Source organism: Ruditapes philippinarum, unplaced genomic scaffold (assembly GCF_026571515.1).
Source record: "Ruditapes philippinarum isolate M1 unplaced genomic scaffold, ASM2657151v2 ctg5452_1_1_1_1, whole genome shotgun sequence".
Classification (NCBI taxonomy): Eukaryota; Metazoa; Mollusca; class Bivalvia; order Venerida; family Veneridae; genus Ruditapes; species Ruditapes philippinarum.
This window is the reverse complement of record NW_026858915.1, coordinates 1-58481: the sequence shown is the minus strand read 5'-3', so window position 1 is coordinate 58481 and position 58481 is coordinate 1. Positions and strand designations below refer to the sequence as shown.

The following is a 58481-nucleotide window of genomic DNA, read 5'->3' as shown; positions in this document are numbered from 1 at the left end:
TAGGCAGATCATTCTGCGGTGAGTGACAAGTGGTTTGAAGTGAACGACCTTAAATATTCCTTCATGTCATTGGTTTGAGTTATGTGTTCCAATCAGTCTAATTTGTGTTAGCAAAAATATCAATATTTACATTAAACCTAAAACAGTGTCTTCATCCTGATTCCTTTCTTGTAAATGTAGACTAGAATTTATTTTAGCAAATTTCTACATTTATATTGATTGAGGCAAGGAATAAACCAATATTTTACTGTTAAGGAACTGAAGAATTGTCTTTGACAAGCTCTCTTTTATTGAGAAATTTCAATACCTAGAAATTTATGTTATAGCAAATCTTTTTGTATTTGAATAGTTCTCTCATTCTATACATAATTGGTTGTGTAGACATTCTTAAACATGCTACTTTTTGCAATATTTCCCAAAGCGCAAAGAAATGTTACCTTTTTTAAATGTTTAATATATGCACTTTCTATAAAGAAAATATTTTTGGCTTGTGCATTTACACATTTGTCGCAAGTACCTAACCAAAATCTAGAATAATTGAGTCATTGAGCAAATCAATTAATAAATCTACTATAAACAAATTTTGCCATAAAGGAATGTATGTTATATATTGATAAGTATGCTTATAGCATTTAGTATCAATAATGACTAATTGTGTTATGGATATTGTTAGTATTCGTGGGATACAGCATCCGATATTACATATCTATACAAAACAGATAATGATCGCAATTTTTGTCACAGATATGTTCATGCTTTACAAAAATGATTTTAAGAACATTCAAATTATATCTGCTTTTGTTATCAATATTTGTAAAAAATTCTATGTAAAATATATTATTAATGTACCCGCTGCAGACCAGTCCACTTTAAGCATTTGATTCTAAATATATATTGTTTAATATTCTTTTTAAACTGTTTCTGGGGTATAAAATAACTATTTTTAAACATTTATTTTATTGAAAAAAAAATGACATGTATCAGGGAATTTTTATCGAGCACTTGCTTAAGCATCTGTTATTTTAAGATTTATATTTCAATTTTGTTAATGACTTTTCCTTTCGATACGAAAGAAGAATCTGTAGTAAAATACATTGTCTCGGTGATTCAATCAACTGCAATTATGTCATACATCAAATTTAGAATATGCACACTATTCAACACATCTTATTATATTTTCCCATGAAGAAATTGGACTCTGTTTTAAAAAAAAAAACGAAATGGCCGACACTTATAAAATATATCATCATTTGCACGTATGATTCATGCAAAACGTTACACTACTTGTATTGTTTTGAGACAGATTAGGATCTATAACACATAGAGCTCTATGTGAGATATCTAAAAAAATCCCAAGCCAGAGTATTTAATACGTTATATAGACCACTTTTAAGGGTCCTCACACTGAATTGAAAATCACTGACATCCTAGCAATTAAGTACTTAGCAGAATTTTCGATTGATGCAAATGATGAGGTCAGGTGGTGCATCAGGATACTCTGGATGAATTGTGGCTCAGTAACCCGATTGTCTAAGACAAATCATATGAACATTGCATAAACAAAGACATGACAACACGACTGTTCGATATGTTAATCGAAGATTTGGAGAAGATTCAAAGTCCGTAGCTCTTTAAACCGCAACGCCAAGGGAACTTATCAGCTGATCAATCCCAAATGATGCTCTGACTGCTGAATTTCGAGTATGTTGTCTTTATTTTTATCTGACTGTTTTCGTTTCTTAACTATCGTGCGATGTTCGAATGAATTTCATGTGAAATAAAATTTGCAGAAATTGTGTCTAAAACACATTTCCATGTGTCGCAGTGAGACAACTACTTTTAGGTGTGAGAACCCTTAAGTGCTGGGAGGAATATATTAGTAAAATACACACGCATGTGTTCACGTTAATGCACAAAACATTGACTTTTAAAAATACTAAGACTAAGCAAATCGTAAATTGAAACTTATATACATGCTAACTTTGAGTGCAACTCTAAGTTATAGGTGTAATATGTCTGTAACTGTTGTAATGAATACCAAGTGCGCATTTCAATAATTTTGTATTTTAAGATTAAATAAGGTTATAGGATTATCTTGATCATACACTTGTTTTTACCTAGAGTTGCCTTCACATGTAAAGGATCCGACGATGCGTGGAAGCGCCGAGTATTATCATATGTAATGAAACCCATGAAAAAAAAAATCAAGTAATCGGTTTGCTTGATTTGAAGTTATTTGCTCCTGGAAGTAACCGTAATATAATTAATAAATTAATATTCACTTTGTTGGAAAGAAAACCCAAGGAGAAAGCCTAAGACCCCCTTCACCGCCCATATATTTCTCATAAATTTGTTAAAATCATGATTAACTAATGCAAAATTATCACCGCTTATTTAAATTTATAAATGTTAAATAAAGGGCTTAATAATTTAATACATTATTAGATATCATTAGAACATTATGAACTGTTAAAACAAAAGCCATCAGAGATTGTATATTTATCTTGCAGGTTACAATTGCCTTCTTGAATAACCACGTTTGTGGTGTGTGTTTTTTTTTTTTTGTTCTTTTTTGTTTTGTTGTTGTTTTTTTAGATATTTAATATGAAAAACGTCTTTATTTGTAATAAAATTGTAGTATTAAGAAAGCTTGAATAAGTATTACTGTTATATATAAATGTAAAGAAGCCGTTTTAATGCCATTCAAGTTTTTCCAGACTATTACAATATATATGTTGACACAATTTTCTTATACATTTCAGTGAATAAACCGAGTGAAAGTGATGGGCCATCCTGCGATACATTGTGTATTATTTTACTCAGTAGTATTATTGGAGGTTTAAGTTTTCTTTTCGCCCTTTTCCTTTTGGTCATAATCATTTTACACTGCTCCGGTAAGTTTTCATCATTTCATATATTTTAGCTATTAACCTTTTTAGATACAATATAAAGTTAATGGATAAAGCGTTGTCTCTTTAACCAATAATGAGGGTATATTGCAAATGTCGGCAGATTTCGGTCGGTATGTTCGGGCGACCAGTTCGTCTCTACTCAGTAGATAGAGAACCAGATTACCCCCATTCGATGATCACCCTATTAACTAAAAGTGTAACTTTTTTATTTTTGTATAAGCTTTGTATAATAATAATTGCAAAAAAAGATCATCTTTTTACGTTTATTATTCTATTGCTTCCTAACTGATGTATTATTTGTTTATATTGCGAATTAGTTAAAGATTTGGTAGAATATACGGGTTGAATCAGACGCTTGGTTTCCTAATCAACGCTATATCGGTACAAAGAGCATGGAATATTTTTATCAGCCAATGAAAATTGAGTCTTTTTTGAGTGATAATCTCAGCAAATACATCAGAGCAAAAATTACTCATATTTCAACTACCAGGTTAATTATGTAATTGAAAAAAATGCTTCATACGTATGTGTGGAGGTTGCAGAAAGATTCGTATTAAAGAAAAGGTTATATAAATGAAACAAATGTTCCTTCTATTAAAAGTTAAAAAATATAAGCAAGTTCAGTGCATTTGATTATATTTTTATCCGTCATGTTAATAACTTATTTGCTAAGAGAAAAATTATTTGAAAAAAAAAAAAAAAACAACGTCAATTGCACTTTTTATTTGAAAAAGTACAGTTGTAAGAGTGGGATGCACTTGCAAGAATTAAGAACTTGTCTTGGATACTGGTAAATTATTCATATTGTTTTTTTGTCACAAAATATGTAATAGCACTCAGCTTAGATTTATCGCGGTTTTGTAAATTTACCTTCGCGGTTACACGCCGCTAAAGTTAAGCTGTCCGACAAAAACAAAATAGTGCTAACTATACATTTTATGTCGGACCGCTGACGTCATCGTGGATGTAGCACTATTTAAAGGCCCACTGACAATTTTCAAGTAAAGAAGAAACATATTATTGTCATGTGTAATTGTATCAGTATGTGTAAATGTTTGGCTTGACATTCGATTTATCTAGTCCGAACTAGTCCAATATTGAACAAGAACATTTGGTTGTTTGTTAGCCCAAACGAAGTTGTGCTAAATAATGACGTGTAACGCCTTTTCATTTCAATACGGGATATGTTTTATACGGTGGCACAAAGGTGACATGTGTGTGAGATACTATGTCGTGGCCACGAGATAAATAAAAACACACAAACATGTCACCTTTGTGCCACCGTGGTTTTAAGAATCGCTTGTGAAATAACATGCAAGTATTGATGTAGGAAAAATAGCATATTTTAAAGATTTCTTCAAAATCGCCAGCCAATAAAATATAACGTTATATTTTGACGTCATCGTTTTATAAAACTTATATTTATTTATCGAAAAAGGGAATAATGGAAATGGTTTGCCTTTTATATTAGACGGGTTTGATTTTCAGAAAAGAGCCTCCGTTAAGAGTCTAACGGCATTTTTTAGTACAAGCAGGTAGTCAATCGTTCTTACATAATTCGGGTACGATGAATCCATTTTTTGCTCTACCACGGCTGTACTTGAAGTCCTTGACCTTCTAAAGGTCAAATCAAAATGGCCGCCATTGTCCTTCACCATCTACTTAAAAAATTGTCATTCTGGTACATATCGTATCGTATGTCCGTTAATCTGCATGAAATAAAGTTTCAATTACTTTTAAGAATAATTGGCTGATAATTATACATGCTTTACACATTGACTGCAATGCCGGCAATCTTTGATTTCAAAATGGAGACCCTTTTTAACAAATAAAAGTAAAGTGCTTTTAAACAAATGGATCCTTCTGTAGGAATGTGTATCAATAATTGTATAATGATATGAGCAACATTTCATGTCGAATTGTACACACTGTGTAGGTATACTGCACACTTTAATTTATATCATTATTTCAAACTATCACAGGTCATTCGTTTTGGACAATTAATCTTTATCAGGTATCTGAGATCCCAAATGTCTTACATAAAACCTGAACATTTTAATTTACCATTAGATGTTTAAGTTTTCTTTAGTTTAATAGAATAGCATTTGTGTATACCTTTATGGACACTGGATTATTTATAATTTGAATGCCAAGAGTCAATGTCAGTATGTAAATATTTTAAAAATTGTCTGTCATCTTCATAGGTCAGCGACTATGTCTTTGAGCCCGCATGTCTTTGCAACAATATCTATTGTACGACCCGATTTAGAATAGAAAAAAACAACAACAACAGAATCCCTAAATAACGATCAAAACGGAAATTTTGAAAACGTTGTAGGCTCGATTTGATTGAGCCTGTACGTTACTGGAAATTGCAAGGTACCGTCCAAGCACCCTAGCACCGGCCTAAACAAAATTCATATATCAAAGGGGGAAATTGTGAAATTTGGAATTTAGAAACATGCGCAGATGTGTTTATACGATATGTTTTATTGTTGTATTGATATAGCTACTTTATAAAGGTTCGTATTTATCAATCAAACTTTAAACATGCCTAGACATGGTTAAAAACAGATAATCTATTTATTAATTGAAATAAACTCAAATAAATGGTAAAGTCATTTTAATCTTTATTATCTTTCACTTTGAAAAAAAGTCTCGCAAACATGAACCATAATATAAACAGTCTACGAGCTTGCACTGTCTTATGGTTAATGAATAATAATTATAGAGTAAAACATCATAGGTCTACCGCGGGTATTTGATGATGGTACATACATAGAAGATTCGACAGTTAATTGATACCAATTCTGCAATTAATATATCGACGATTTACTGCTGTTTACCCCTTATTATTAACACAGAATGATTTTATACAGCATTTTGGTTTTTTGATAGTTAATCATGTTAAATATATGCTGTCGAAGCCTATGTCTTCAAATCTTATTAAATTAACTGAAAATACGATTTTGTTTGCGTTTTGTCATTATTCATTGGTATGTATTCATTGTCTTAGTTAATATCAACGTCTACATTATAATTATGTCACTTTGTCAAGGACGCTGCGCCTTATTCTATCTCATGTTTTAATATCATTCAAGTGACTAAGATATATTCAAATCTTCATACCTATTTTGTTCTTGGATATCTTTCAAGGAATTGATGAGTATCTTATTCCATTATGATATAACATATTATTGATGTCATTTGCCACACTATAATTATTTTATCTCATATTTCTTCAGCTATCACTCCATAAAATTACTTTGGTTTTTCTTAGTGTAATTTTAGTCACTAAAATGTATACCAACTATTTTTGCACTATCCTGACAATAATGTAAAACAAAGATAAACAAGGGCGTGTCACTTGAAATGTCTCCGAAGCTCGGCTCAGTTAAGGATCCATTACCTTTGTTGCTGGGTCATGTTGGGGTGGCGTTCATCACTTTTCCTTGTTAATCTTGTTTTCCATTTTTTACATTGAAGGCATGGCTACTGTAGTCTTACAAGTTTTACAAAAAAAGAAACATTAAGAAGCATTTATTTATATCTTCAGTATTTCTTATTATTTTAAAAAGCATCCATGAATAAATGACAAAGATATAGACACAACCATCAATGTTCTAAATTGACTTATCTAGCTATCAACCTAGCTAGTGTTTAAACGTTACAAGTAGTCCTAATGTGCCACAAATGTATGCCTAGTTAAGCTTATAGCCATCCATAATGACAGAATTCATGACCGGACATGACCTTCAAAATATTTATATGAAATGAAATATTACCTTTTATGTCTGAAATCTTACTTTATGCGATATTTCTTTTCTCACTCCAGACAAATTGTTTCAAAGTACCACGCATTTATCATTAACTCTCGATGAATAACACATATATGGACTGGACATGACCACAAATGCACTCTCATATCATGACTTTTGAAATACAAGTGTGACCTGTGAACATTTGTCCGCTACATGTCGTCTTACAAAGAAGAGCCATATTTATCACAAATGATTTTTAATTCATCCATTAATGACAAAATCCTTAACCAGACTTTTTAGACACTTTAAGGAAATATTTTGTTTGAAGTCAAGGTATGATTTTGGTCTTTGATTTACATCATCAGCTGGGTTTTTTACATGTGACCCATTGTCCATATGTGCCATATATTTATGCAGAATTATTTCAAAAGGCATCAATTAATGAGAAAGTTATAGATCGGACACAACCATCTTGTTATGTTTATATCATGATTTATTATATAGAAGTTTAACTGTAGACATAACATTGCTTTTGCATTACACGACCGTTTCAAATTACACATTTACGCAAAGTTATTGTCGTTCCAGGACGGCGGCATATACAATAAACAAGATTTAAATATTTTTACCCGTACACCACCTGCTCTAGGTCAATCAAAACAGATAATTTAATACCACATGATAACAAAATAGACGACAAAAGTCCTTACACAGGGGCCTCAACCACCATGTTCTTGTCGGGTTACCTATATAAGCAAATGAAATACCATCCTCATGCACGAAGCTCGGCACTAGTATGTAGGGGCTTCTATGGGATAAACACAATATGGAATATTTCTCTTACAAGAAGAAACATTAACTCTATTCTTCAGGAAAGTAGTCTATTTCATGAAAAAAAGAAGTTTTCGAATGCCAGCCTGGATGGCGATTCCTATATTACTTTTGGAAATACTAAGACTTTTTTTTAATATCAGGTCGTGCATGAAAAATTGTTGACCGGGTTCCCCACTAATGAACTTTTACAAAATTGTCTTTCTTGATAGACATTACCCTGATCTTTGGACTGTTGAATTGGCTCTCAAGCACGACAAGTCCCAGTACATGTTTTTGCGCAATTGACATTGACATAAGAAATAACCAAACAATTTTCATGGTATCCCTGTTTGAAGAATAAGTAATACTATAAGGGACATCATTCCTAATCCTATATAGGCCGTATATTTATGCTTAACTATTTCAAAATCCATCTCTTAATGACAGAATACTAAAATGCACATCTTTTTTTAAGCACTTTCAAGTCTAACTTTAGGAGTTGAGCTTCAAACCTGGGTCTTTCTAATGACATTGTATCAATGTGACACACATTATTGCAATTTATTTCAAAATCTATCCAAAAATGACAGATATGGACGGGATTAAAAACGGGCAGACAGGGACAAGCTCTTACTGAGAGATTTGTAAAGATGTCTGTTATCTTCATGTTTGTTTCTTAGTCAAAAAGCAGCCTTTTGCCTCCCATAACCAATGATTCATCCTATAGGTCGAGGTTATACGGAATTAATCTTAACGCCAAATTGTGATCGCAAATACCCCTAACTGACACAAGAGGACGCTCGGACAGATAGAAAGACGGACAGACATTTGAGCAGGTCCCCCTCAGGGCGATACAAATCGAATTTAAAAAACATTGCAATTATTTTTAAAGAACATGCATTGTATTCTTAGAAGTATATAAATTACATCTAAATGACAAGGTGAACGCAATTATGACTCTCATTTACGTTGTATTAGGGTATAAATTGTGACCTTTTTGCACCATAAAGTTTGTAATTTTAATGGATGTTTTCAAAGTCTGCGCTTGGAAGTCTTACTTAGTACCACTGCACATCTAATAAAAGAAAACATGCCTGGTAATATGCCTTCTTGTGCTTCTTTACTTTTATTATAATACAATGTATAAAACTTAGGAAATTGTCAGCCATTTTGAAATCCAAGATGGCTGCCGCAATATTTTTTTGTTTGTTTTTGCATCTATTCTTCTCGTTAACACTTTAGCAGACTAAAATTAACAAAGCCTTAAATTAAAATGCCAAAAAATGTGTATATATCTCGCCCATGAGAGAATTAAAGTTAAATTAAAAAATTCAATGGCGGCCATTTTGAAATTGATGTTTAAAGGTCAAGGACTAAAAATACAGCCGTGGTAGAGCAAAAAATGAATTCAGCGTACTCGAAATAGGTAAGTAAGCCCAACTACCTGCTTGTACTAAAAAATGCCGTTAGGATGAACATTTTCCCAAAATCAAACCAGTCTATATTGCTAGATTTATAAAACATTACATGATATGCCCAAATGACTATGTGATTACAATTCATATCAGTGTAAATCAAACAAAACAGTAGCACGCCTTCAGATTCATGTTAATTTTCATATTTTGGAAATGTATTAGGAAGTAAAATATTGTGAGGTGAACAAATAAAGTAATTAACATATTGCAATAGGCACTTACAATCCACGTAAATTACCCAAAAGTGGTCAACATATGCAAATGAGCCCTTACTACGTTAGTAACGCAGTAGAAATATGGTGATAAAATACTGCCAAATCAGTCTTAAACCGCACATAATATGTAAGATATAACTTGGATCTTGAATGCTTTTAGAGGTTTAATGCATTTTTCTCAATATTGATTTTCTTGAAATGTTTTGGCTAATCTGGAGACTTGCAGCTTTAATATATATTACATCAATTGATGAATGGTTAAAATTCATTTAATATTATTACACAGTGTCAAGCATGAAAACATTTCTAAGTCAGAATAAAGCACAGAATGACACGAAGTGCAAGGAGAAGGAACTCCAGACTAAATTGAGAAATCAAATGTTGATAAAATGCAAATTTTATCAATATTTGATTTTTTGAGAAATAATTTTTATATGTCATTATTTTTGGTTATTGTTCAGAATAAAAGGGTTTTTGGTGAAACAGCATATTTATTTGATAATAAATAAATAAACTCGTAAATAACAACTAGCCCGTATTTTTGTTGCACCTATGACAATATCAAAAGCAGTATTTTATTCAATATTTCAGTAAAACCAAAATTAACAAAGATTAGACTAAGGGACACAAAAATATATTTAGAATGGACTGACAGCCTAAATTGTTGTTGTCAAAGGATTTTTGGATATAACATCGTTCGTAACCCGGTAAGTTTATTCTGTTCCGCCAAAATTGTGGGTACGTACGGATATGACAAAAGTCTCATTCTGTCTGTGTCCTTCTTTCCGTCTGTACGTCCTGTAACTCTAATTTGAACCATTCTTGAATTCTTCACTTTTCTCCCCGTTTGTTTGTTGTTTTTTTTGGGGGTTGGGTGTTTTTTTTTTTCTTGTTTATTTTTTGTTCAGAGAATCAATCCAAATATGATTGACTTGAAGCTAATAAAATGTTTATAGATGACAAAAAGGACTTATGCAATAACGTCAATTCTATTTACTAGTCTGTGTAATGTGTATCATTTACCTTTGCTCAATCTGATCATGTAGATGTACATTATTTTCTGTCTACCTTAAAAGCTTAAGATTAGACAAGATATTTTCTCTTATTTTTGAACAAAATAAACAGGAACAAGGAGATATGCAAAGCCATTAAATCATCGTTTTTTGTATATATTAAACGAAAGCATTTCTTCGAAAACACCTTAAAGATAGACTTGAAAATGTAAATTTGAAAAGAAGAAGTGCTAAGAATCGTAACTGAAGAGCAATTTAAAGCAAGAATTTCGCTTTCGCTACAATTATGTTGTTTTTGACAATGCTATTCCTATTGCCGTCCTAGTCATGTTCATATTTATTAAATTGATTGTCTTCAAAATAGATACAACAACCCTTTGGATTATTTTAAAATGTGTTTAACTTGCTCGTTATTTGTTATTTAAGGGTGGATATACTTCATATTGAGACACAGCTATATTTAAGACATTGAATACCTTGTAGATGAATAAAATGGCATAATGACTATCAATGTGTAAATGGTCGGTGAACAGATGATGTTAAAAATAACATTACATTTTGTCAAATTTATTTTTACTATGTAATGAATTTTCAATAATCCATGTGACCAACGGAAATTTTAATAAATACCGTTCAAAATGTCACGGTTAAGCTAAGAATGGGACAGTCAATCTTTTTTATAAATGGAGGTATATTTTTATATTGTATTTCAAACATTTTTATTATCAAATTATGGTCAATCACCATTAAAACTAAAAATCTTTTGAAGAATCTACTAATTCTAGTCATCTTGACAGCTAAACAATGAGCATAATGTCATACTGACCTTGACTCATAAATGACACTGACCTTAAATGCCAAATAATTAAATTCAGCTAGAGTTTTGATTATTGTGGCTATAACATTGTTAGCTCTGTTTTCAAGGTTTTTGTTGTTGTCGGGGTTGTTTTGTTGTCATTTTTTTTTTTTGCTATTAATGGCTGTTCTTTTGTCATTTATGAATATATTGTCTTCTGTCCTCATGCTTTGACACCGCAAAGGTATAAAGGTATATCTTGGCGTTGATCTTTATTTGAAAACTCTTCGCTACAATTTTCTTCTTAAATATTAGAAAAGTGGCTTTTGTTGATATTTTTTTTATTTTTCATATGCATTTCAATTTCAATCAGCATGTCCAACAAGTAAACACATTCTGCGGGGTATGGTCATACAAACATGACCTTGATATACTTCAATACGATAGCGATCCTTATGAATAATGTATGATTGGTGTGTATATTTTAATTAAAAAAACTTTTATTGAAACAATCAAGAAAAGTCCATGTATTTTATAAAACAAATAAATAGAGGATATGAATGAGTATAGGTTTAATACTAAACGAGTTGAATGAAATCATTCAATTGTTTTATTCAACAATTCAATAAATTCAGTATTGAATCTACACAAATATAATACTTCTATTTATCGCATGATATAAATATGAACGGTAAACTGTTAAAAAGAGCCAATTGTTTTGACGCACCTATAGTGTAACGCTATCATTAGCGGGCATTTAACATTATGTGTTAATATATAGCGCAAATGACGTCACGTCAAAGTGTTATTACACTATAGTGTGTAATGTCGTCTAGTGTAATATCGTTTTTATTTTAATGACTTTATTACACTCCTGTGCCGCGCTTTATGTGATAAGAATAATTATTTTTTTATCCGATTTCTTTTTCAAGTGTTACCGTAACTTTTTTCAATTATGTTTTAAATTGTTTCTGTTTAAAATCTTGCAGATAAAAGGGCAAGTGAAGGATAAAACTTGTCAAAAATCCACAAAAGAAAACCATTGCACACTGAAAAATCTCGATCCAATGACCATTTATAAGATAAGCTTATCCAGGACATTTTGCTGTTTTAAGAGTTCAGCACCAGAAAGATATGTAATTACACGAAAAAAAGGTACGCAATGATAGTAAGCGTAGCATATTTAAGATATTTATTTCATATTTTATCTCTAATACGAATAATTACAAACATGGAGACAGTTTATTACGCGTTTCTGAAGAATAATAAGTAATCAATAAAACAAAGATATTTATTTATACGTTACCTGTGTCTATAATTTTTTTTGAAAATATCAATTCGAATAGGGTATGACGTCCATCTTTCGTTTTTGGAAAATTGTACATTGAGTTGTTTGCCTGTGATTTTCCAAAAACAAAATATTGATACTTTAATTATCATTTATTAATTTATTATTTAATTATCTATAATCATTAACAATAACTGTTTATATTAACTTATATTGCCTAAATGATAGTAAAACATTATATAAATCTTGCATTATTATTTCATTCCGACTAGGTATGCTGAATGATCAAGAATATAATGCAAATGCAACAAGTATTTTTGTACGATGGACTAAACCTGATTGTATTTCGAACCTGCCATTGAAGTACCAAGTAACAAGCAATAAGGTAAATCTTTAGTTGTACATGTAGCAGCTCACTATTTCATGTCAATTTTATTTCGACGAAATGGGTACAATGTGTGTACAAAGCATACTATGATTGATGTTTTAGTCCCCCTTACAATTTACATCAAATGAAAGAAAATTACTATATCCATAGACAGACAGTAATTGAACTGTCCGTTGAGTTGTAGGTATAACATTAATTTATTCTGGCAAGTCGGGTATATCTCTGTAATTCAATCGCATACAAAGTCCAAACTTTGATATCCCTTTTTTACAGTAAGTTTCTCTTTTATCGCTCTGAAATTAAGTATAGTTCAACTAATATTTTATGTATTATTATTAATTTAACCATTAAATTTCAAATCGTCTTAAAAATTAATGTAACATCAGTATCAATTTTACCCTATATTAAACCCTTTTTAAACGTCAAATATAATCTTGTTTACTTTTACCTCCAAAGATCGTCTAAAATCAGTTTGACTTCGCGTTAATTTAACAGGAAAGAACTGAATAAAATCGGAAATTTTCATTGGTCATTTAAAAACATTAAAGCTGAAATCTCGGAATCTCATTGGCCATTCTAAAAAAAAATGTAGAATTGTTCTAGCCATTCCAAAACAAAATTTTAAGGATAGTTTTAAAATTAAATGTAAAGGATAGTTATTTCCATAATAAAATTAAATGTTAAGGATAGTTCTAAACAAAACTATACAATTTATTTTACGTAAGTACTTTCTGAGTTTATTTTACACAAAAACTAAAAAAAGTTATAACATTTTGTCCAGAATAATGAAACCATCAATAACGTTCACGATCCTGCATTTTTATTAATGCTCATGAAAGTATCAAATAACCCTCCAAAAGTTCAGAACTTATCAGGCTCCCTCAGTTTATGATGTCCAATAAGTAAATGATAAACGGATAAATTTCAACTATTTTACACAAAATTTAGGAAAATATCTTATCCAAAACACATAGTTTTCACAATGATCATAATATATAATTGTATGATACAAAAGATTCAATTTTCTTAATTTATGGAGACTTGCATGTGTTATTCTCGACCGATGAACAGAAATAGTAAACAAGACTTGTTTTTAAATTATTTTATGGAAAGGTCATATACCTTTTACCAATTGGGAAGAAAATGAACTATAACTTTGTTAAACGGTAAATAAAGCACAATGATGGGTCAATATGAAATGCAATATTATCATATTTAACTTGTGATTAAACTATGCAATGCTTCAAAACATCTGTTTTCAAATGATACACAATGCACCGATTAATTGACCTCGTGAAAAATGACAAATACATGACTTATACGATATTATTTTTTAGATAATCTACTGCGTTACAAAACGATATAAATAGAAAAGGCAATTTCGTTGGCCAGGTATCATGTCATTACAGAGTTCAGGGGAAATTCTGGATTTCGGTGCACACGTAATACGAGATCGTATTATGTTAGTTATTGTGTAGCCTGGTATCACTGCGGTATACCGTACCCCGGATATTGCTCGATATTATGAGGACTTTCATCCCATTTCGCGACTTTGAACGAGGAAAGAAGGTTTGTTTCGTGACGATATTTAGTCATTTTGAATTGGTTAGATATAAATTTTGTAGAATTACAAATACTTCGATAATTTCTCTAGTTAATGAAACCCCAAAAATGTTGAGAAATAGCTTTGAAATGTAATTAGGAGGTTAAATTCGTCTCTTTGCTCACGTGATAAATGAGCTCGGATCAGTCAAATTTGATGTTTTTGTGCATATACATCCTTAAAAGAAAAACTTGAATCGAGTGAAATGTGATAATGATGATAATGTTTATGTTGTAAATGTTCAATCAACAATAGAACCTCAGATGACAGTGCATTTTGAGAATAAATACACATGTCAGTGTACCGAGTATTGCTTTGGAGTTGCCCGCCGGTGTCACGAGTATTGCTTTTTAGTGTAACGAGTATTGGTTATCAATAAAGAGTAGATGCAAGTAGTTAACACAAAGTATTTACCACATTTAATTTTAAATATTTCTTACTGTGTATACTTAATTACACTATATGTGCAGAATATGCAGAATTCGGAGGTACTTTACTGGAAACATCTGGGAATAGTCCAGATTTTCATTCCTGCTCGTGAAAAATCTCAGTTTTCTGTGTTTAAAATGTTCTCGTTGCTATCGAAGGATCAACCTTTCCAGAATTTGTTAATAATTATTGCATAGTAAAAAAATGCATACAAAGTGCATTAATACTGCCTCAAGATTGTTAATATTAGACGGTATTGAGCAAGTGTGCCAATATCTAATATCAACCGACTTCCTACTATGCCAAAAATCCATATAAAGGTAACTTTCGGGCATTTTGCACCTGCACTCTAGCAACGACAGACCGTCTGCACGTGAAATTTTGTTACGCCTTAGCAATGAGTTACCGTATGACTGCCGAGCGGGTACAGCTAAAAAAAAACCGAATAATGGATTTTAATAAGATTAAGATAAAGGGCAGCAGATGCAATAAAAAGATTTTGTTCCTAATAACCTTTCACCTCATAAAGGCGTGTTTTGAAGGCTTTACACCCCACCCCTTTTGAGTCCTCAAAAACTGTAAAACATGCGCTATTTAGGCCCCAAACACTGTTTTTTTCGTTTGAAAAATGTTGTTCAAAAGAGTGATTACTTTTTCGGCGCCACCCCCATTAAAGAGGTACATCAAGGGGGTTACACAGGGGGGATGTGCCCCCTTCTGTTTGGGGGTTTGAAGTGGGACAGCAGCCCTCTAATCGTCGAGAAGACTTGGGACTTGTGGGGGGCTAAATGGCCTCAGGTCGATTTAAAGGTACCGTGTAATCAACGCCGAAAACCTTAGACTTTATCTCAATCAATTGTGAAGTTGGTGCAACTTGAAATCAGTTTTGATGGGAAAAAACAAAGCAAAATAGGATTTCTGGCAATTTTGAGACGCCCCCCCCCCCGGTTGCCATGGTAACTGAAAATTTAAAATTGAGCATGCTATTCCACAGGCTATGGTCTAGCTAACATTTGTGCCCAGTTTGATCAGTATTGAAGCATTTTTTATAGTTTCATAGCAGTTTGAACAAGAGGCTTAATTATAATTCAATGAAAACAGCCATTTTTTGCATTATGCTCATGCAGTACAAGGTTAAGACGATACCGGCATGCTTGGACGGCATAAGCCCTAGGGCCAATATTTTATTAAGTGCGTCGATATGTTTCTTGAGGCCAACAGTTACTTGCCCTGTAAAATCCTATTATTAATGTCATATAAATATGTTTTTTTATTCTTGTCCTTTTCAGAGATGGGTCTTCTTGATCAAAGTTTCTTGGGACATGAATTTAAAGTTTTTTTATCGTCAATTTTGATGGTTCTACCCTGCTGCCGACCCTGCACACACTTTATTTCATCCATAGTGTGATTTTCAATCAAATGGGAAATTAAATCTCTGTATTTGCCAGTAGGAAAAGAACAGTAATAACACCGAAAATGCATTGTTGAATCTGAAATATTTGAATAAATATCATATAAACAGTACAATATCAGAAAAATGAAATTAAATCGATAATTAGACGTGAAAATTAGACAAAAATATCGATTTTCCATACTAATGTGCTCATATTGTTTTGCAATACTCTGTACACTAAAGTTGAGCTATTTTGCAATACTCTGTACACTTAAAATCAATACTCAGTACACTTTCTTGTATCTTTTTTGGCCTGAATCTTTTTGTACTTTCACACTTTTTGCCTGAAATTTGGACAAGGCATACTTGGATTGAGAATAAAAAAATTGCTCGATTCAATTTTTTTTTATATTGGTAATATAATAATTTCTAACGATTCTACAGTATCGCGGTCAGTATTTTCTAGTGAGCAGCGGATCGTTTAGGGGTAGTTTAATCAATTTTACAAATACCTGTAATACTTTTGCGTCTTTTAGAGCTACAGAAATACCTCTAGATATATAAAACCCGTTGAGATAAATGAAATAGCCATTAGTTTGGAAAATATCGTCGCTGAACTTACCTTCGTTCCCCGTTCAAAGTCGCGAATGGGATGAAAGTCCTCATAATATCGAGCAATATCCGGGGTACGGTATACCGCAGTGGGTATAGCTCTAATCGTATTTCAAGAGAATGTTTTGTTGTAACATTTTGTTTCCACGCATCACAACAAATACCCACCCCAAAAATTTTATTTGTCATGGCTCGTGGAACCCAATAATGTCATTGCATCGTACTAGAAACACTCGTTATGCAAAAAAAATCGGTAGAATTCATGAGAAGATATGAGCTTATATTATTCGGAAGACATCTTGCCAATTGGCAGAATAGTTCCTTTAGTTCTTTACATTATCGGTCAAGGTCCCACTGGCTGTTAATAAAATTATTTTTCGATGAAAAGCTTGAGAAGCATGAAGCATATAGTTTTTAAGTCCGATCATTAAAGAAAAGTAAAAAGGGAATAAGGCAAACAGTGTACAGTGTAAACAATGTGTAAAGTGTAGTACGGACACATGCCGTGGCCAGTATCTGACCCTTATTGATTAAAGGCAATTAGGTCATAGCGCAATGTCACAATTTAAAGTAGGGAGAAATCCTTTTTCGAATCTGTTATGTTTAAAGAAATAAATCAAGTAGAAAAATGCTTACTAAAAGAGCATTTATGTCCTTTTGACACATTTTTTGATATTATCTACTCATTGAAATATAAAACAATCTAATCAAGGATAACGCTAAAATATGAAAACATTGAGCTTCATAACGTTGGTTTTCAGATTCAGCAAAAGGAAACCGACGAAATCAAACATACGTTAGTGAATCTTATTCCAACTGAAACGTATGAAATTGAAGTATTTACCATATACAATGGAAAAAGCTGCCTTCTATTAGCAGAGGAAATTACAGCAGCGCCAAGTAAGAAATCATTTCGTTTTAGTATGTGCATGATTATATTAAAATTAAAAGGAACAACCTTTAGGAGATATTTTAACTCTAAAGTATTATATAAATTACTTACTAATTTCACAAAAAAAAGAACTATGTTAAAATATTAATTTTCGTTGATTATTGAAACTTATGACGATAGACTGGCCGAGCTTTCAAAAGCAAATTGAGACTCCAGTTGATAAATAGTTTAAATGTTTTCGTTTTCACCGAATATTATGTACATTGAACTTTATTTTATATAACTGTAAAAATTAAGAAAGTTAATCGATTTACAGATTCATTTCAAATATAAAAAAAAAATGTTTATACATTTTATGTATTTTAAAAGTAAAACTGTGCCTAAAAGATGTTTGTTATGTGCCGGATAATGCTACAATTAACAGCAAAATTACATGGACAGTTAAATACCATGATTCACCCGACTTTATCAGCGGATCAGACAAAGTCGGTGTAATTTGTCGCTGGGTGGGTATCTTTTGTAAAACAAACTTATCATAAGTACAAATGTTCATGCATGGCCTCTATCTTTAAATGTTTGATTTTCTGAGGATTTATATGATAGCACTTGCATATTAAACAAAAACATAAAAAAGAAATGTAATTTGTCAATGTCAGAAATACAGATTTTATTGTTTAAATGGCTAACTGAATTGCTGTATCACCGCTCGTTCTCTTTCCTTTATCCTTTTATAAAAATTGATATTGCAAATGTAAAAACAAAGAAGACAAATATTGACGTCTATTTGATATAATATTCCAGAAGGAAACACAGGTTCATAGAGGAAAGGTGGCGATCACAGATTCAAGATATACTATACCGGGCCTATATCTCGATCGTACATATACTGTTTATGTATACGTTATTTACATGTCGGTTAATGTTGAACCACCTGTCAAAATTAAACTGAAGCCATGTACGTCATCTTAGTTTATAATTTACTTGTATATTGTCAACCCTTTCTTTACGCTAACACAGTGTTTCTCCTTTACATTTGTTTTGTACTTACATGATTTATATTAATTTATTAATCTATGGCTTACATATTCAATGGATAAATATTAAAGATACGTATAACATAAAAGTAGCATGACGTGCTTAAGAAAAGATGGAAAACAAATATTTATGTGTTCTTGTTAATATGGTATTTTTTTAATTCAATATTCTTTATTTTCTTTAAAAAGATAGCTTAACAGTTAATGAACATCAGAAAGTTCAGAAGTCATACTTTTATCGTGCTTAAACTTGCTTTTTGTAATGTCACTGATCAATCTTGATTCACCAACAGATAAACCGACTAATTTGAAATATACTGAAAAGTCAACAGAGATTGATGTTGAATGGACGAGACCGGATTATACCGGCAGCCAACAATTGCAATACCTAGTCACTTGCGATGGGGTAAATCATCGAATTGATCTTCACATTAATGTCTTTTCTTTGTTTTGATAAGCGACTTAGAAATTTATTGGAAATGCTTTTAATACAAAACGTAACTATCTTAATCATGAAAGCATGTTCTGTAAATTAATATTTTTCGAAAAAATTAGTTCTGATCTCTTACATTGAATACCCTTGTAAATGCTCAGAAAAAAAGGATTTAGTTTATTTTGTTGATCCTGATTTTATAATTCTGCTAAAAGAATGGAAGTTACTACGGATTCTTTTCTTTTTCCCCCCTTTTTAAGTAAACTCAGATAAAAATGTGTTTTGATGTACATTGAATGGACTTTACCATGCTTTTATTGTAACTAATAAGGATTTGATGTGCAAATAGTTGTTTATTTGTTGAAAGTTTGAAGTAAGACACATTTGTAGCACACTTTAGGGTCAAATAAGTAATTTTATAAAACAAACGTCTGTGGTTCTACTTCGGTAACCGCTCGTACCTGAAATGATGTATATTGGGGCACCTGATGTCTTCCACCACCGGCAAAGCTAGAAAGTGACATATGATTTCTAATTTTTTGATGCGATGACAATCCCGATCCAGAAAATATTATACATTAGGAAGTCAATTGTATTAGTTACCTTAATAAGTGTTAAGGGCATTGTCGCAACAATATGGTTACACTTATCTCTGCTTGGCAAGATCATTCATCTATTTGTTGATTTCCTTTTAAAATACAATAAAAACTCACTAAACCGGATATGGCAGGGACCGAACAAAATTTCCGGTTCTGTGAGGATTCCGGTTTACTTGAGGCATGGACGTACTTGATTGACTTACTTGTAGTGGCTGACGAAGGAGGGGGTAACTTACTTGTATATATTTCATTTGAATCCTACTTTTGGTTAAAACAAATGTTTTATTCATGGCGAGTGTTAGCCTGGAATTCAGGCGTTGATATTTCTTTACATATGCTGTCCTAACATACGCGTTATTTCATACTCGATTGTATTTTGATAATATCATGTCGATTTGCCGAACATAAGCACATGAAAAAATCGACAGACTGGAACCCAGGCTAAGCGAGTGTAAACAAACATTAAAACTACAATTGTAACATTTATTTAAGAACTCAAGAATGACAGAAATTTTCAATACCTACGACGGTATTAAGATTTCTCTATATCCTACTTAATTATTGTCGCCTTGAATAAGAAAATGGTCAAAATCAAAATATTATCAAGTGCCTTATTTTTTGCAATAAAAACGAAATCAATCCTCCTTTTAAAATTGTCTCTACTTGAATAAAATAATTAGTGTAGATTTCGCCGCCATTAATCAAACATACACGTTCTTTTCCATGCACATAGATGGATCGTTTACCAGGTCTCGTGATACGATAGTGCAGACATTATTATAACATTACTCATGTCCAACTTTGAGTAAAAGGGAAACAATTGGTCGAAAGACTAGTAAGAAATAACTGATGCAATTATTGATATAAAAAATTATATAATATACATTATCTGTTGTAATCATTTAAATGGAATGTATCTTAAGAGAAACCTGGAAGCTTTTTGAACATAACTAAAAAAAATAGGCAAAAATTATAAAATAGACTAGAGCATCACTGTTAACGTTCGTCTTTTACGCGACACAACTATCAATTAAAAATTTTAATACATCTTTATTGAACGATGAATACACAGATGATTTTATACCGACGATAGTATAAAAATAACACTGTAAACAATATGTTTTACCGATTTAAATTATCATAATTGTTATAAACACCATTTTACATGATGTTAAACCTTTAGAAAACTTGTTTATACTGGTTTATACTGTTGATTATCGTTCACTTAAAAATAACGATGGTAGAGCACATTCCTCTCTTTTTCATTATTATTTGACGCATTCATGCTAGGGAATTGTTTTTTTTAATATGAGCAAGATATGCAGCTAACTTACGGAACATCGAGGATTTCTACTTAGGTGCCCGTTCGCGAGGTCTTCCTCCACAAGTAATGCTGTAAAGTCGCCGTATGACTTTAAAAGTGTTGTATCGCGACATTAAGCCCAACCAAAAATCATAATAAGTGTCATTAATTTATCTTAATCATGATCGTCTACAATGATTTTTAGAATAAAAACAATATTTAACGTTTAGAATATAACATATTTTTGTGCATTCAGGATGACGTTGGGGAACCCTCCTCTACGACAGCATGCATGAAAACCGGTCTCGTTCCCGGTAAAACATATGAAATAAAAATTTATACCTTAATCAATCTGATGAAGAGTCAACCGTTGGTAGAGAAAATTACTACATCGCCTCGTAAGCATTCTTAATTGATAAGTGAGAATTATTATAATGCCTATTTATTCTATGGATTTAACAGTAACAGTGAGCCTAAAAGATATTGTAATGAGCCGGGAAAGTCCTATTTTAAATGCAACATAAAATGGACAGTTAAAGTCTTTGATACACCCTAAGACTTCAGCGAATCAGAAGAATTCCTTTACAGGACAAATGATTAATTTTACGGCTCACATATTTTAGTGGGCATCTTAGTTGATTCATTCCGCCATCTTGTTTTACGTAACTGAATGTGTTAACAATAACATCCATTTAAGAGAATAATATTCATTTTCTTATTCTCAAATGTTTTTTCTTACATTGTAACAATTTCTTTTCCCTTGTCACTTATTTTGTCTACCGTAACAAATTTTGATAAAATGGTGATGCACATATCGCTAAATTGGAACTTGCGGGATAATCAATCACTGATACAGATTTTATATGAATATAGACATCCAGTCCACCTACTTCGCTTTCCTTGATAACTTAACAGTAATTATCAATATCTGTCGGAATTCTAATCCCACATTTTTTTCTAAATCAGAGGAGAGACAAGTGGCCATTGAGTCTCAGTGTTCAAGATCAAAAATCACAGTAAAATTTCGCCTCGGCGGTGGATCGAACCATCAACCCCTTTATAACTGGTCCATTTAGTCTTACAGACGATATCATTTTCCTACACAGATGATAACAAAAACATTTTAATGAAAGATAGTAAAACAGTGTTTATTATCAAGTATTATTATTATTATTTCGTTTAAACCAGATAAACCAACTAACTTGACATTTACTGCAACGTCAACACAAATTGAGTTAAAATGGGAGAAACCTGAGGATGCCAGCAACCAAAAATTAGAATACGAAGTCACTTGCAATCAGGTAAATTTTCAAACTTATGATCAAAATTCGTGTACCGTAATCAATAGATAATGATCATTTCGCATTTTTAGGAAGATGATGCGTATAATTTGTAAATATCGTACTTATATAATTAGGAATGTGCACTATGTAAATTAGGCGTGATTTACATTAACATTAATTATATTAGTTTAACATTTTAATGATTCAACACTGTAGAATTAAAACTGATATTGAGTTATCGGTTTAAGTGATAACATCAAGAGAATTTTTTCGTGATAATATTCAAACCAAGAAAAGTATAAAAATCTGTTTCATTAATATATATATATAAACACATGATAATTATGTTTTATTAAATTTACGAATTACCGGTTCAAGAAAAAAAAATAGAACTTTTGCCAAGCACCGTATGTTTAAGTGTGAATTTTTTGGGATAATTTTATTTACGCCGTGCGAAAGGTATTAAATGCCGATTTACTGTTTTATCAATTCAGCTGAAGGGCTAATGTAACCATCTAAATGAGTTTTACACTGATTGTGTACTAAAAAAGAGGATGACCCCTCTTCGAAGATTTAAAAACAAGCAGCGCGTCTTTTAAGTTTGTTAAATTGGATTTTATGTTTAGAGTTTTAGACTTAATACCGTGTGCGTAACCGTGATTATCAATGACAGTTAGGCAGCACCTTCTGATACTCCCTATAAGGTTTCTGATCGTTCTAACGGGTATTGCTGCCCATTCTTGGAACAACATGGCTTCAAGATCCTGGATGGTTCTTGGTTGCAGCTGACGAGCAGAAATTCTAGCCTGCAGCTTATTCCACAAGTGTTCTCTTGAGTTTACATCATATGAACGAGCTGGCCAGTCCATAGACTCCCTCTCTAGGTAGTCCTGGACCACCTAGCCTTATGTGGGCGAGCGTTATCGTCCATTAGAATGAACTGATCGCTGACTGCTCTAGCATACAACCTAATCTGGTTGTCTGTCTAAGATGTCTTCTATGTATCGCTGGCCTATCAATGTGCATCTATTAAGCACAACCAGGTCGGTTGTTCATCCAAGCTGATGCATACCCACACTATGAATGACCCACCTCCGTAGCGGCCATGCTTCGCAAAATTTGCAGCCTGAAACCGTTCACCTTGTCTTCTCCAGACTCTAGTACGCTTACCAGGAAGTCTAGGCAGAACCTGGACTGATCAGTGTACAGAACGTGTCTGCAGTGTTGCAAGGTCCACCGTGTATGCTCCATGGTCCATTCCTAATGTGCCTGGCGATGTCGACGCGTTCTTGGGGATACGTATGCAAGGTGTTCTTGACCGCACATTACCTTCATGCAGCCTTCCACGTGCCGCTTGCGTGGAAACACGGATCCCTGCAGAATAACCAATGTCATTTCGGAGAGAAGTTGCTGTCGAAAACCTTGCACGGCGTGCCTTAACGACCAAAAATCGATCCTAGTAATTTGACATTTTGCCGCCCTTCAGAATGCCTCCTGGCGGGTGTAATATGTTATCTCCCTCAGGCTCTGGTGATGATGACGGTGTGGTGTACAGCAAGCGCCGAAACAACCTGGCGGAAGGTGGCCCCATGCTGCGCGATCCCTACAGCCCTCCATAAATATGCTTCTCTCAAATGCCGCCTTATGTCAGCATTCGCCATATCGAAGTGACAGATGTAAGAAATGTAAGCCACTGAATGACAATCAGCCGGTAATGTCGCCGTATAACAAAAACATGTGATTGTACACCCCGTCAAAAATATAAGGGCGCATACTGTTCATGCTTCCTTAACGAGTTGTAATGGCTAAGTCAACACGGTCTTATGTCAGGGGACTATCTCAAAACATTGCTGAATCAGAATTTTGAAAAATTCGAAAAAAATCTGTTTTATACTTGTGATAATTCAAAAAATACTTATGGTGCTTAGCAAAGGTTGAGTGGTATATTTAAGTAATTTAAAAGTTCAATTCTTATTAGATTTATCCAGTCTACAGAGAAATATGTAACGCTTTAATAGTAATAATAAAATATCATCTTATTACCTACACATGACCTCATGTTTTATAACAAGTGGCATCATTAATGGACGATTATTTCATTACAAGTTAGAAAAAAATATTTTTTTCATTCATTTTCCCGGACACAATCACTGACTGTGGTATTCTGAAAAAGAAAAGATTTTTTTCATTTTATAGAGTCGTGTAACAATGACATATCCACACCCTGCACAATGCAAACAACATAAGTATTGAGAATAAAATATATTGATTTTTAGGTACAAGTTAAAACAACCTCCAATACATCATGCAAGGTAGAAAACCTCAATTCTCGTCAACAATATGACATAGAGATATTTACAGTCATAAATGGGAAAAAGAGTCTTCCATTAAAACAGAATATTAGAACACAGCCTTGTAAGTCATCTTGCTATATACTTGTGATAATTGATAGTTATAGTGACATTGTGCGGATCGAAGTTATATGGTTAATGTACAGGTAAAAGTCATGGTAACATTAAATTTTGCCCTTATTGTTTAAAGTTGATATAATTTTTGTATGAATTATCAATGATCATATTTACTAATTTTATTTTTGAAATACCCTTTGAAACGACTGGTAACTTTTAATTGGTAAAGAGAGTGGGGCAGATTTTAGTGTTTTAGATAGATTCGATGTCTTTTCTCAGACAATTGTCCTCAGTCACAATTATAACCTTTTGAAATACATAACCACACCTTCTTTAAAAAAACTTTCGGATTTTCTGCAGTTTTTTTTTTGTAGGGGATCGGGTTGCTGGTTAAGGAATTTTGTACAGTTTTTTTTCTAATACCGCAGTTTTATGGACTAACAACAAAAGCGATCAATTGTATTCATCTTTTGAATTTCAATTGAACAGTATTTTGCATTCAACATCAAATTGAATGGATGAATACTGTTTTAAGCATTTTTAAACGTTCTTATGTTTTGTTTTATTTTATTTCACAAATTCATTTTATTAAAGTAAATATATTTATTCCAGCGCCACCGATAGCTTCACATTCAAACATAACCGGTAAGTAATATCAGTTTCATTTTAATAACTAGTTTTTTTTTATTATTTGGCTGGAAAGTACAATAGCCTCAAACGTATTATTTTGAATAAGACATATGCTTAATTGCTGATTTATTTTGCGATTACATTTTTATTTACCTTTATAACAAAACAATGTTTTCTCAATACAAACATAATTGGTGTACACATGTCAAAATTCATGTAGTGAGAGCAGTGATACCTATTTGAAAATCAAATCTGTACGACAGAAATACATCTTGATGAAGAACTTATTGGCGTCCGCGCCGAAGCGCGGCGCCCTAATGGAATGAAATCAGATTTTATGAAAGGGCGACAGCAACTTCTCGAGCCTTATAGTCAGTCATGATCGTTCATTCTGGTAAAAACCAATTAACCATTGAAAAGTTTATAAGAATATCTTGTCATCATATGTCTACTAGTTCATCTTCACTTTCTGCATTTCTTGCTTGGACGCCCTTTGATGCTTTGCATCAATGCTTTTCTTGTTAGTCTTATTACGTACATTATAATCACATACATGCATGTATTAAAATGATTTTACAAAAATGCAATGACTATAGTATAATTTATAGGTATAATTATGTAGATACCGATATTTAAATTATTGCATGTTTCGGACTTTGTCAAACTGAATGTTTTCTCTGATAATGGATGGTTGTTACATGTACGTTAACTTTAATTATCATTGTCTTCAATTCAAGTTTTTAATGCTTCCGAGGGATCACTTTGTTTCCAGAATTTTTTTCTTTATATGTTATAATCAATCAAGTTCATGAAAACATCGTATTGAACTGAAATGCTTTAATTAATTAATTGAATACGCCTCGACATTAATTAACATTTGCCCGATGATCAAGCTTGCTGATGATCCCTGACCATATGATTTAAGCAATGACTGCTTAATTTTCAAAGATAAACCATTTAATTCATTAGATTTATTAAAGACAAGATTCTTTCTTTTGTTCTTCTTCGAATTCTTTGTTTCCTTCTGTATTTCATTTTCTCAAAATCTATTTGCATTCTGTTTGTTTCTGTTATATTTGGCAAAAGTACATGTTTTCTAAGTAATTGTTACGTAAATTATATAAAAATCAGTTAACAACGTTAAATACTATTCACGCTTGAGAACATGTACACCCAATCATTTTTATTGTTCTTTCTTACCCAAAATCATCTCTTAAAGCCAAGTACTATATTTGTGTGAGTTTTGTTACTTCTATCTAACTGATAGTCATTCTTGTAAATTTGCTATTGTAATTTATTGCATCAGGGAAGCCCCTTTGCTAATGTTGAGCTTTGTATGTGTGAATCGGGTACATCGCCGGTCATGTATCATTTTCCACTAAATCACATAATATATATCTTATGCAGAGATCTGCCGAGGACGTGATTTTGCGCCATCGGCGCTTGCGCAGGAAAACCGGGAGCCAGACTAATATCGTATGAAAACAAAACTGTCCGTTGGGTTATTTAGTTATCCAGTCAAAACTGGTACCAACAGCAACAGGTTATCAATTTCCCTGTAATAACGCATATTTTCGAGTTTATCCGTTTCCCTAAAGCTTTTACCACGTTATCTACTTACATGTACCTAATCCCTTTCCAACACAGATACGCATTTTCTTGATCCAATAACACAAAAAACATGAATCTACTTAATATTGGTAACTGAAAGAAAATGTGTTGCTATTTTAAGAAATGCTGTAATTTACAGTATAATTTGACAGGTGTGCAACTTGATTTCCCCTAAGGTCACTCAAGTTCACTGGTGAAGTGTAAAAGAAGATGTCTATTTCGTCATCAGAGTATTTGACAGGGTGTTTAACCAATCAGGGAAACATTTTGCATGGCTTTATTTCATGATATGTATGCTTTCTACACAGAGGCAATAAAAATCGTCAGTATACAGTGTGACAGGGACATTTGATAATGCACATTATAAGACAAAAGTAGTAAGAACGAGCAATTGTGTGAATAAATTATGCAAATTAGATTTTTAAGCAGCCAATTAATTTTAAGCTAGCCATTATTTTTTAATTATTTGTCATCTTCTTTGTTAAGAACTGTATCATAAAATAACCACTTGTTAAAAATTTGATTTAAGTTACATTATACTTTTGTCATGCTGTGTCATCAACTACAATGAACTAAACAATATGAAACAGTTTTAAGAAACACTATTATAAAGTCCATCGATTACGATGTAAATAAATACCACGCAACAACATACTTTTACCTCTGATCGACAGACAATTTACTTTTCAAAAGAGTTGCTTATATTTTTGAAATGTGAACATCAATTATTATCTATATTCACACCTTTAATTTGAAAGTCAGAATCAAAATGCAAAAAAAATCATTACAGTTATAAAGAACACGTTTAAGAAGGATTTTTATAATAATGATAATTATCGTCGTTCAATAATTAACAGCCAATTATTCGTTGGTGCGTTTGTTTATTGCATAATTTGATGTGAAACTTTGTTTAATATTAATAATTTTATTTATTATATCTGTGAAATATTGTTTAATTACATTAAGATGAGACTTTAATGAAGTAGCATTGTTTGGAGTAATAGGCATCACTGATCTGAAGTGGTGCGACCGGTAGACCGTTGATTTATTGATTTTTTTATTGATTTTTTTATTTATTTATTTATTTATTTGTTTGTTTATTTATTTATTTATTTATTTATTTATTTATTTATTTATTTATTTATTTTTTGATATTGTTACGCATTTTGAACCAAAAGTGTTCTTCCCTACACATCCTGTTAAAATCAATTTGTCTGGTCAATAGTTTATAATGTATTTATATTTCGCTACGATTTTACTAGATTTGTCATAAATCTAAAGATGTGGGGTAATGACACCACGCGCACCTTTTTTATAGGGTCAATACACAATAATGGCCGCGCCTACTGATTTGTATAAATCGGTGATTCAGCGATTCAAATTTTGTTATCATTCGTTTAATATTATTATTTGAAGGCAGAAAATGTGCAGATTTATTATTTATAGTATTTATAGTATTCTATTTCAAATATTTATTTCCATACCACTCGAAGGAAATAAAACCTGTATCTATAGAAAAAATATTATGCCCTCTATATCATCTATTTATCTTGAATCAATTCTATTCATAAAAGGCTTAATATATGAACATTTTTATTCCAGGTCAACAGACGGTCTTACCCGAGATCCCATTACATGTTAGTAAATTTATTCTATGCTCGAAGGGAAAATTTCACATCGGTTTTATAAGAAAGAAAAAAATCTCTTTATTTAAATGTTCCACAATCATACCCTCAAAGTGTTATTTAAGGGTACAAACCTAAATACTATTAACCTGTAATACATGTAGCATAAGAATATGATGACATTTCGTATTAAATGAATATTAGCATTTTTTATATAAATATCGATGAATGTAAAATCGAGTGTCATTTGATAATTGTTTTCTCCATTTTTCGGTTTTTCGTTCAAGGTTTGATAGGAACCACCGTGATGTTAAGGTTGAAATTATTTTCCAACACTTTTATTCATGTGACCTAATACAATTAAATGTCAAAGAAATAGTTATTTAGTAAATGTCAAATGTTCCTTTTTAGTACTATCATTGAAGTTTCAGGTTTGATATTCAATTTGACTATTTCATTTCTTTTCTGTTAACTGTCAAAAACACATCATGTTTTATAAGACATGACATAAAGTTTGAAAGTACTTTTAATCATAATTGACAGTCATTCTGCATAAGAAGAATTCATCTGCAAAGGTGTGTGTCATCTTAATAATTTAACTTATTCTCATAAAACGGGTATTTATACACAATTTATGCTTTAAATTGCACTTGAATAGTTTATATGTTACAATAATATCTATTTCAGAATGTAAACCTCGTTTCTCAGAAAAGAGTTTGGTATGTACAGTTCTTTAGACTTTGTAATTTCAATAAACGTTATATTTTAGTTTTCCTTCTTCCCATAAATATCTTAATAAATATAAGATAAAAAGACTTTCTGTAGAAACATAAAGGTTTTCATTTAAAACAAGGTGGCAAACGTTTCCTTTGATATTTAGCTCATTTTATCATGTGAACGTTTGGTATCGCCTGTCCATCGTCTCTTATTCGAACGTTTAAGAAAATTAAATTTTACTTTAAGATTTTCATTTGACGTGTATTTTATAAATGCATCATCCTGTCTTTTTCTTCTAGACCAAAACCATTTAGGTAAACACAATCGCAAAAATTTCGTCGAGGCGGTTTAAGCAAGCAAAACCTTGGAAAACGAATCGACCAGTGTTTTTAACAAAACTTTGTGTTTGTAACAGTTCATATTGACAAGCGACATCTGATGTAGATCGTGCGCTTTAACCTGCTGAACGAAATTGTTTGAAATCATTTACACATTTATTTAAAAGTTAATATATTATTTTGTTATTTTTTGTATTGGTTCATTCATTTATTACTTGATTTAAATCACATTGTACGGCTTTTTTCAATATTTTACTAAATGCGGTTTACCTATTTTAATTTTATAATTTTATGAGAAATATGGTTATGTTCTGTTTTACTCAGAAAAATTTATATCGAGATTTCAGACATAATATTTTTGCAATTATTTGTTTGTTACTTTAACGTTATTTGACAGTGATATATTTTGTCAAGTGACAGAGATATGTTTACATGTCATTGAGTAAATTGAAAAATTTAATTAAATTGATCATTCATTTTAAGATATTTTAGAAATATAAAGAAATTGCATTTTTCATGAAACGACTGTTACATATAAATGCTTTAAAATGTCTAGGTGTAGACAGTTTTATCATAATAATGAAAATTAACGGGTTCCAATAATTATACATCAGAATAGTAAATGACTTGATACTTCAGTACAGAATTACGTACAATTCAAATTACCTATTATTTGATCGATTTCGCACGACACAACAAATTATTTGTAAAACAAAAGATAGATAAAGAAGTTAAATTGAAAAAAAAATATTATCAAAATGAACTGGTTCAAGTAAGAAGAAATTCATTATCAATATGTAATTGCGGTTATTGTGATTGAATCAGTTTTATAAAAATAATTGTTTTGGACTTTTACATTTCTTTATAAATTTTCTTATGTATTTTTTATCTAATTACTGTGAAGTGAGAAGTTATCATTAGAAACAACCTCATAAAGAATCACTTTTCTTTTGAATTTACGTTTATCATGTTGCTTTAGAAACCATAATTTGATAAATTGTGTGCTTTACTTTATTCAAATTGTATAACGTATGATATAGTCTTTTAAATAATAAAGAATAAGTCTTTGAAAAAAATAGTTGTTTGTTGAAGTCATTGTGTTCTTTCAATATGTCAGTTTTCTTTGTTATGTGTCCATTAGTACTGGCAATTTGAAACAAAGCATCATGAGTCCATTACGTTTTATAATCAATAAATTCATATTTATTTGCTCAGCAAATGACAACATGAAAAATCAAATCCAAGCCACAATAACGGATGGTCGTTGGTACAACTTATTTACCCGAATCTGTCTGAAATAAGCACGAAAGTGCACTTGTGGTATTCCTCAACCAATTAAGCTTGAAAGTGACTATATGGCCCTTACAGTGCCATTGTGACGTGACTTAAAATCAAACAAACAATTGCAAATAAACTGATATGTCTGTCCGTCTGTGTGCTGAGTAATATTAAAGCTGGAATATCAGACTGTGAAAGTTGATATTGTTTTGTGTGACTTTAAACGATCCATTTGTATACATGGGGACCCTCTACCGAATAAACCGAGCATTCTATCAATAACACATTAATCACATAATGACAACTTTGCAAATTGGAACAACATTTTTAGAATGACTTTATTTATACTCAACTTGGGGATTGCCGCAAAGGGTTAGGGCATCAGAATTGCATCCACTGTTCATTCCTGCGTGATCGTAAGAGGCGACTAAATACTTTCAAATCACGGTCTATTGTAGTCTATACATCTCTTACCTCCAGCAGGTGGGGTGGTTTGACCCCTAGTGTTGTTTAAAGTCTATAACATCCGAGGTTAGCAGAAATTATCTTTCTTGTTTCGGCGCCATATGACCTAAATTGTGTTTTTTCGCCGTAAAAAGCAAATAAAACAAACAAATAATTATACTAAAAATAAGTATCAAAACGTAACGATGCTAGCGATGATTATTCATGTCATTGTCAGTGATACATTAGTAGAATAAGTATGGTACTTAAACAACAGCTATTTTCTGACATTGCCTGTGGAATAATCAAGTAAATAATGTTAAACTTTGATAGCATTTAGAACAAGAAATGTAACGTATTGCACACCTTATTCCTGTTTATGACCTGTTAAATCTGCCTTGTTGCTGTAAGGGTTGATGTATCAGATTTGCAGCCACCGTTCATCCCTGGGTGATCGTAATAGGCGCCTAAATGGGTTTGAATCACTGGAGTTTATGCATATGCTAGCTCCAGCAGGTGACGAAGTTTTGACCTCTGATATTGCTTAAAGTTTGTATCAACCGAGGTTAGCCAAAATCATTTTTCTTATTTCGGTGCCATATGACCTAAATTGTGTTGGTATGCCGTGAAAAACAACAACAAAAACAAAGAAATATTTATGCTCAAAAGAAGTGTCAAAACGTTATGATGCTAGTAACAATTATCCATTTCACTGACAAAATATGTTAGTTTTCATCCGAACAGTTCTACAGGAATCAGAAACTCCGACGAATCGATAGCGACAGGTGAATGTTTCTAATTTCTGTAGAACAGTCACGGATGAATACTAACAAACTTAGTGTCAAACTTTATTTGGCCTCATTATTGTTCACTTAAGCCTGCGTCACATTACACTCCGATTAGGTTTACGATGGGGTACCGATGTCTGAACGGGCTGAAATTGCCAAATTTTTAAAGGTCTCCGGCCGGTGACCCTCCGGTGCCAAGTGACCGGTAGGACACCGTACCGTTAATTGGAGAATTTAAGTGCAGAGTTATTTTCTTCCGGCATTCGGTACATCGCCAGCTCACCGTAGCAGACACGGTAAAATACCATCCGATATCGGTTACATACCGGTTAAAATTTTCACCTCGTAGGCGCTTAATATTCTTCCAGTTTCTGAGCGGTGACCGATGGCGTCTCGACAGGTTACTTAACAAGGGCCCGGATGGACGCAGTACGTTGCACGTATGGTCCTAAGGTGTCCGTAAGGATAGCATTAGGGTTATTAAACGGACCATACGGCAGAAAAAGCCTTGGACTGTGAATTAGGCGATCCGTGTTCAATTCTTAGACAACGCTGAAGGTCACTTTCGTTGTACAGTTATCAGAACCTTGCGAAAGTGAAAGAGATTATTACTGTTTAACTGCTTGACAGACTGTCCAGGAACGATGCAGTGGCAGAATGTATATTCAAATTTGCTTACTGCCATAGTCATCAGGGTAAATCATAAATACAAAAATGTACCACCATCATTCTCTCATCAGCCGGTGTGCAGAGCTGAATCGGTTAAATCGCTAGACTTGTAATCTTGACATTGTGGGTTCGATTCCCGGGATGACCAACTGAATACTAGGAATCTTTCGGACGAGACTTTAAAGCGTGTCCCATGTATGCCGCCTTCCTTATTGATCTTGTTTTTCATATTTTTCTGAAATTGTGGCATCTTGCTATCTGTATCTTGCGCTGTCCTCCAAAATCTAAAACGACTAAATCTGGAGGACTCGCCTATACGGGCAACCGATAGCGAGTATTATGAAACTCAATTACATACACATATTCTCTCAGTTTTCACACACGTCAGAGGTTTCTTAAAGTTTTCAAATTTCATTTACAATCTCTTATGGAAAACTTTTATTTCAGAGTATAATACACCATCCAAAACAGAAAGCAAAGAAGGGGTGGGGGAGAAATCAGAGGGAAAGAAGGCAAGTACAATGCCAGCAAAAGACGGGATGTGAATAACGGTCGGAAAAAGGGATAGCATGCCATACGAATACCGTCCGACAGCCGACCAGATATCGCACGTATACTTTACTTTCACCGTACAATTGTTGCAAACAGGCCAGATAACGGAAGGCAATTGGACATTTATCGTACGGTAGTCTGTCGTTTACCTTTAGTATATCGACCGGTGTCCAGAAAGAAGATGTCAAGGGTTTTCACCGGTTGACCAGGCGAGTACCATTCGGAAACCGCTCAAATACCTAATGGACTTCAGAGGGAGGATGACCGCCCACTTCTTCTCGGACATGATTGAAATGTTTCACTCCGATCTCAAATTATCAACGGTGTCCCATCGATCCCTCTATATCGGCCGGTCCCCGCTTGTTATGTGACGTAGGCATAAATAACGTCACTACGCGCTTCTAAGTACTGTCAAAGTAGAAGGCGACTATGAACGGAATTCAACAGAGTATCAACTTTTGTTCTTCTACGAAAATTAACACACAGAATGTTTAAGAAATACAGCGTTTTCATTGGATGACAAGTAATATTAAGACACTTAATAATGTTAAACGTTGATAGCGGCCAAAACAAGCTGATAATATAAATATTTATGAAATGCATAGTTGCATACCTTTTTCCTGTTTAGAATATGTTAAATGTGTCGTATAGTGTTTCTTTTTTTTTCTGGTTTAATAGTCACTTTGTGTGACTATTGATTCAGCTACGAGGCAATAATTAACAAATTGATTCAGCTACAAGGCAATAATTAACAAAAATAAAACAGCTTATGACAGACAGTAACATATTTGTAATTAAGTTTGTCCTGTTATTTGCAACGTTTTAAAAAAACTTTCATAGATGTTCATAGAACAGAAAAGGTAATTTTCTAGATAGTGCATAACTTTTTCATAAAAAGACTTGGTCTATATTTTCTGATCCATTACATGATCAATTTTATGAACCAAAAAATCCCTGTACGTGAAAGATATTTATAAATCATACACGTACTATATCAATATCTTATGATACACTTTAAAATGAAACATTTAATAGAAATTTGCAATTTTTCGCGTGTGGCCATACAATACGCATAATCCTTATCTTAAAGGTGTAGAACGAACAACATAAAAGTTGTTGTTAACAATGTTAAGATGATGCTAACACAAGTATAAGTGTAATTTTGCTCATACACATACAATGAATGTAAATATGACACTATATGGTCAATTCTGTGATATAATCAATCAATATTGTTTGATACTTTTGCTAAATAAAACATCAGCTTTCCCTTTTTAATAACTTCTAAAAATTGATTTATTTTTGCATTTACAATTATATTTTGTCTCGAAAATCTTTCAAGCGCAAGTACTGCGTGAATTTCAATCTCGTTTACATACAAACGCGAGATTTGGATGTTAAAGGCCCATTATGCCTAAGAAATGCTATCATTTTCATTTTATAAATATAACTAGTTCAAAAGTTATCATTGGCCACATAAATGAACTATCTTTACCCCTTTTGCTATGTTTGTAATTGGTATAATTATAATGAATAACTATTTTGTTTGTGTGTCAAAATACTACTGTTTACATTTTGCTACATTTACGATTTATTACTATATATTCAGTGCTACTTTCTCCCGCTTTTAAACATCTACCATGCTATAAATATATATCATTAAAACATTATTAAACACATTTCCTAAAAATTATGGATTGTTAAGGCATAATGTGCCTTTACAGAAACATGTAGCGCCAGAAAAGATTTTTTTAATCATTCTAAAATGTATTCACGTGAGTTTTTTGTGCTTAAATAACGATTTTAGAGAGGTTGAAGAGTAGCGTCATAATGTATTAAGATACAAAGCTTTTGAAAATATCAGAATAAAATAAATGCTTTTCTTTGGCATAATGGGCCTTTAGAGGGGCGTTGTGAAGCGTCAAAATGTATCAGACATATAATATTTTTTTTTTTTTCAAATTAAAGATATTTTTTCTGAAGGTGTTTCTATAATTATGATATCTTTATTCGTCATGTTTGTGATGGACAAAATGTTGACATATGTGTATAAGTTAAATTCAAAATGAAGTAAAATACATTGTAGCTAATGTTTCATAAATAGCATATTTGAATTATACGTGTAAAAACAAAATAAAACATTTCATTTATAAACGAATAACAACATTCTGTTTAAAACGTGAAAAAGACTATTGAATTGAACACATAGATCGGCTTAAATATACACACAAGCTTTTAAACATAACATCGAGCCAGGACCTGATATATTGTCGTTTCATTACAGTTGTGTTATTCTTAGTCTGATTAAAATCACTGACTTATGTTATGATTTAATTATAAAGTCATGGCAGAATAATGTGTCTGTAAAGTCCGGTTGTTTCAGGTACATAAAAGATGCCTGAAAATTGCATGGAAGGACATTTGATGTTTCCAACACTAGTTTAGATAGAATGTCCCGATCTACCTAACAAACTCAGTTTGATATAAACAATCGGTACAGTTACATATGTAAAATCATGTGGGGAAAAATAGTTTTCAATATTCAAAAGTAAATAAGTTGTATAATTGTCATTAAATAAATTGTTATTAATAAACTCAAAAGTACCTTTATGATAGCATTAAATATTTCATAAAAAGATAATATAATATTTTCCATAATAAAAACTAATTTATACTTATGTCTTAACTAAAATGAATTTTTAGCATAAGTGTAACCGGTATCTCCTAAACCTTTCATAAACGATTGCATGCATGATCACTATATATGAAGCTTCGTTGAAATATTATCAGTGTACATTAAACAATTAAAATAAAAATAAGCAGATATTTAAATAAGTTAGGTGAAATGTGAAACTAAATCTCTACAAAAGACGTCCTTGGCAAAAAGAAAAAACACAACTTACTTCTAGTGGAAGAATGGAACCAGTATGTTCTTAATATGATTTAAAATAACTTCGATAATAGTAAATGCTTCATATTTGAGATTGTTTGACCTAATTCATTTCTAACTTTTCATGATTAATTCATTTATAATATTTATAGTTCTTGATTGCAAAACAAGGCATTTAATTAACAAATTCAAAATGGCTTTTAATTTATTTCAGATCTAGATGAAAATATTGTATATATCACTCGAAATCACAATATGCAAACTGCTTTTTCATGAGCATTGTGGTAAGGATATTGCCGATCAAATGTACATGTAAGGTTTGCGTAGTGTCCAGCTTTATTTATCATCCGATGAAAACACTGCATTTCTTAAAAATTCTGTGTGTTAATTTTCATAGATGAACAAAAGTCGATACTATATCAAATTCCGTTCATATTCGCCTTCTACTTTTATAGTGCTTCATAGAAACGCCTTCGAAAAATTGTCGTGCCGTAATGAAGTGAATATTAATAACTGAAGGCAAATCAAGCTTAACACTAAATATATTAGCATTCATTTGGAGATATTCTACAGAATACAGGAAATCATTCGTCTGTTGCTTTCGCTCCCGTCGAAGTTTGTAATTTCTGTATAAGAGCGTGAATGACACTTAAATATGCATAGTTAAATCATTTACGCAAAGGTAAACTATTTAAAACGTAAAATGTCCTTATAATCTTTATATGAAAAGCAATTATTCATAAAATAATCACACTATATAATACACTGTTTATGCATTCAATCAGATATAAAATTTATGTTCGTGTTTTAATACTTTATGTTATCGTCTCAATAGAAACAAAATATATTTAAAGTCAATGAAATACAATTATGTGCTTCAAACATTTTAATAATGAACAGTTTTTATTCTTATTGAAGAAGATTTAGGTCATATTACATGTATATGATTCATTTTTTGAAGTTTTCTGCAACTGAATTTACTTCGAAACAAAAATAACAACTAATTAGCACATGTCTTTATGGATACACAATAAATTGTGATTATTAGATGTCTACCAATTAATTTGCAAATTAGACATATCTTCAGATATCCATATTTCGTTATCCTAAGCATTTGCATAGTGTTGGTTTTTCTTGTTGAAGAAATTTAGCAGATGCATTTAATTTACTTTGATGTTTAAAAACATATATTCATTATTTTCTTTTTTGAAGAGATATCTGACAAGATTTTGTGACATAGACAGAAATGGTTTTGTTTCTAGGACAAGGACGAACGAGTATTTCGAGTAAACGACGGAATAATTTAGTCGTTTTTACTTGAGTTTAAATGAAAATTAAAACTGGGGTGAAATTGATCACCCTTGTCGCCATTCACAATTAAGACACATAAGGTTGCAATACGAACTATATCAAATTTGAGTAAAGCACTGTAATAATATGCATATTAAAAGAAATGAAAAGGGTATATTATATCAAAACTTTTTATTGATAGTAAACGTTGATTTTCACAATTTCCCATAATATTTAGTTTGTTACCCCCTTGTCACACCGAGTTGTGAATGTGAGCGACACATTTGCGGAATTTGCGAGATAGTTTCAAAAAAGCTCGAAAACTCTCATATTTTTCGCACGAGTCTCAGGTCATCGTTTTCTTGTCGCTTGAATTTTCAACATGTAGAACAAATTCGTAAAAAGTAGCCAGGGGCAACAAGGAGTGTACGCAGTGACGGCTAGAAACGAAGACTCTAAGGCACCAACAGTCCTTATCATGGCTTCCTCAACTTTTCAAATTGTAAAGGTAACTGAATGTTTAGGTGTTCATTAACCACTGTACATTGACCTACTTTCGGTACAGCATTTATTCTTTTGGACTCAACGGAAATTGCACGGAGGTAAAACCCCTGTCACACTGGGCTGCGAATGTGAGAAACAAACTTGCCACTTCCCCTACATATCTTCTGTGTTTTTGCATTCTGAATGCTGCTTCATGATAGTGGTCATATATGGCGTACCATACTTTTCGGCATGGTGGGCAAATCGAACCCCACATGACAGCGACGTGTACGAATCCCCGGTTTCAAGGTAACTGAGCGTGATGGCAAGCTTCAATACATTGAACAGGTGAAGTTTGTTACTCTAGTTTGATATCTAGGGCCTAAATTTTCCATCATTATGTTGTATGACTACAGATCATTTTATCCTCGGGTGCTTCATTACATTGTCGTTCATCCCATACTTATGTTCCATTAAAATTAATACTCTTAACCAAACACTCCTCCATTTTCTGATCCTCATTTGCTTCATCCTCTGACTTGGACTGCAGCAGCAGCAATGAAACATCTAAGCAGCCTTCATTATGGCGTTGTCGTATGAAGCCAAATTATGACTCTCATCCAATGGTTGATTCATCCCAATTGATGTCTGACCTTTTAAATACAAGCTTGCTTTTTTTCTTGTCTGACTTTTCTCATTTCTGCATTGTATTTTGTAACTGTTGTGAGATTTTCGCATGAATCTCGCGCGTATTTCGCAAGTACTAAAAATGCTTTCTATGCCAAAACCCGATGACAAAAAGGGATCGTGTGGGTAACCCATCGATAATTTTCGGGGAAAATATTTGAGAAAATGGGGGGATATATTTTGTAGAAAAAAGCATTTTGACATTTTGCGGGAAGATTCGGATGACATATGCATTCATGTCGTTGGTATAAGGACGCTAAAATTCGCAAAATGTGCCTCAAATTTGTAACTAAAACAACTCGCCAGGTGTCGCAGTTCAGTGTGACATTACCTTAAATAATAACCACATTGTACTTCAAAATTTAAGGGGTGACTGGTGACTTGTCCGAGGTCTTTACCCACATCTAAAGATGCTTTTATTGGCTCAACGGGTGGATGGACCCTCGATAAACACAAACTACTACTACTTGCACTTGAATCTTAAAGTGGTATCCGTCCGAGCAACAGTTGTATTTTCAATATACCACGCTGATTAAAAAGCAAAGTTTTCTAAACCGCACAAGGTTCTCCCCGCAAGCCCACAGAAAAACGGACCATCTCAACTCGAAATATCCCCCACTTCAAAAACACCTGCCAGCTTCAAGAATCAACTCTGTAATGACCGAACATTAACAGCATAAAAACCTATAGATGTTGGTTGTTGTCAATTTGGTAATCGAGTAGAAAGGTCCTTGTAGTGTAGCCCCAAAGATTTGCCTACCATGGTGGAGCTTTATCCTTTACACTTTGGCAATCAAACCCTGCTGATTAGAATCCCATCTTTTGCCACCTCCATCCCCCATTTCCTCTTCCGTTTTTAAGAATTTCAATACTGCGTTCTTTAATCTCTTGTGTTTTTTTAACCACAGCAACAGCAGTAGCAATGAGACATCCTGAAACCTCAATTGTTGCATTGTCTTCTGCAGCCAAGTTAGGGTCCCCATCCAATGGTTGAGCCATCTCAAATGATGCCTGACCGTTGAAATTCGAGTTTGCTTTTATTTTTTGTCTGACTTTTCTCATTTCATAATTGCATTTCGTGCGATAGTCGTGCGGTTTTTTTTCGCGACATATTTGAGAAATTTACTAGAAATTTATGATAACCATTTGTATTTTGAAGGAAATGCGTAAAACACCCGCGAAATATTCGGGCGACATACGCATTCATGTCGTTAGTATAAAGTGACACCCCGGCACTTCAGTGTGACACAACATTTAGTTACTTAGAGAAAACAACTTGCTCTATTCATGATTCTCATGATATTAGGGGCCAAGATTTTAAACGTATTATCCCTTGCATAATAATAGCATATGAAAAGAAAATAAGGTAGGGTATCAGTCAAATGAGGTTATTGAAACATGTCTACATCAAAATGCGTATTTCTAATTGTGTACCTAATTTGCATTTACGGTTTCTTTGCAAATTTTGCAGTTCAGCTGGACAAAACAAAGTACTTAGGAATGAACGTGTTCTTTAAACATCTCCCAATGGGTTCATTTTTGGCCCATTTTTACTGGAATGCTATCTATTATATATATATATATATAAATATATATATATATGATATATATGATCTCTTTGCCTATACTTGATACACCTTGCAGAAAAAATGTTTGGCTTGAACTTGAACAAATCATCATCTAACGTGTGCTTATTGAGTGAGAGCACGCGTACTCAAACGAGGAGACAACCAAATGTATTGAAGTTATGTTGAAAATATAGTACATAGAACAATGCTTACATTTTATCAATTCACTGTGATTATCTGACAACAAATCCTCAGAACACTCGCATCTATTTACAGGCATAAAATATGTTGAAGAACTGGATGGAAGAAGACTGCTATTAAAATAATATTATACATGCAACTTATCAAAATCATTGTCTTTTCTTTATCTAATGTTACGTCAACTTCAAACGTTTATATTTAGTACAAATGTACCAAGAAGGAAAATGCGAAGATAGAAACACATCGATACGAAATTAATAAAGGTATAAGTCATAAATCTAAACACTTAAATTAAAACTAAATGGGTACAGCGTATCAAAGGGCTCTGACCATACCGTTTGATATCTATAAACACCAGTTTAAACCAATGAATCACTTATTCAACGTTGAAAAAGACACAAATTGTCATTTGTACACCGGTCTTACTGACTGTCGATACTTGAGAGACCGGTGTGTATACACTGCACCAAATGTGGGTCAATGGAACTGAACACTTTGTATAATAACGAAGTTCTTTTATTTCTCTTCATTTCGTATCATTTAACCAAAACCAATTGCTTCTAACTAAAGCCGTGTTAAGATTTTTGTGACCGATAAAAAGACGTACAAAGGTGCATTGACATTGAAGTACCTAGATAACAAGTTTCGATAACCGTACTGACACAAACAAAATAAAAACGACAAAAATGATGACATCATCATAAAGCTGTTTGTATTTGCTTTTATTCAAAATAAAAACTTTCCTTTCATTGGAGTTCTTTTCCTTGTATTTTCATTTATATTTAAAAACTTAGTAAAAATTAAAAGAAAAATTGGGTATTTCTTATGCCCAGACGTTTTTATAAGAAGAAAGTTTGACAAAAAGATTCAGTGAAAAAGAAAGTTTCCTAAGTTTAACATGACTGTCAGAATATAGCACTGTCAACTTCATAATGAACATTTGTAAGAATAACATGAAGTCATATTAAAAAATGATAAGCAAAAGGCAAAAAAAAAATATGTTAGACACGGATTAAACGTATCTACGAAGGGCGTATTTCCTTCACTTTACTCTGTATTTTCGATTTCTTAGATAGAGAAGAAAGGTCATTGATCTTTGTTAGTTATAAATAAATTATATGTTCAAGTTTATTAACTAATCCATTTCTTACAACACAATTTATTTGACCACAAAACCTGTTATTTCAATATAATAAATTGGGATCATTACGTACTTTATGGTTTAGTCCCCATCTAGTGTGCGGCTCAATCCTAACGGTGTACCTCGAAATACATGAGACAAGTCTGAAAAATTATTTTAGGCAAATATCATATAGAATATTAACAATTATTTATGGTCGCTGTGACAATCTCGGGTCAACTGATGTGCTCAATGAGCACTCAGTGTTTATAAACTGAGCTTTGATCGATGGTCGACAAATTTATGACAATCTTCAAAATGCTCTTGGGTAAAGAATAGTTCCTGCTTTTTAACATATAGACCATTTGAAATTATTCGATTGATTTAAAAATTTTGGCCAAAGTAGGTATAGCATTCAACCGTCAAGCAATAGCTGATCTTGGCATTGATTGATTAACCATTCTTACACTATCGGGTTTTTTTCTATATAAGCAAAGAAGGCCCGTAGCGTGCATTATTCTACAACAATGCACTCGCCGTTCTTATTACCTACCTGTGTATTTTCACATTGAGGGCGCCATTTTGTTTAAAAAATCTGATAAATAAAAACATTTTTTGTCGAATTTTCTTGTGAAAGCTATCTAGAATGAAAGAAAATGGTCTAACTAAGAAAATGAATCCGAACACCAATATCTTTAATTCAGTCGTTAACGCTGTACAGGCGTTTAAAGTGTTGTTTACGTGACGTCACAATGTAGCGCCAAACAGCACGTGCAAAACAATCAAATCAAATACGCTATTTTAATGTCACAAACGAGTTAAGTTTTATATTTATTTCACTTTTTATAATTTGTATTTCGCTTGAAAAAATATAGAGTGAAATAAAATTAACAAACAAAGTTTTATCAACGTTTTCAAAATTCGTTATTCTCAAAATGTTTCTACACACGGTAGATTTAACGACAGATTTTATCAACCCACTGGAACAGCCTTTAAAGAACGTTTCTATTGGAAACTCTGAGGCGAAAACAAATTTAACAACCAAACATAAAGTCCAACTTTATAATAATAATTACATTTTTTCTTGACGTGTTAGAATGGAAATAGATATTAATTCTTCGTTCATTATTGTATAATAATGCACGTTTTTCGTTCAAATGCTTTTGTAATTAATCACTCAGGCCTATCGGCCTTCGTGATTATATTACTACGCATTTGAACTTAAACCGTGCATTATTCTACAACAATGCACTCAGAATTGATATCTATTTCCTAATTAGAAACTGTCACATATATGAGCATAGGGCATATTTTCGACTCTGCTATCAAAGGGGTTTTGCCGGCATCTTGCCAGTGTTAAATTGGTGATTTAAATATATTAATCCTTGACTTTGGAAATGAATTTAAGTGTAATGTATAAGTTTTAACAACGTTATTTTCCATTTCCTTCTTTTCGATGTCTGGTGTGGACGGGTACAGGAGAATACCAAATAAAGCTGCAAAATTACCAATTGTAGTTCAGACATTGAACAATATTGAAATGCTTTCTATTAGTTGAAATATCAATGACTTTATAATGTGTAAAAAACAAGACCATCGAGGAAGGGCGGCGTTTAATGAACGCAACCCCCACACGATCAAGCAACTCAGGTCTACCGGCAAGGAGCCTAGCTGGACACCATACAAAACAGCATTGTGCACAAGGCAGAGTACGGACGATATTATTAAATAATACATAAAAGGAAATAATAGAAACCGACAAAGATACCTAAACAAAACCATTTTTAAACCCCATTTATGAAAACCTTTTGCAAACACCCTTTGTAAATCTATTATCAATGTGTTATATTAATATTTTACCCTTCATTACAAGCATTTATATGTAATAATTGTGTAATAACAATGACATGACAAATATCATTAGATTTATTGGGGTTTTTACACTCGGTCATTACAAAGCCTGTATAAGTCAATACATCTGATGAGCAATTGAATAAGACAAAGAGCGGAAACAGCAGTTGACATTTCATATATATAAATTATAATTTTAAGTGGTTATCTCTTCATGAATAACGATAGATCAAAAGATAATTGTCATTGTCACAAGAATTGAAATATTTAAAAATCTTGTTGTACATGTATATACGATATCTCATTTGTGTGAAATATTTTTAGTACGACTGCACTCAGTTTTATCTTTTTCAGTAACATATAAATATGGACTATTGATAGAAATTGAGCAGATGAAACATAAAGCATGAAGGTTATCTTACATAACACCGATAATGACTGTATTCACCGCTTTGAAATGTTTACATAATATATAAACCGACTTTTTGACATTTGCAACTGTGCTTAACATACGAAACAGCGAATGAGATCAGAGAGGAAGTTGGTGAAACTCTGATGAATAAGCATAGTGATCACCTGATATAATAAGGCCAAAACAGGTCCCTCAAAAAGATATATGTCATACATTTAAAATGTTTATACAAACACGAGGGGAAAGGTTATCAAAAAGGAAGTTTAGAAAGAAATGCCTAACTTTGTTCTGACTTAAAACGACATACTTTGTGCAGGGATTTCTCATGATTATCAAAGACACTCTCGCTAAATATTCTTTCAATCTATTTCAATGTATAATTACTTTTCTTACTTATTTTTCATTGTTTTGCAAATGAATGACATGGCTTAACATCCCTGAGAAATATAATTGTAAAATTTTAGTGTATAATTGTATACTTATATCATATGCTTGATATGGCCCATGTTTGAAAATTAATGCCTAACTTTGATCCATTTTGCATTTATATTGTACAAATAAATAATGATCGCATACCCTGGATATAGCCCATATTTGTAAATAAATGCCTAACTTTGGGCCATTTTGCACTCCTAAGTTATACGTGACATAAACTGCAGAAAAACAACTAAATTAACAGCAGGTTTCGTTCTAGAGTGCAATTAACTATACGATATATAATAAATCAATGCAAACATACCATAATAACTACAATGTTATGGCATTTTAAAGTCATACCTCAAATCACCAACTTGAACAATACAATACAAGGTTAGATCTAATAATACAGATAAAAGGTGTGTGTAATAACACCCAAATAATAGATTGATTATAAGACATTTGATATTCATTGCGGTCTGACTAAATTGGTTATTGTCTTATGTTATTTGCCTATATAGACATTGATAATATATCAAATGATATAATACACTTCAATCATAATGGACGTTTTAAGAAGATATCTTAATACCCATTTCTATACAAATTTCAATGCAAAATATGCTCCTTAAAGTTATTATAGAGTAAGGTTTAAAAAAATTATCTATAAATAAAGACTTTGAATGACTGACTACAAAAGAAATTATATAGATGACTAAAAAATACTAGCACACATGATTATGAGAGAAGAAACATTTACACTTTGTATTGTCAGCTACATGTGTATACGGTGAAAGATGAGCAATGAAAAAACCTTTTAAATTCGTATACAGTTACTGAACCAAATGTACATGTAATCTGGCTAAAGTACCTTAAATTCTTTAAAGTGTCAAGATACAAGAAACTTATTTTAAGTCGGTTTACAAATTACAAGAAACAATAGCTAATATGCTAAACATATTTACTCACAAATAACATGTCTGAAAAGTAAAATCATATTAAACTAGTAGCATATATAGGCATGAAATAAAAAGTATAGCAAGATTGAGAAGCTCGAACTATACAATAAGATGACAAAATTAAAGCAAAGTACGAGTATTATGAAATGCAAAGTAAAAATTGTATAAAAAGGACTAAATGTTTAAAAGTAATAAACTACTGTAGTATAGAATGAGCTGACAATTTAAGTATGATACATGTAGCAAAGTGAAATAAATCAAAATAATTGAAATAAAAAAATATCAATTAATTAAAATAGTAATATATACTATCTGGAGTTTGTACATAATTTAAGATTTACTAAAAATAAATTGACTTTCTTATAAAAATACATAAAAGTTTATGATAGAACTAAAATTGCATGAAAAAATGTTAGATAAAACACATACAGGATAACAAACAGTTAACTCAAAGTTAACTCAAATTAAGTTGCATGCACAGCCTATAATGGAAAGAAAAATAAGGAGTTTTAATTAAAAACAAACATACAAACCAGACAGCAAGGATACAAATATCATTAAAAATATGGGGTTTAAAGGAAAAATAACATACAGCATTTAATCAAAACAAACTAAAAAGGGATGCACAAAAAAGCAAACAATCAGTCTAAGCATTTTTCACAGAACTAAGCAAATTAACAAACACATAGCAAATTTACAAACACATAGCAAATTTACAAACACATAGCACATTTATAACTTGGGTCACTCCGACCTGGATCAGTCTCCCAAACTCTTTTGAGTTTTCAACCTTGCAAATGTAATTAGGAAGACTGTTCCATATCTTGGCGCCTTCAAACCTAAAATATTTCTTACCATATGTTACTGTTTTGACCCTTGGAGTATTTAAACTTTTTTGATACCTTTTTGGAATTTTTTAAGTTGAATTAAATATTTTATATATGGTGTGACTTTTCATACAGGCATTTCATCACTTCTTTGGCTATAGTTTTAATTCTTGATAAATGTAATGTAGGCATATTTACTATTTTAATAATGTGTCTTATGTAGAATTAAATAATAGTCTTAGAACTCTAAGCTTTTTAGTGTTTGTTTTAGAGCAAAAATGCAAAACTAGTGAACAGTAGTTAAACTTTGACATAATAAAAGATATGTAAATAAGAAACATTCTGAATTTAAATTTTTTCAAATACTTAAAAGCACATCTAATTGATTGGCAGCCTTTTACACATTCTGGTGACCTGTATATCAAAGTTAAGTAAAAGGTCTATGTCTGTCCCAAGAAGTTTTACACAATCTTTACATTTTATTGATACATTATCAATTTGAAATTGAAACTTCATTAATCTATGATATTAATTAATATTAATTTATTTAAGTACGAGTAACAAGTGTATAATTTATGTTGCACACTTAAATACTATAAAAGCAAAGAAGTATATACATTTGTTTGTTTACTGCGTGTAATAAAAAACTTATGTTTTTTTTTTCAAATTTCAAAACAATATATCATTTTTAAAGTCTTTTTTAAGTAAGTTATGGCCTCGTTAGTTACTGTCTTAAACTACCTTTTGCATTCACACTAAAATTTTACGATCCGATAAATGAAAAGAATAGTTCTTTTGAACAGGTAACTTAATGAATTGGATTTGTAAATGGCCTATTTCATTTGTTTGGCTTGTGTTCTTTTGCTACATATATAAGCCCTCCTTTTGGGAACAAAGACATAGCAATCAAATTACAGAGTCACACCAAATGACTGCTTCTTTTTGTCATAACCATTAATTCTACCTGCGTGAATCCTATCTCTGATTGCATTCAAGCATTTAGTCTCCGGATTGGGTACCCCGTGCTAAATCTTTACACAATTCTTCCTTGCCAATTGGTGTTCTATAAGTTGACTATTTTTTTTGTATCACAGGGTGAAATCCGGCCGCTTACACATCATCTCCCCTTTATAGTGAACAGTTCTGAACCGTAACATTTAATTTCACTTAAAAATAACTACAACAATTTCAGTCGCCTATCTATTTACGAATTGCGTCTTATTTGGAGAGTACATTTCTCAAACTTTCAGTACACCTGTCAATGTACCTCTTTTATGTATGTTTGTATTTTATCTGTTTCAGGTATATCATATTTCTTCACCTGACATTTACGACTTACCTGATATTACTTCAATGAGTAACGAAGGGTTTTCCCCATAATTATCTTGAAATCAAGGCAAACACCTTGAAAAACCCATACAGGTATTTTATTATGGTTACATGACATTGTAGTCATGCAGACGACCATGACAAAGCAATGCAATAAGGAAGCGAAACAAACTAAACTAAAAATAGAATTCCTGGTATGTGAATTGAATAATCCAGACACGACGACCTTGTCAGAAAACAAACAATCATAAAATATCACTAGAGGAGGAAGTATTGATTTTACCTAACTTTGTTAATCCATATTGCGATAGACCAAAGCTTGGTCTTCTCAAGATTATTATTTATTTCTAGGCAACCGGACTTTTACCACTCTCGGATCAGTTTTTAGAAATCAAGATATTCTACTTCTTTGAAATAAAATTTTAAAAATCATTTTGTATTTTTTTTACTTCTTAAAATACTACAACTCTGTAAAACTTTATAAGATATTTATATATCTTGAAAGCACCCCTATATCAAAGTAGGTTACGTGCGTTGCCTAATTATAAGCAATTTTGTGCGTGTTCTTGTCATACGATATTGCAAACACACGCATAGAATAATATTAAAGATCAATAAGTAAGGTGTAAACGTTGTATGACAAGCAAATTTGTAATACAGCACAACTCTGATAGTACGATCTTGATCTTCATTTGGATATACAAGTATACAAACATATATTCAGCTGCCCTCAGCGTTTTGTTTATCGAATTAGCTTATATTGGCCATTTTAAAAGTACGGAATAAGTTAGCTAATAAAAGCAATTGTTTTTTTTATAATTTGCATTGTCTGCCTATTGAGGCTGTACTATCCGTACATACTCATCATTTAAAAAGATTAACTAACTTTCAATCATAATTGAAGTTTTAAGAGGATATTAAGATAAGCTTTGCAATACAGAGTTAATATGAAATATATGGTTCTTATATTTGATATAATTTTAGGTTTTAAAAATCATCTATAAAAAGTAAATAAAGACTTTGAATGAATACCATAATTCATAATTATCACTTCCTTAGGGCATAAGGAGGATATCAATAATTATTATAAAAGAAAAAAAGATTTATTTATATTTATATTTGGCCTATCAGCTTCCAGTTTACAGCCTAGCAGGCTCAACTAAGATGCATATAAGAGCTATACGTAACGGCTAGGAATTCATCATTATGGGCAGCTGAAAAATATGTACGCCCAACTTCCTTAAGTTTGAAACCTCGTTGCCTTAAGTAAGTGACATATGCTCTTACTAGAAATACGGATATGGCCGAAAATACATTGTAATAACTGCACAGACGTATTTGATATGACATTAATCTCTAGGCCACGGAAAAACATATTAAATTCGTAGAAGCCTAGCGCCCTAAATTTGTTTTAAAATAAATAAATAATATTATAACAACAAAATTACGTATTCTACTTTTTCTTGTCAAGCAATGTTTGTATTTGAAAAAAAAAACTATTTAATATGCTCTTTTTTTATATGATCGATTTAAGTACAAATTATACTTTTTTAAACTTATGATAGCTATCCCCAGCTAGCTAACAGAACATCGCTTGTTTAACTAAGGTGCCCGCTCGTGCCTGAAGTGTTTCTCTGTCAGTAAAACTGGAAAGCCGCCAATGACGTCTACTGTGTTTGTGCGACGTAAAACAAAACAAAACATGATTGCATTTGAGAAAAATGCTATGCCACCGCATTATACAACACTAAATAGTAGTGTAGGAACATGTTTCTACACAATTGAAAATTGTCATAATGCATAGGTCCCTAAACTATCTAATTCTTATTATCAGATTAGTGGTTAAATCTATTGTTAATCCAATAAAAGATCAAAGTAGGAATATATCAATGCACTTGAGTCTAGTGAATTTGGTGGTGAACATCATATTTCACACTAAATTTCATTTTGTTTGTTTGTTTGTTTTGGGTTTTACGTCACATCGACACAGTATAGGTCATATCGCGACGTTCCAGCTTTACTGGTGGAGGAAGACCTCAAGTGCCCTTCCGTGAATTATTTCAGGCACGAATTGGCACCTGAGTAGAACCACCGACGTTCCGTAAGCTAGCTGGATAGCTTCCTCACAAGAAAGAATCCAAAGTCCCTGTCGGGATTCGAACCCACAGCGGTGAGGGGCAAGTGGTTTGAAGTCAACGACCTTAACCACTCGGCCACGGACGCCCCACTAAATTTCATGACTACATCAAAGGACAACACAGTACGACAGTTTGTCAAAATCTAGGTCAGCTGATATCAAAGTTCACTTTACATCTTAATCTGTGCATATGGTTCAAATTTCATAGCTGTACATCAAAGGACAAGAAAGTAGGTCACATTCACAAAATCTAGGTCAGCTGATATCAAAGTTAAATTTTGCAACTAAAACTGTGCACATGGTCAAAATTTCATTGCTGTACATCAAAGGATAAGAAAGAAGTAGGTCACTGTACCCTTGGGCAAGGCAAAATTTTGACAATCTTGATACAGGTCCACCAAACAACATTTCAAGTCAAATATCTAAGCTGTAGCTTTCTCCCATTCAGAAAACATTTGTTTTAGTTTATGTTTTTATTATATATACATTATGAGAATCATTGCCCCCAGGCATGGCCAATTTTGACACCAGGGGGAAAATTTGAACAACTTTGGTAGAGGACCTATGCCTTGTACCTTCAGACAAAAAATTTTTTTTTGTTTACTATATGTACATAATGAAAATCAATGACCCCGGGGCGGAACCAATTTTGACCACATGGCTATAATTTGAACAATCTTGGTAGAGGTTCACTTCGCAAAGTCTCATGCCATATATTTAACCTCTAGCCTTTGTCAATTCAGGGAAGAAGATTGTTCAAGTCTTTACTTAATACATATAAGGAAAACTATCGCCTCTGGGGCAGGGCAATTCTAACACTAGGGGCATAAAATTTTAAAACAACTTTAGTAGAGAGCCCATAGATGATATTATATACCAAATATCAAAGCTCTAAGCCTTGTACCTTCAGACAAGAAGATTTTTTATTTTTTTACTATATGTACAGAGTGAAAATCAATGACCCCTGGGGGTGGGGCCAATTTTGACCCCAGGGCTGTAATTTGTACAATCTTGCTAGAGGTTTACTACACAATGTTTCATGCAAAATATCTTATCTCTAGCCTGTGTAAATTAAGAGAAGATGACTTTTTACTATATACATATAAGGAAAACGTATGGCCCCCGGGGCGGGGCTAATTTTGACACTACAGGCAAAATTTGAACAACTTTGGTAAGGTACCTATAGATGATATTATTTAACAAATATTAAAGCTCTAAGCCTTGTAACTTCAGACAAGAAGATTTTTTGATTGTTTACTATATGTTTATATTGAAAATCAATGACCCCTGGGGCGGGGGCAATTTTGAACCCAGGGCTTTAATTTGAACAATGTTGCTAGAAGTTCACTACATAATGTTTCATGCAAAATATTTAACCTTTAGCATTTGTCAATTGCTAGATTTTTTTTTTAATTTTTACTATAAGTTTTTACTATATACATATAAGAAAAACCAATGACCCCCGGGGCGGGGCCGATTTTGACCCAAGGGCTATCAATTGAACAATTTGGGTAGAGGTCTACAAGAGAATGCCTTATGCAAAATATCTAAGCGCTAGGACTTTTGTGTCTATACAAGAAGGTATTTTAAGTTTTTATTATATGTACATATAGTGAAGATCAAGGACCCTCGGGGCGGGGCTGATTATGACCCCAGGGCTATAATTTGAACAATCTTGGTAAGGGTCTACCAGACAATGCTTTATTCAAAATATCTTAGCTCTAGGCTTTTGGGTCTTAACAAGAAGGTATCTTAAGTTTTTACTATATGTACATATAGTGAAAATCAATGACCCCCGGGCGGGGCCGATTTTGACCCAATGGCTATAATTTGAACAATCTTGGTAGAGGTCTACCAGAAAATGCCTTATGCAAAATATCTAAGCTCTAGGCCTTTTGGGTCTTTACAAGAAGATTTTTAAATTTATTCTCATAATTCCTTTTGGTTACCATGGCAACCAGATTTCTGCATGGAATGGAATTCTTTGAACAACTTTGGAAGCCCTTTACCCAAGGATCAATCGTGCCAAGTTTGGTTGAAATCAGACTAGTGGTTTTTCACAAGAAGATTTTTAAAGTTCACTATATAATCTATATAACACACACACACACGCACGCACTCACCAACTCACGCACGCACACACACACACACACACACACACACACACACACACACACACACACAGGTGAATCGCTATATGCCACCGCATTGCGGATGCTGCGGTGGCATAAAAATGATATTGATTATTCCTCGTTTGAGTCTTAGGTTATCATAATATATATGACTCTAATTATTTAGGGAAATGGTCTACAAGTACATATTAAATGTAAATTATTCAACCGAACGTCATATAAATCATTTCGGTTAAAGTTTAAGTTAAAGTTTCTTTTTTGCAAATTGTAAAACTTACTTTAAATTGAAGAAGCGTGGCCTCGCTAAATGTTTTTTGAAGTGAAGGTTTATCTATTATAAGTGTTTTATTTTAAATATGACAAGCATAATTATTTTTCATTTCTACCTTAAATTTCAAGTTTTACAAAATCTTTGAAAGACAAAAGATGTATTCCATTTCTCAAATATTTTAAATAATGCGCTGTTTGATCTTTTAAGCTGTTTAATAAGTGTTGTTGTTGTTTTTGTTCTTGTTTATTTTGATTATATGGTAGCACCTTGTTTAAAAGTAAACTTAGGATTTATTTTCAATATATAAAGCAGTGTACAATGGAATATGACATGCAAACTATTTTTGCAATAAAAGAGACTATAAGCAGTTACCCTAGTTGAAATATTGACTAAATTATTTATGAAAGTTTTGCAAAGATTCTTTTTGCTATGTTACAATCGAATCATCTGGCCAATATTCACACAGAAAATTGAGAATCAGAATCAACCAATCCTTTCTTTGATTTATTGCATTATCAACTTTTTATTGTTCATATCCGTCACACTGTGAACGATTTAGCACAGTCATACTGTATTTGTATAGGTTACTTTTACATATAAATACAAGTTGATTTAGTACATAGCCGGGATCAATTTCATGGACAAGATCAAACTTTGTATTGTCTTAAACTCACATTTCATAAAGACTATCCAAAGAAATGTCATGAACTTTTATATATGCTAAAACAGGTTTGATGCATTTGTTTTTTTTTATAAATACGCAGTTTATAACATTAAATAGATAGTTTATTATCTCTTATGCTGAACTTCAAACGATAAATTGCCCAATCAGTATCCCCAAAACAACTGCCCCTTATTTGCAATTAGGTTATCAAAAATCAGTGTCTCCCCACTAATATCTCTTCAAGTGAATCATTAAATTTTATATTTATGTACAAATCATTGCATAAAATATCATCATTATTATTATTCTATGCATCATCATCACAAATGTTAAATGCATGATCAGTATAAAATGTTAACAGTTTTAGTCTATTTTTTGTTAGAACATCAAATTATCACAAGTCTTTTGTCCTATTTTTGATACCAACTGGTACACGTAAAGAGCTAAACTACCAATTAAATATAAGTATCATTATTATACTATACATATAATCTTCTAGAATGGTTATAAATGCAAATTAAAGAAATGAAAGGCTTCTAGAATCGGGGTTTTTTCTTGAACTAGGCGAACTAGGCAACTACTGTATACCCTAACAACCACTCATACTATATTAACAATGATATTAATGATTAATGCTTTCTTTTATTAATATATATATATAGCAATATATTTACTAGGAAGTTATATGAAATATTCTCAACAAACACAAAATAAGATATTTTTTTTTAATTCAAATTCATTGAAATTAATGAAAACGTATGGCGTTACCTAATTATATAAGAACAAACAAAAAAAGAAACCAACAACATTTGAATAGTTTTCTCCTTACATAAATAAGTTTTGTAACTGACAAATATCATAATTATTTAATGTATACTTTCATCTTTGTCCATTTCACTTTGTTATTGTTCTTATTTAAATTCTTATAAAAGGTTGAGTATGTATATCAGTAGTTTTGAATCACTCAGCTAGGATCAAACATAATGTCTCTGACAACTGAATCTTTGTAGTCAGGTTTTGTGCTCTACTATTTTCTTATTAACAAATTAATCTAGATTTGATATAGCTTATAAAAATAAAAGCTGTTTATGTAAATCTGGACACAAGAAATGTTGACTTTTTATGTATGATTAAATTTCCTCTTTTAATCTGAGAAATTATTTTTTGTCATTTGAAAAATAAAATAATTTTTAAATCAATCGCAGGATTGAATGATATATCCAAACAGAATATGTCATTCTATAGTCATCTCACTATAAAATAATAAGTGATTAATTAATTATTAAAGCAGTATATGTATTCCATTTGCCAAAAACATTAATAGTGAGTGACATAACTTTCACATTCTACTTGTTGTCTATCTTCAAAGAGCTACTTAGTCATCTAAGGGGATAAAAGTAAATAGCAATTTAACCAGATACTATAGATAAGAGTTACTTTTTGACAATAAGATTTTCATAATCATTGGAATAGTATTCTTTATATATGTTTGCAAATAATTATTGTATTCGGTTATTTTTAAATATATAAATAAGTTTTTACAGCGGTTATTAAAGTATTTGTTTGAGAAAGAAAATCAAAATAAACTTCTGAAACAATAAGCTTTTCTCCATTTGAAAAATGATTGTATGTAATATATTAAATAACTGTCAGAAAATATAAGACTGTAACAAAGTGGTAACAAATTAATGAAAGCAAGGCTATGAGGATGTGTAACAAGCAAATTAAAAGCCGGCATATGAAGTTAAAATAATCAAGACTAGAGGACTTGTAAACGATCATAAAATATCACTAGACGAGAATGTATTGATTGCACCTAACTTTCATATCATATTGCAGCCGATCAAAGCTTGGAGTTTCTCACAATTATGTTTATTTTTAGAATATTAGCAAGTTACCACTTTTCGAAAATGTTCATGAAATTAAAGTAGCATTCTTCTTCTGAAATATTAAGTGGCATTGTATATTGTAACGTTGACCATTTAAAATACATGAACAATGTACAACCTTTTTGTGAAATATACTAGTACATATTTTGAAACAAGCCCTATATCTAATGACAGATAGTTACGCCATCGCCTTTAACAGTTTTCTAATCATATGATATAGCAAACAAATACAGGTAAAGATATTCAAGATCGAGAGTGGCAATTTGCAGCGCATATCTGATACTTAACAGTCTGACTGTCACTTGTTTTCTTTTAAGATAGGATTTACCGTTTTTTAATGCTTGTACAGAAGTAACATTTTTATCCATTATTGCAGCTGGACTAGACTTGATTTCATATATATTGCGTGCATTTTACATCATTTGACAACATTATCGCATAAAGAATACTAGAGCTCTGCAATCAATTAGGAATGGTCCTTGGCTGATTTCTTAAAAGTGTTCAAAATATTAAATGCGTGTAGAAATCTGGTTGCAATTACAACCAAAAAAACGACCATATTTTTTATATCAGTAACAAGTCGTTGGTTAAAAGCTTTAACATATAACAACGCTCACTATTTTCTGCGTTTGTCTTCTGAAGCAAAAAACTCGTGCTTGGTTGGCCATCTCTTATTTTTTATATAATAACCTTGAGAAGGGGCCTGTGACAAAACGGTCGGTTGGTCATCATGTCCTTGAATTGAATGTGTCTTATATTATTGAGGATACTATCAGCTTCTCGGTCAAATGTCTATTTTTTGTTTGTCGCAATTTATAACAAACAAAATTGGTTATGTTGAAACAGACATGTTATCCCAAACACTACCCCGACTTGTTCAAACTGTTACTTTTTTGCTTAGTTAGGTCATCTTGGATGATTACATTTAATATACATGTAGTAAATTTGTTGTTCTTCCAACCCGTGTCCCCCTTTCTTATATGCTTCCTTCCTACGTGTATGTAATAATTTGCAATCGATTAATATGATTGAGGCGAAATAATATGGGGCTTTATTAACCCCGTCGTGTGCGTAAAATAATCTACCCGAGCTTTTTATATTAAATGTATAAGGTGCAAAGATATGCCCTCGATACATGTCATGCGTATATTTCGGTAAAATAAATATCTGCAAACATCAGCTCATTGTATACAGCTATCACTGAGAGCACATTCGCCTCGTTTTCTTTTTAGATACCGGATTTTATTCAGGTTATCAGTAAAATTAAAATTAGATATTAGATATATCAGTAAAATTTCAGTTAGATAAGAACTAAAAATAACCTAAACAATTGAAAACAGCAAATAAAAAGAGGACCGACGATTTTATCGTAGCCCGTCATTAGCCTCGTAGTTACGTATCATTTTCCCCAACATTATAACTACGAATGGAACCCCCTTTTTAAGATATTGTTATTCTTAACCTGCCAGGTGTGAATTGACACTTGTTTTTCATAATTGTAAAGAAATATTGGCTTTGATAATAAGGACTTCATTACATAACTATGTTAAACAATTTCTGTATTTTATCCAATATCGGTTTTATTTTATGATAATGTAGGTTCCTTTATATCCTTTGAGATAAACTAGTACCTTAAACTCTAGCTATACAATTGTTTGTGTCTTGCTGTGATTAAACTATCTTAAACGACATTGCATAAACATTTTTAACTTGCCATGATTTTTAAATCATCAGTATCACGATTGTTAAAAAAAATATAATGATAATAATTATTTCTTTTATGTTCTTATCGTCACATGAAACCAATAAGTTTTTGATATTATTGGATACTAGTATGGTATGGGTTTAACGCTTATGAACAAGAGTCTGTCACAACTTCTGCAGTGGTGAATCTGCCTAAAAGTTATCAATTATGATTAGAAAACATTAACATGAACAAAGTATTTGATGTTACAAAGAGTTTGAGAAAAAGTGTATATTCGATTGGTTTTGACCCTTGTGGTTATCAAGCGACTCTTACAAAACCACGACAAAGACTACTACGATAATGACCACTACTCTGATTTTAACTTTACAAGAACTTCTACTATTTGTATTGCGACCATTGTGAAAAGGATTTTGGCGATGAATTTAGCTATTACCACAAACAACCACAAAAGCAAACATTTTTGTTTAGTCATCTCAGTACTAGATATGAAGACTACAGGTAAAAGAATTATTTTGTATTGATCGAACAAGGTGCGCAGCGGACCGTGAGTTGTAAACAATTTCAACAAAGCGTGCGCGTAAGCCATATAACATGTATGCGGTGCATACTCTGCATTAAACGGCTATTTAATCCAATACAACTTTACTTCAAATTTGCATTTTCAACTGTAAACTAAATTATGCACTTTAAATTGTTATTCAATATTATCATGCATATCAAGCATATCAATGATCATGGAGTTTTACATGTCAACAAATGGTATATCAAGTTGCTTTAAAGCAGACCTTGTGATTTATAACCATTGTAAACTTTCAAACCTCTTGAATTTTAAAATATGTGCAGCTGATGGTAATAGAATTTACATGCACAGAGTAGTTTATTATTACAAAGAATTGTTTTATATTAAAAGTAATTAAACTTCTTCCTTTCACACGATAACAATGTGTTTAAAAGCATTTATATTTCAGACAGACATATACTATTGTTTATCTAATAAAATTTATTTGTAGGTTTGGACGTTTTTTCACTGAATATGAAAGCAAAGGTCATTCACAGAGATAGGACACATTTCGAGGTTCGACCATAAAATGTACTGTTATTGGCTACTCCGACATATATGTTGCATCACTGAATATTCTGGAAAAAAAATTGATGAGAAAAAATTCTTGTATGTCAACTCTTATAAAATAAGTAAAATAATGTAGCGTAATATATTTAGGATATTAAAATACTTATGACAAACAAATTAGAAATAATATCATTGACCTGGTTGTCTATAGCTTAAAACTTCGACCTATGCAAAATTAATATGTAAGTAATAATTATTTATTCACTTCGAAGAATGTTGAAAACTGTGAACAACACCTGAAAGAGCTAATTTTAAGAATAAAATCATAGAAGACCCGCTGATCCAGTGTCAGATAAGGTAGGGTAAGGTTAGGTAGGAAAGGGTAAAATGTTGGGTATGGTTATGTAGAATGCTAGGATAGAATAAAATTGGGAAAGGTAGGTATTGATTATTGCAAATTAGAATATATCACTGTAATGCACGAACAATTACGGTATATAAAACGAGCAAACTTATGGTGATACTAATGAAGATGATTAAAATGTGATGGATGAATTTCAATTTAAAATCTTAAGAAGAAAAGAAAAGACAATGGAAATCATTAAATACATTAAAAATAAAATTAGAACTGAGCTACAACATGTGTTACTTGTAAGTGGATTAAACATACAAAAGGACAAAATATAATATCCATTGGCCATTTTAAAACCAATATAATCAGTTAATTAAATAAGACAAGTTATCTGCCCTGTAGGGATCTTACACCTAAAACAAGATCGATAATCATATCATAAAGAAGACTATGAAATGGAATTATTCACCCGATTATATACGACTCCTTCTCCGTCCTTGGAAAGAGACTGGCCTATGGGTATCCCCTCTGTTACATCATTTTTATGTATATAATGGGACAACCATGGTCCATAATAATCTCCGATACAACACCTCAAATGATAGACAAATTGCTAATGCGTGAATAGAGCTATAATAGAAGCAGAGTACTAAACAAATCCAAAAAAAATAATTGGAAAATCGATTGCCTGATTTACTCCAATAATAAACGTACTTAAAAGTTTAAGATTCGGAAACCATGTTTATATTTAATATTAATCTAGTTGAACGGATATTTTATGAATATGATCATTTATTATAAATGTAAATAAAAGAAATGAAAGTTTCAGCAATTCTAAAACTATAAGCACAATGCAAATTGCCCCCAACTTTCAGGCGAATGTGGAGCTTAAGGCTTCTTTCCAAAAATATCTAGAACATAAA

The 58481-nt window shown here is 32.0% G+C and overlaps 1 protein-coding gene across 1 annotated transcript; it reads left to right on the top strand.

The window, feature by feature from the left end:
- Positions 1 to 2762: 2762 nt before the first annotated feature.
- On the top strand, positions 2763 to 30638 carry LOC132754673 (receptor-type tyrosine-protein phosphatase H-like). The gene is made up of 15 exons (XM_060745332.1): positions 2763 to 2894; positions 9768 to 9883; positions 11975 to 12140; positions 12546 to 12658; positions 17460 to 17598; positions 17960 to 18096; positions 18392 to 18545; positions 18918 to 19030; positions 21216 to 21357; positions 22148 to 22260; positions 24519 to 24657; positions 25263 to 25295; positions 28494 to 28528; positions 29204 to 29235; positions 29533 to 30638. Coding segments are annotated over exons 3-15 (1239 nt in total). The 5' UTR covers positions 2763 to 2894; positions 9768 to 9883; positions 11975 to 12052; the 3' UTR covers positions 29534 to 30638.
- Positions 30639 to 58481: the final 27843 nt, after the last annotated feature.

Bases quoted from the DNA above. Each gene is read 5' to 3' on its own strand.
- LOC132754673 (XM_060745332.1), top strand. From the start codon at position 12,053: ATGACCATTTATAAGATAAGCTTATCCAGGACATTTTGCTGTTTTAAG. The intron at 12,141-12,545 runs GTACGCAATGAT...CATTCCGACTAG, and splicing joins TGTAATTACACGAAAAAAAG to GTATGCTGAATGATCAAGAA. The intron at 17,599-17,959 runs GTAAGAAATCAT...GTATTTTAAAAG, and splicing joins GGAAATTACAGCAGCGCCAA to TAAAACTGTGCCTAAAAGAT.